Source organism: Parambassis ranga, chromosome 16 (genome assembly GCF_900634625.1).
Source record: "Parambassis ranga chromosome 16, fParRan2.1, whole genome shotgun sequence".
NCBI lineage: Eukaryota > Metazoa > Chordata > Actinopteri > Ambassidae > Parambassis > Parambassis ranga.
Window position 1 is genome coordinate 14846140 of NC_041036.1, and position 64529 is coordinate 14910668.

The following is a 64529-nucleotide window of genomic DNA, read 5'->3' on the forward strand; positions in this document are numbered from 1 at the left end:
TTTCCACTAAACATACATGAAAACACACAGCCCTGACACAGCTGCTCCCTCTCCTATTTTAGTCAAATCCCTCTCCGTTTCCTCCCTTTCTCGCTCTTTTAAAGGTATGCCTGGTTTTCTACTCTGATAAAATGACACAGACTTATGTAAGCAGGTTTGCATATTTGATGGCTGTTTGAGAACAAACTACATCTGCAGCATGTAATGCTGACATTAGAGTGATAGTGATCTTTAAACAGTCTTAAATCTCTGTACTTTTTAGGACACAGATTTATCCCTGAATACCATTAAAGGACAAATCAGCAATGAGCGAAGAGCAAAAACATCCATCTTTTATATACTTTTATTACAATTTTACCAGCCACATCTTCAGGCAAAGCCAAAGTCTAGCAGCTTGAACATGTAAAACAAACATTTATTACATCAACGACTCATTATTTCCAGCCTGTTCTCGTTAAAACTCATCATGGTTGCTCCTAGTGTCTCGTAGCCTTGTGAGGGACGCCAGCACCTCCTCTATGGGCCTCCTCCCGAGCTGTTTACCCCCTCTGCTCCTCACATTCACGGTTCCACTCTCACACTCCTTATCTCCTACCACTGCACAAAACACATTCAACATCAGTAGTAATGAATGAGGAGCTGGAGATGAATCAACAGTGACAGGTTAGTTATTCGTTTTTACCAAATATGTAGTTGTACTGGGCCAGCTGAGCGGAGCGAATCTTCTTATTTAAGGTCGCTCCCTGATCGTCACTCAGATCCACCATAAAGCCAGCTCCATGGAACTGTTGGACCACCTTAACAGGAGATGAGACGTGCTTCTTTTTAAAGATCTGTAATGTGCTTCTCGCATCAGGAACCAAATGAATCATGACAGAAGGAGAGTGCACAAGGGCTTCCAATATACCAGAAGCAAGACTCCATCAGATACTGACCTGTCTGCTGTATAACTCACTGTTGCCCCCCACAGGAATAACCATGATCTGAGCTGGAGACAGCCACAAAGGCCTAGGTGTGGCAAAAAGACAGAGGGCTCACATGTTAGATGTAGGAATGTTAAAAAGACGGCCAGTATGAGATCATTAGTAGATCATGTTATGATCACCTCACCATTTCCCGCCAAAGTTTTCAGCCAGTATAGCGATCATTCTCTCCAGTGATCCCAGCACTGCTCTGTGGACCATCACTGGTCTGTGCAGGCGTCCATCTTGTCTGAAAAAAAATAATTAATATGATATATTACATATTAATTAATATTAAATATTCTGCATCACTACCTTCATTTGTAAAGGAAGTGCCTTGCTCACTTTAACAACACTTAACAGAAATGTTTGTGTTGAAACCGGTTTATACTGACCTAGAGGAGCAGGGCAGACTAATAAGCAGCAACAGAAGGTTGCAGGGAGTGTGCTCACTGGAGTTCAATAATGAATTCAATAAGACTAATCTTTGTTGATAAGATTAGGTCTCTGAAGTAGCACCAGTTTAACCTGAGCAATTACTTTAACGATAAACAAGCACATGGCTTGACACAAAAAGACAAATAAACCAGTACAGATGTCGCAATGCCAAATACACAGATATATAAGCAACTCACCCGACATACTGAAGGTCAAATCTGATTGGCAACTGGAAGTCCAGCTGGATTGTGGCACACTGGTGTTGTCTGCCAATCGCATCTTTGATCTGAATGTCAATCTATGATGAAACATGGAAGACGTGTGTGAGCTTTACTCTTCAACCAAGACCTACAAATCATTAAGTGCATGTGGACTGAAATAAAAACAAAGTGATTATCAGGAGAAGCTCATCTAGCTAATTATGGCTAGATTGTGGTAAATGCACATGTTTTTCTACCTGAGGTTTTAATGAGAAGGTTAAAATTGCTGTTAAAAAAGGTAAAAAAGCATAAAAAAGGAAAAAAGCTGGATCTGACTAACAGACAAAAAGCTACCTAGCAGCACCTCTGCTGTTCACTAACACACAGTTATACTGTACATCATGTTTGACTGATCCACAGCTAAAAAAAAATGTTGAAAAAATGTATCATCTGCATGTCACCCTTCCTGCTGACCTTTGGTCCGTAGAAGGCTCCGTCTCCAGGGTTCAGCTCCCAGCGTTCACCAAACTGCTGCAGACTTTTCTCCAACTGCTGCTCACATAAACACACAGTTGGCATAAAAGATAATATCAGTACATTAGTCTTTCTGTACATGTGTGTGAAGGAGCAGTGGGAGCTCAGAACCATAATGTTCAATTACACTCAATTGAATCAGCTTGAATTGCCGATGTGCCTATTTAAAAGGCGTCCATGGGGATTCAGATATACATCTCCTTTAGCAGCTCTGCAGTGGAAAGTACCACTCACACAACTGATTGGTTAAGCAGATATCATTACACCACGCCACTTTGTTTAAAGAAGATTTTTTTGGGGGTCCTGTGATTAACAGCCTCCTGCTCATATTATATACACATTTAGCAGCTCAGCCGGTCTACCACTGCTTTTGGCAAACACGATGATAAAAAGTGTTTGAATGTGTGTGTTTACCTGCTCAGCATTGTCCCACTGTTCAGGCTCCCCCAGGCAGGGTGTGGGACGTGTAGACAGCAGGCAGTGAAGGGAAAACCCAAACACTTGATAGACGCTCCTAACAAAGTCCAAACACGCCACAATCTCTCTTTCCAGCTGGGCAGAAAGAATGAAAAAGGTCAAGATGAGTGCAACAAGAAGACACAATAATAAAATAACAACCACAGCTGAAAGTAAAGGCGTACAGAGTGTTTAATTACAACCAAGGTGGGGGAGGAAAAAAATACACGCACGTGTGTTTTTTGAGCACTTAAGCGATTGAATTAGAATTTAAGAGTTAACTTAGTGATGCTTATCATGCGTGCACGATCTCTGCATATTAACAGGATGCATACAGGGGGGCCTGAGGAGCAGTATCATGGGAACGTTCCAGGACTATATGAAGGGGATCAGGATTTCTGCACAAAGACACACACATGGAAGGGTAATGTTTGAACAGGACAAAGACCTTCATTCATCCAGACTGAGGCCTCCTGGAATGTTCACAAATGATTTGTACTGCCCATCTAATCACTGTAATATGGCTCCACATGTGTCCCATTTACAGTGTCACTTCCAGTTAAAACACCTTTAAAACCACCAACTCACCAACCAAACACATTTTCTTTGCGTCTGCATTTGTACCTGCTCGGGTGTGCAGAAGATGTGAGCGTCATCCTGGCAGAACCTGCGAACGCGAGTTAATCCTCCAAGAGCTCCAGACAGCTCATTACGATGGAGTGCACCAAAGTCAGCCCATCGCAGAGGAAGCTCCCTCCACGAGCGAACACGCTGCTCAAACATGAGACTAAACACAAGAAAAGACAATCTCTGTCACTGAGATGGCACTCGAGTATAGGAATGTCTGTGTGTGTATATGTGTGTGTGTGTGCGTGTGTTCACCAGTGTGCTGGACAGTTCATGGGTTTAAGTGCGTAGGTCTGTGAGCCCTCTGATGTCACGGTGAACATGTTCTCGCTGTAGTGCTCCCAGTGGCCTGAGCGCTCCCATAAGGCAGTGCTGTACAGTGTTGGGGTCACAACCTCGGTGAAACCTCGCCTTCGGTACTCACTCTTCAGGTCAGGAAGGAAGGAAGTGTGTGACAGTGAGTGCAGGGCAAAGGTCAGACTGTGACAACAGTGTCATAATTCAGGGCAAACAAGAGTAATATCCTGCAGTGAACATGCACCGTATATGCTCAGGGTTTCAATTAACACAGCACATGCTGAGTGCCAATTGTGTTTACGCGGATGTTATTCATTATCCATCCAAAGAAGGTAACACACTCCAGAACATACAAGCAGCAATGTTGGAATTATTAAATTAAAAGCAAGTGGAGCATTATGGTTTCAGTTGCATAAACAGTGCTGAACAATTACAGTTTTAGTTCAAGTGGCTGCAGTTGAAGAGCTGTGGCTGTTTCATGTTTATTTTTCAACTGTGTTGCTTGTGAAGAAACCGTTAACCATAAAGTAGCATTATGTTTGTTCAACCACGTTACAATGATCCACAATGACATGGTTGAGCCAACACGTATTCTTTAGTACAGCATCTGTCTAAACTTAAGTCAGGGTTGCAAATATGCCTTATTTATAAAGTTCAGTGCACCTTAATGAAGTCAGTGAGAGTGTTGTAGATGTGGGCTCCTTTGGGCAGGAAGAAACAACTGCCTGGACTGACATCATTGAAGAAAAACAGCTCCTGATCCTGTGCAAAAAATATGAACATGTAATGTTAAAAACAACGATTGGGAACATTTGATTTGAGCAACTGTCTTCACTTTTTATCTTACTGTCCCAATGCGTCTGTGGTCCCTCCTCTTTGCCTCCTCCTGCTCTCTCTCCCACTCTTGCTTGTCCTTCTCTCCTGGAAAGGCAACTCCTAAGAGACGCGTCAAACCTGAGGACTCTGTCTGATTGGCTATGGTCACGGCGGACATCTGGGATGGCACAGAGATGGAGTTAGGGAAAGGATGGTGAGAAGTGGCAGGATAAATGTTGAGTGAACAAAGAGGTGATGAAAGGGAAAGGGAAAGGGAAAGGGGGGGGTCAGCCAAAAGAGGGTGAACAGATGAGAGACAGCACGTCTGATGGATGGCAGTGTGTTTGTAAGAGCCCAGAACAGGAATCTGGCCTCCGACAAACACAACATCCTGCTGCTGATATTTCCAGCCCCTGGCTGTTGTGGAATCCCAGTCTGCCCAGTAACACAACTCTCCCTGGATCAATAAAACTAAAGAAATTTCCATTTACACAGCACGTGTCTGGACAAAAAGGTGCCATACGGGTGCAAATAAAATTAAGATTTTTACTGATGCAACACGGTTAACAGAAGCTTCTTTATTGTAGTGTGTGTGTTGTAAATTCTAATGATATTGTTTAAGGACAAATGACAGAGCTTTAACAAATAAAACTATGTTTGGCTTTCAAAGGACAGGTCATCAATCCTACGGATAAAAAGGATGAGTGCACAACATCAGTTTGGTTGCAGCTGTGCAATACAGATTTGAAAAAAAACAAAAGGGAGAGAAGTAAAAACACAATGAGGCATCCAAGGACAGAACAGTTACACAAACACACCCACACACCTGGAGCATCTTGAAGACCCTGAGGAGGCCTGTGTGTGGGAGGAGGGGTCCATCACAGACTGCTATACTGTCTCCACACCTGAGGCACATAGAAAGGTTGAAACAAGCTTATTTTTGTTAATTTTTAGGAATACTGGTCTACATCAGGTGTGGGTGTGTGTATTCATACTTGCCTGTGTACAGTGACAGTAGAACCACTCATCTGCTCTTGCACAAGCTGCAGCCTCAGCCTACTGTTCTGTAACAACACCCACAAAACACAGAAACTCATACAGATGACGAATATGAGATAAACCTGGACAGCAGGACAATTGGAGGGGGCTGACTTCAGCATAAGGAGCAGTTTGTGCTCAGTACCACATGGGTAAGCCTTGTCCCCCCCATATGCATTAATGAGCAAGGGGTGCATGGCCCTGCTCTAATTGTCTTGTTGTCTCTTAGCTTTGGTAAATCACTGTATAATAGGAAGAACCCACAATGTATGCACCAGTGCTTGTACTGATCGACAAGTCAAACTTTTAAAACTGTCATTTGCTGCCAGATGTTGTAAGAAACACAGCCTGTGTTGCTAACCTGGAAGAGCTCCTGGAATTCTTCTGCACTTAAGTCCACACTGGACAAAGGAAGCTTAAGGGCTGCCACCTTATTACATCTCTCCTCCACTTCACTCAGAGACAAGGAACTGTAGGTCAATGTAGAACATCAAAAGCTGATTGCTGATAAAACTTTGTAGAAGAAATTAAACATTCTGGACAGGTTAAATAAAAACAGGCAGAAAAGGTCGCTTGAGTATTTTACCTATTGTCCAACAGATGGTCACAGAAAAGCCCAAACTCTGATGCTCCTTCTCTGCACACCTTGGCCCCAAATACCTGCTCCAACACGCCACCCAGGACACACGCTCCTGTCCTCCATGCTGCCTGTAAAATCAAGTGTGGTACAGAGTGAGTGAAACATAAACAACTAAGGTATATTATCAGCATGATGGCACCCTCGATAACAGTGGTTATATATAATTTTGCGAGGATGAAGAAAACCCAGTTCCCGTAAGTTAAGGAAACACGAGGCTCAATAACTGTAATAAATACTTAAGTATTTAATAAACATTATTAGCCTGCCTTTCAATTGCTTATGACTCATGGCTATGTCTATTGATGCTAGTAAAGAGGTATCCTTTAAAATATGAAATCCATCTTGAGTTCATGTGGAGGGAGGGCTGTAATTACCCGTTTTCCCTCAACTGTGTGAAACCCCAGAAACTGCAGTTCACAGTCAGCCTCTAGGGGTCGTCCAAGCTCCCACAGCTGCCCATTCACTTTACTGACCAGCGCGTCTTTAGACCTGAAATAACACATGCAATAACACTACTAAAATCACTGATGCTACAACCACACACATAAAAACAAAACGTTTTTGAGTGTGCTTCATATTTACCGCACACTCTGAGCAACAAAGAGAGGTGTGGTGACACCAGCTGTTCCCTTCACTGTTCGACCATCAGCCAGCAAGATGGTGAGGGGCTTTTCTGAAACTTCTTTAGCTCGTTTTTTCCTGAGAGACTCAAAGACTTGTAGTCGCTCAGATAAGGCATGTGACACCTGCAGCTGGACAGAAAAGTTGGAGATCTCTTTTAAAGTGCTGCAAAACTTAAGAGAAAAGTGAAATACTGAGCACAAGAAAGGATTCTGAAGAAAGAAGCGAACGTACAGTACAGCTAAGAGACAAACAAACATGTATTCTTTAGGATTTGGGGTCTGACAGTGTCAAAATGCTTACTCAATCCCAAAGAGCTCAATATGTTAATATATATCCTCATATTCTGACCTTATTTGACTGTTGCATTAAAATCAACAATAAAATACTGACATTACAGGGGACTTCATATTTAGCTAATTTGCAAACAATACTTATTCACATAAAATAATGAAGCCACCTATCAATTTATTTCATACAGCACCACTGACAACAGAATTCGAGTACAACAATCACAGACTTGATTCAGTGTGGGATTGTTGTGTTAAACTGCATTTGTGTAGGATGGTTGTATGTAACAAACTGTTAGTGCACTACAGTTCTTTAATCAATCAATTAATTAAATAATTCTTCTCACCAAATTTAGCACTATTAAATAAAAAAACTACATAAGTGGCATCTGGGGGTACAGATTAACAGCCCTTCCAGTAATTTAAGCAATCAGTCAAAAATATAATTCTCATTTTTGCCCAACTGAATCCACATGAGTGGATGTGGGGTCAAATCTGTGTGATTCATATCTAATATACTTTAAACTTTAAACTACATACAGTTACAATGGAAGTCTAGCCAAAGAAACAAAACCATGCAAGAGTGAATAACGTTTAGTTGGACTGCACAAACAACAGCTACACTTCCACTCCAGCATCTGACAGGCAGTGAGAGCATCAGTTGCAGGTCAAAACACTGGCTGAACATGCACTGTACAGGAGGCTAGCGTTAGCTTTAGCTCGTGTTCTACTCTTTTCGCACCTGGCTGTACCTCCTGTGCGCGCGGAGTGCCGCACGAGCTGCCAAACGACAGATAACTATCCGAAACAGATGCGTCACCTCCATCCCAATCACTCCTGCCTAACAACAGCCCTTCATCTCCAAATATCCCTCATCCCTGTCCCCTTTCTGCCAGCGGCCATAACACCGGAAGCAGCGGTGACGTCTAGGGTGAGTTTGTGACGCAACAACCGGAGCAGCGTGCGCGCTCCGTTTAAGAACGTGCACCCTCATACGGAAAAAAAATGGCGAAATATATCCACAAATTCTGACCAAAAAAATAAATAAATACAACAATTCGATACAGAAAGTCATACACAGACACACCAGGCATTTCAGATCAGATCACACTGGATTAGAATGTAGAGATATTTTAACTCCACAGCGCATGCGTCCAGACGTATCGACATGTGGACGACAACACAAGGGTGTGTGATACTGCAAAGCCAAAGTAGTTCCACACAAACACTGACCTGCTGCATGACGATGGCAACAAGGCTGACCAGCCGTCACTGTGCTCCATTGTGGAGCTGCACACCAGTCACAGACTACAAGCCTCTCCCAGATTTAAAGTTTATGAAGTGATGAACATTTGAATCATCACTATTTTCTCTGCTCAACTAGCCTTATGGACCCGACTATAAACTATTGAAAAGCTCAGTTTTTCTCGACAGGGACCTTATAACAGTTTAAGCTTCAGTATTTATATAAAATTAGCCAACAGAAGTTACATAATGCACGGCCTTGATAGCCGCAGTACCAGTGAGCGGCCACTTGGAGGAGCTTCAGCACTACAGAAAAAGACTTCCATCCAACTGCTCACTAGAGCAAACTGCCATCAACACTTGCAGCGTGCATTTAGACAGGTTTGCATCTCAGCAGGCAATAGTAAAAACCTTTTTCCACTGGTTCAACCAACTCTTAACACAAAAGTTCAGGTCTTCACCTTCTATAGTAAAGGTTCAGAAACCTGTCTAAAAATGTGAATACAGGTCAAAAAGCTTCAGCCTGTTATTGTATGTAACTATTACTGCCAATAGTTTTACTATGGAATTACTTATTTCTAATTCTTTTTCACTATTATCTGCACAGGACAGAGGCCATCTTGTGTAGCTGGAAAGAGCCAAACATGTATGCATCTTTTTTATATGAACTACTTTTTGTATACAGTATACATAATTTTGTGTATATTATATTATTTCAGGAATATCCTGAATACTGTGTAGCCTATAGCTGATATAGTTGTGTTAATGCTTATAGGTAGTTCACTGAAACCAGGTCATTGACCAGTTACAATGTCATGAGTAAATTCTTCAATTATGGCTCCTAGTAAAGTTAATTCTACTGTGTGTGTGTGTGTACTGTGCAAATATAATTTTAAAAATACTTAAAGGTATTTAAGGAGGTAATGAGAGAAAACTTACAACCAAAAAAATTAGAACAGCAAATCCCTTGGTAAATTAAGACAGCGCAGACTGATTACAGTCAGCAGTACATCACCAGCTTGACCAATATAGTGCATTTGTGGGGGGAAATGAAAGCCAACGAGAGGCCCAATAGAAGTCATTCTATATAATCATTTACAATGCAATCTGTGATTGGTAAGGATAATATGAAGATCTAGTTTCTCTACATGAGTATCTTTTGTGACAAGTAACTGCTGCTGTATGTGTGCATGTTCATCACACCAGAAAGGACTGGACACTCAAAGAGCAGTGATGTAGTGTCATTGATGAGAACAGCAGTAAAAGCAGCGATCAAATATACACAGACCATTTGCTTCATCATATCTTCAGTCATTTTCAATTAGTCAAACCAATGTCAAGAAAAAAAATGGAAGAGGTTATTTACAGGGAGAAATAACTGTAAGTTTGAAAGAGGTTTAACAATGAATCAATCTTTCTCTTCATGCATTGTGAACACTGCAAACTGATAACAATTAGCTGCTCCAAAGTGAGTTTACAGAGGGAGACATGACAAAAAACATCAGATAGTGATAAAACTGCTTTGTTGTTACATTTTTACAATGTATCTATTCACCAACTTTATGCAGGAAGGTTTGCAGCATCTTGATGAACTGAAACTTTAACTAATAAGCACACACACTCCATAAATACAGGAAACATGATGCAACACTTAGTCTGCACCTCACTGTGTGGGTAAACTACTGAAAGGCAGCATTTTGGCAACATTTCCTGCGCAAGGCAGAGAATTACTGCCATCCTGCTAACACGTTTTACCCCGAGGGGTGCAGTGTGTTTCTGCATGAAGCCATGTCAGGTAAGCATAGGGGCTTGAAGGCAGAAGCATGGAATTAGCAAGGAAACAATATAGAACAATATAGAAAAAGGGGCGAAAAAAAAACAAAAAAAACAAAACAAAAACACTGTTAAAAACAGTCCTAATTAGCCAAAAGCATTCTGCCCCTCTGATTCCATCTGCAAGTGGAAAAATGCCAAATCTATCTGGTAGAAAAACAGCTGAAAAAAATATAAGCTGTTAAACGTAAGGTGAAAAGGGCAGCTGCTATGTAAGCATAAGAAAATACAGCTGAACAGCGCAAAATAAAACAAAACAGCGCAACTGAAGTGATCAAATAACAATCCTCCACCCTCACCCCCCATTTGTATTGAAACTCTTGATTTTATTCAAGTCAGCACATAATGAAGCCTACCAAGGGTAACTGAAACGCCTCCCCCCACCTACCATTCACTGATACTGAGCATTTTTATGACTAAGCCTGGCACGCATAAGCAGACATTAATGTCAGAAATAAAAAATATACAATTATCCCCTCCTCTTCAGCATGGAGGTTTAAAAAGAAGGACAAAATAAGGGGGGAAAATTATTCAGGGCTAATTCTTATCCAAGGCCTCAATCACAGTAATGACGGGCTGTGTCAGTGAATGATCAGTGTCTTCATTTACAGAAATAAGAGCTCGAAGAACAGAAAAAAAGCTGTATCTCAGTCAGTCTTTATATTTACAAGCGTAGAAATGTACAGTAAGAGGGAGAGATGGGTGAAAAATGTTGAGCAAGAGTGGAGTTATTTACAGCAATTGCTCTGGACATAAGAAGAAATGTTGACCTCTGTTGCAACACAAAACTCTTCAATTTAAATGAGGACTACCATTTCAGGATGCACAGCACTCACTCATTCACCCATGAAAGGAGAGACCGCAGTGGAACCTACATTCATCAATTCAATTGCTAGTTAATGGTTATTCTTGTCAAGAGTCAGGATCGATTGAGTGTTACTAATTGTTAAACAAACATGAAACTTTGAAATATGAAGCAGGGAACTGTAGATTATAAGGTTAGCTGTATAATACTGGAACTGGAATTGTTGCTGTGATGACCTCTAGAAGTGACTGTGCATAATCCCAGGAAAAAAAACCTTGCTTTAAATGAAACATAGGAAACAGTGAGTGCACTTAACAAGCAGATTTTTTTACTGTAAGACAGCTAACTCACTTCCAAATTTTATGCTTAGCCAGCTTCATTTATAGCAATATAAGAACTCTTAAGAAACTAGTGATTTTAGTTTTCCCCTCCTTATATACAGCTTTTTCTTTCACTCTCTCAGGTAAAGCACCCTTAAGAATCACACAAACAGGAAAACTAATGTAGTATATTTTAATTTCTGCTTGAACTATCCGTTTTCTTCTTACGATTATGTCACTCTTGCACCAGACCTAATAAACTTTCATCTAATTTGTATGGAGCATTGGAAAAAAAGAAGCGAGTGTTGTTACACAACACTGTGCACTATGTAACTGATAGCCTCTTAGCTGTACTGTACAGTGTAAGATGACCGTCTACCTAGCAGAAGCATCAAGATTTAATCAGCTATTTACACACAACCTAAGGTAGTTTTAATTTGAGCTAATTAACAGAGTAAAGACATCAGGGCTCATACCAGCAGGGCTAACACACACTGCACTGTTAGATGTGTGGCTTGAACTTCTCATTCAGCTTGTCATGGATGACCACTTCAGTAGCGTGGGGGTCGGAAAGGCCTCTTCTGTGCATGGAATGGACCACCTGTGAAGGGAGGACCAGCACGCTTCCCTCCACGAAACCCCCCCATGTGGTGCTGCTGAGAGGGGGTTCTGCCTCGCAGTAGAGGTCTCTGTGGGATGGGAACAGAGAGGATAGGGGGCCGAGGAGTGGGCAAGTTGAGGAGTGGGACAGGGTTAGGGGTTTGATTGTGTGACTGAGCTGGAGGACTAGCAGAAGGTTTTTGAAGGGCAGCAGACTTCGCATGTGAGCGAGAAGGAGCCGTGTCAACTGCAGGGGAATTAGTCGTGGAGGGAGATGTTGTGGAGGATGTCGGAGAGGGGGATGGAAGAGGTAGCTTTAGAGGCTCCTTCACTCTGCCTAGCAAAGGTGGAGGGACACCAGGTGTACCTGGACGGTGTAGAGGGGGTGCATGAAGGGGGGCAAAAGGCTCTTTTACTGTGCCAGGACGGGGAAGTTTAGGGGGCTCGCCTAACAATGATGACATGAGGGGTGGTGGGCCCGCTTTGTTCCCTCTGGGCCCCGCTCCACCTCGCTCAGTACCATCAGGCCTGACAGGTGGAGGAAGAGAAAGGGGGCGGTCAACAGGGACCAACACTCCCCCCACCATGACTGCAGAGGGCACAGTGGGGTGATTTGGTGGAGGGGAAAGACGCTGCAGTATAGGAGGGGGAGGGGGTCTAGGGATTGGTGGAGGAGCACTGAAGAAAGGAGGAGGATGCTGGTGAAGGTGTGATGGAGGAGGAGTCTGGATGTTCTCAGTGTGATAGGGCATTTGAAACTGAGGGTGAAGTTGTGAATGAGGATGAGACAGAGGAGCTTGTAGGTGAGGGAGGAGATGTGGGGGAGGTGGAGGCATGGAGGGGGGCATGCCCTCAGTGGCTCCCTGGCCGATGTTGAGAGGCGGGGGGAGGTGGGGTGAAGGAGGCTGAGCTTCCATGTATTCCTCCTCTTCATACCACATTGCTCCACCTGGCCGGCTGCCAGGTCCTCCCCCGCGCCGAGAGCCTCGACCAATCACACGGATGCTCTCGACGGTCTTGATTCGTTCACCGGCGAGTGGCTGGTTTGAGTGGCCTAAAGTGTGGATGGGTGCCCCTTCAGTGCAGGGTGACACAAGTGTCTCAATGCGGTGATACTGGCCCTCTTTCCTGTCTCCACCTGGAGAGCCTTGACACTTTCCTTTGTTCTCTCTTTTTCCGCTCAGACCTCCATCATCTGAGCGAGTGTTCACCTTATGACAGCCAGCAGAAAGTCTCCTGTCTCTGTTGTTTCCCATTATTCTTAACTGGTTGTGATCATCTTTCTTACCCTTTAAATCAGTACTGGGAGAAGAGGAGACCTGCTTCCTTATATTCATTGCTTCATCCTCCTTTAATTTTGTGCTGCTATTTTTTCCAGCACCATACCGGGAAGAAGAGGAGGACAGGAAGTCTCCGTCGCTATTGCTTCCTGATGGAGTGATGACAGCATCCCAGAGTTCACCCCGGTAAGCAGTTGGAGAGAGGTTATGACCTCCAGATGAGCCAAGAGAATCTGGGACACTCCCCGGTGTGTCCATGATCTCATCCTGGGTTGGGGTACCAGCTGCCTCATCTCTTACTGGGGTTCCATCCACCCCATCAGGACTGACATCACCTAGAGCAAGACTAAAACCTGGATTACCCTGCAAAAAACTGTTGATCTTGGATTCTAAGCTGGGTGGAGAGACAGAGGGAGCTGAAGAACGAGGAGGGGGTGGTGGAGGAGGGGACAGCTGTCTATCTTTCTCCCAGTCTCTGGTATCTCGTTTGAGACTGTTCCCCAAAAGAGGTTTTGTTTTTGGTGTAGTCGGGGTGAGTGGGGTTTTAACAGTTGCTGATTCAGGGGAGGTTCGGGTAGGAGGAGCAGAACCAGTGTTTGTCACGCTCTGCAGGAGAGAGGCCAACCCTGCACAAAGACAGAGAGAAAGAGACAGTTAGGTTCATTAAGGATTACTTAAAACAACATAAAAAACATAACATAAAACAAAACAAAACACATCTTACCTGGTGTGTTAGTTTTAGACAGAGCATTAAGTATTCCTTCAGGCGTGATGTCAACACGTGACAGGATGCTGGCCAGGGCAGGACTTTGAGGGGTCGATTTGGAGGCTGTTGATTGGCCAGAAGAGGATGTGGGTGTCCCAGGTGACGGCCGAGGTGTTGGGCTGGCTGCTGAGAGACAGCAAAAGCATATTGTGCTCATTTCTGCCAATGATCCCCAAAAATATAATGAACACTGTTCATCTCATTACCTAGAAGTAGGCTAAGGTTTCTTGTGATTCCATTTTGTCCCACAAAAAACCCTTTGAAATATGTTACAGTATGCTGCCTTACCACTACCCCACCTGTATTACCTGTATTCTTCATGGCAGACGTGAGTGAGCTGAGAATAGAGCTGATCTTTCCGAGATCCACCTTGGCTAGATTAACTCCCAGAGGGGCAGATGTAGTATTTGTAGCAGTGGCAGATGTGGAAGTCACTGAGGCAGTCGTGACAGCAGCAGAAGCACTGGTCTTGAAGACTTTTATGGGTGTGCTAGTAACTTTTGAGGACACATCTGACTTTGCCGTCTTGGAAATGGCAGAAGAGGGTTTGTCTTTTTTGTCACCTGTGAACAATTCAAAGACCTGATGTATTCACAAATATTCAATACAGTGTTGCACAATGCAAATATAGATCCACAACTAACCCCCAGCTGAAACAGCCTCCTCGTCAGACATATCCATGTCCTCCATGTCTCTGTTGTCATTCTGCACTTCTCCTTCATCCATGGCCTTGCCATCCAGCTCTGGATCCACCTGGGCTCTGCTAGCCATTCCAAGAAAAGGTGAGTCAGAGCCAGTCGGGGAGGGGGCATCTTCAGATGGTGATGGGATAGGAGAATCCTCAGGTCCAGGTAGAGTGGACTTGAGAGAATCCAGTTTCCTTTTAAGACTGGCAACACGGCTGGCAAAAGCATTGTATGCCTGAATAGAAGATAAATAAGGAAATATTAGACATAAAACATTTTTAGTGTTCTGTCATAGGAACTTGTTTAAAATCAAATCTAAACTGTTCATCTATATTTTGACAGGGTATCCATCAAGAAAACAACACTTACATTGGCCACGATCTTAACCTCCTTGTATTGTGTCTCATAGAAAATGTCTGCATTTCCAAGAGCTTCCAGCAGAGGTGGCCCCGTCTTTAACTCTTTCTCCAGGAAGCTGACAAACTCCTGTAGCTTCAGACTGCCGTCCTCGAAATCCTTTGCAAACTTGTTGCCTCCTGCTTTGTCTAAAGTGAAAGAAAGAGGACAAACATGTAAAGTTAAATAATTTTTTTTACAAGCTTTTAATACATAAATATCATACTTCATGTCTTCATGCATTGAACCAAAGTAACAGTTAAATAATCTACAGAGGTTATTTGTGGCACCTTCAATAGTGATGTGTAAACTTGATGTGTCCAGTACATTTGAAGCTTACTGTATAAACACAGAGGAACAGATGGTAATAGGGGTGTGATGATGCAGAAATAAGCTCAGTGACATCTGACCTTTCAGTCTCTTGAGGGCCTCTGTGCTGCAGACATCCACCCTGAGAGCTGCCAACTGCTTCTCCCTGAGCTCCTCTTCAGAAACAGCTCGCTTATGTCTCAACAACTGTTCAATAAGTGAGTGTGGCTAGATAATAGATAACAAGCAAACAAAGAAAATAAAGAAAGGTGTTACAATGGAGAAATCATACAATATCATTTTGATATATCAAAAACATTTCCCAGAAGAAATATTCTTAAGACCCTTACTGTGAACTCTGCAACTATCTTAGACTTCAGGGCAGCTTTGGTAGTGGCAGGAGCTATAGAAGAAAAAGCAGAACGGTCACACAAACTGATGCTATTCAGGATTTGATTAAGATAACTGTGAAGTAACAAGCTGACCCTCTGCAGGCAGAGTCTCCTTTTCTTTTTCTTTTTCTTTCTCTTTCTCCTTCTCCTTTTGCTTCTCACGCTCCTTTTCCTTTTTGTTCAAGCTAGCTCGGAACTGAGCTATCACCTCCTCAGGATACACACTTCTCTCCGCCCAAATCAAAAAGATCCTCTCCACAGACTTACGGACCTTCCCATCCCTGTCAAAGCAAGGCAACAGCACAGCATACATCCATTTACTTTGATGAGCAATTTTCACAGTATGAAGCCATGGCGATCTAAAACACAGACTAATATCACAGCTGTATAAAAGCTAGTTTGCACTTACTTGATGAACTGAGCAGCATTAGGAAGAGCCTCTGCAAAGGCTGAACGAAAGACAATGGCATTCTTTCTTTTGCAGTTTTGTATAACGTCATTGGCAAGGTAGAAAAGATTCAAGCGGTGATTGTTGTCAGCTGGGAAAAAAGAAGACAAACAAGAGAAGAACCTTAGATTAAGCTGGTAGTGGACTGCACATTTTCGGCTCTTAACCAGGCAGCTTTTCCCCCTGATTGCGGTGAATCAGTGTAAAGTCAGTTTACTTAATTTAATAACCACAACAACACAAAGCAATAATGTATTCATCTTTATATATGGTAAAAAATTAATTTACCCTCAGGGATAAAGCATCTATCTAAATATACTTGCTTATTATATATAAGAATAAGAATTCCAATAAACACTGGTGTCAAACCAGCATTGGAAAGCCAAACTAACTTGCATTTCAGCAAGAATGTTTGCACCAACATATATACCACTGTTTTGTTACTGTGACAGACAGTACTGCTGTTATATGAGGTGTAAAACAGACTCAGTCTAGCTTCAACAGATCCAAATTCATTCACAAATGTTAACAGCACTATATTGTCACAACATAAAAGTGAGCACTTCAGCACATGGACAGCAACAACAGTATATGTATTCCTCATGATGTGGGCAGGAAATGCAGCAAGCAATCAAGAAAACAAACACGTCCGGATGATTTTAACGGGGTCAAGCATTTAAGAAAATGTTTAGGTTTCATTTTCTCTAGGTAGAAAAAAAAGGAGACTGCAAAATGTAAGCTTTGCAAAGCAAAGTTGAAGTATAGCAGGAACACTACAGTCATGGAAAAACACTATATTTCAGAGAAGGAAAACAATCTGTATTTTCTCATCTTAAAACCAACTCTGAAAACTGTCAGCAGTTTCTCTCTTTTTAAAAGTTCTGTACACCTACAGCAACAGTGATCATGAGGACTTTCATTAAATGATGAACAAAGCTCAGGTATAGCCAACAATCAAGACAAGTTTTTATTAAAAAAGACTGGCAGTACTATTTTTAACGATAGTACTTAGCCCAAAGGGTTTAATGTGGGACTATTTTCTACTTTAAGAGCTATTACAGTGCTGTAACTTCTATCTACACGTACCAGTTTAAAGAGGATCAAATTTACTGATTCAAACCTGTTACTTATTCAGTGGAACATCTTGACGTTACTGTGTATTAGGGTTGGGCGGTATCCAAATTTTGATACCATCAAACGCCCTCCACATTTTACCCCAGTATACGTAAATACCTGTGCTGTGTGCCATGCACTGTGCACCCCCTGAGACGGTCAAATCAATTACTGTGTGCCCCGCCGGTATACCTTAATACCGCCCAACCCTACTGTGTTTACAGCCTTATGCCCACTGATACAAACAAAGGTAATCAGTAATATCAGCACCTAAATGTCAGATGGGCTTTAGCCACAAGCCTCTAACGTATTCCGAACAAAAGTTTGATTAAATAGAAATCTGACAGCTGTTAGATGGCACAGATTAAAATAACGTAATTATTGAAAGCAGTAATTCAAGCAATAATTCCTCCAGTAGCCTTATCATAAAAGACAAGATTTAATTTCAGTAAGTAAACAGAATGACTTGTAACTTCTTCACAGTTTCTATGACCCTGCAGGAATAAAACAACTTATATGACTCTCTGAATCTGCATGATGATTTAGTGTATCTAATATCACTATTAGGGGTCGGACAGTTCAGGAAAAAAATCTGAACCGCTCAGTACGTGTGTTTCGGTTCTGGACATGGAGGCATTTTTACCACAGCATGGAGACGAGTGTTGGCAACTTGACGTCTCTCTCGCTACATTTGGCGGCTGTCCAAACCTTTCAACAAAAGCAACTTGTGACTCTCTGGTGACTTTTGGAGACTGATGTGAAAGCACGTATCATTCTGCAGCCAGACTCTCCTCGACAAACAGTGACCGTGAGCTCCTCCCCTGCCTCAAAACACCCACAGCCGGTCAGTCTCTGTAGCTTCACGCAGCACGTTCAGCTGCAGGCAGAGCAGAGAGACCCACACCACTCTACGCCCAATCGTGCGCAGAGTTGACCTGATAATGATCGGAAAACACTGAACTGATTCTTAAATATGGTTAATGTTGGATATTTAGGATATATATTTTGTGCTCATCTGGTATTTCCAGAGTGTTAAAAGTAGGAAAAAACCTCAACATTGTAAACCGAAACAAAAACAAAAACCGTGACACGAACCGAACCGTGGATTTAGTGAACCGTTTCACCCTTAATCACTATTAATTTTTTTTCTAAAGCACAAATACTAATGCCTCTTTTAGATAATCAATAAACATAATAATTAACTACAATTATTAGCATTAATTATAGCGATCATAGTAGGCTGTAGCCACAGCACATTCATCCATGACTCAATGTCAGTTAAAAAGCCATTAAAACCATTGGAAGCAGTTCACATCAACATCATCCAGAGTGGCAGCACGCTTATGTATGTTTAACTATATTAAAGTTAAACTACTATATTTATTAATCATTACAAAACATATGAATATTGCTTCTTGTGAAATACTAAATATCCAGGGTATAAATGCCAGAAATCTGTATATTTCATTAACCTGATGGTGTTTTATTTAACATCCAGTTTTTCCCCAAATAGTTATTTTTAATGCAATTATTGAATACTTGCAGAGACTAATTTAATTTCCAATAATGTGCATTTTACCTGGCATCTTACAGATTTACAACAAATAGTAAGGCCTGTGAACACTGTAGTGCACATTTGTTCACACATACAAAACTTACTATTAATAAAACAATATAATCGTACCTCCAACAACAACAAACACGAACAGTAATAAAACTAAATATGTGTGTCATGTTAAACGATACATCATATTAGGAAGTGCATCCAGAATGTCCTTGTCCTCTAAAAGTAATCTCACTGCTACAGTGTTCCCACTTTATATATTTTGCAGTTATCAGACCACAGCTAAGACTTAACAGATCTTTAGTGTAAAAAAACATTACCCAAAATAAAAATTAATATATTATAAGTGGTCATCAAAAGCATGCAGCAGTGTTTAATGTTAAAAAAAATAATAAAACCTCTGAACTCAGCAATTAAACACAATCACCATCATCAAAAAGCAGTACAGTACCTGCATACTAAGTGCTCTTTGCAAGATAAAGAAAAAAACTTAACCTACACTACAAACCACTTAACTAAACCCAACATGGCATAGCAAACAGTCAGCAACAAATGGTGACTGGGCCTTTGTATTCTCTATCAGAATACAAAGGCACGAGGGGGCACACTGCATTTCATCATGTATAGCATTTATCGCGCATTGTTCTGAGGGCAGTGACTCAGTGAGGGGATTAAAAAATTGTCCACATGGTTTGATTAAATGCTGAAAGTTCACACTGAATATCCCTCTGAATACATCAAAACTCAGGAAACATTTCCTAATGTTGTATTGAAGTTATAGTAGAAGCCAAAAACAACAGTTCAATGACAAACTTAGAGTAACTGGCAAAGAATATGACTAAAAGCTTGGAAAGACCAAAACTTATGACACCCAAAATCAATGCGTGGCAGACTGCCACACAACACCCGCCACTACAAATTGATTCTGTGTTTTTTTCCTACCCAACAAGATTTTAAAAATATAACTATCATGCTGTTCATGCTACTCTACTCAACTCTATCTCTCCCATTCTTGTTTACACACACAGACAGCCAATTCACACACTCCTCTTTTCCATGTGCAAAGCCTGACGCCTATAGAAGGAAAACCTGAAACAGCGGGATACTTGCAGAGACGTTCGCGATATCTGGAGTTCACCAAAGGTTAGTATGAGGTACTGTGCTCAAAACACACCTACACAAAATTATTGTGACTTGTTATATTAGCAATATGAACTCAAAATATTGATAATGGAACATCCTGCACCCTAATTGAGCATAGACAGAGCTGGTAAAGCAGCAAACAATTAGGCAATTTATGGTGAAATGTGGTTACGGTTCAGATAAGCTATGGTATATGTCCATAGTCAAATAAAGAATAATAACACCAAAAGCTATTTCATTTGAGTAAGTTGCCTTTTTGTACCTTTAGTAGTTTCATATATCTTATTATTGTATTTATGTTGTTATACTATTGATTTTGACCTTTATATTACAAGAAAATGTCACTTTAGAACAGGTTGACATATTGGCTGGGGTTAGTCTTGAGTTTATATTGTGAAATAAAAACCTTCAGTGTCAGCTGTTTAAATCCATCCCTTAGATGACACCGAATCTAAAGATTGAAACTAAAATAAGCACAAACTCAAGTAAAAACTCACCTTTAATTTCAGTTTGGTGAGTGATTCATGAAACATGAAAAGACAGGCGGGGAAAGGTCCAGGCAGAGTTCTAGTACATTTCTCTTCTCAGTCAGAATTAAGATTACAGTGAATAAACAAAAACATAAAAAAACGCTTCTTGTAGCTTAACAATTTGTCATTAAATAAGCATGCAGGTGTATATTTAATCTATAGCAGCTAGCTAGTTTGAATCCTGCTTCCTACACACTGCATAAACCCAGATGACCGAATCCACCGACCATCACAACACCGGCGCTAAGGTGCCACCACAAATTGCTACCTGGTCTGTTTTTTACAATCACAATTTTCTATAAGGTAATTGTGAAGTTTAAAACTGCTGTGATAAGAAATTGCCAAAGCCAAAGATATTACTGCATCTCATTTGTTCTCACCGATTAATGACAATAAAACTTCTATTCCTTTATTCATGCAAGAGAAGAAGATTCTCCAAGGGGACACAACAAATGTATTACCCAAGAGGAAGTATACATATATCCAGGCCCTGTTCACACCTCACTCAAACACATAATGTGGTTAGTACAAAAGCAAGTACATCAATTCACCATTACACCTCTATAGGTATCTCTGAACGCCAATTTTGATTTGGTCCCACATCCTTGTTCTGTATGCACACAAGCACGCATCATTTGGAAAGCACCCCTACACAGAATTCACCACTGTAAATATCCTGCTGTGGGCTTCAAAATACAGTTCACTAAAGCAAATAGACCAGACCTTGTAATAGTGCATTAAAAATATCCTTGCACTGGCACCAAAATGCTCCAAACTGTGATTACAGCAGGTCTAATTGCTGCTGATTCACCTCCTATCAACATTTACTGTCTGCTGTATGCAGCCAAATTACACGCACGGACATCCTCTGACAGCAGCAAACACGTCCGTACAGTAAATACACTGCTCTTAATATAAGTTGGTGTAGCGTTCCTCAATTTCAAAATATGCATGTCTGAACATCAAAGTGGGGAAATTAATTAAAGTTCCTCTGAATAAGACACAAAACCTGTAACATCTCAGTGGTCACTATCTTTCAAATACTGAGAATTTTGTGGCGTTCTACTCGCGCTTACAGACTGTTTTGGCAACCCTCACCACGCGAACCTGATTTTCCAAACCTGTTCAACCTCCATTATATTGGATTTGGTAGGATATGCTTTGCATATCTATAATCCCCAGTTGAATATGGGACTGCATGTGAACTTTGTATGTGAAAATGTTGCACATAAACAGTGCAGTGCACGGACCCGTCTATCCAGACCATTAGCTGCGAGAGGCCTAACTGTAAACAGTGCTAGCAGTAAAACTGAGACTAGCAGCGATAAGTTAGCATAGCTAGCACAGCGGCTAATTTTAAATAATGATAACAACGCCATGCCTTAAAATGCGGCAGTTCATGTGTTGAAATGTAACTTTTTGATGAAATAAATATTGTATGGTGCACTGAACCACGCTGCACATAACGCAAATTTACCACAGTGAGCTAAACCTTGCAAATAAGACAGATATGCAGAAATGCACTTGAATTAGCTAAAGTGGGCTAGCTAGCGGTTTAGCTTGTGTAGCTAGCTACTCACATTTCTTGAGCCACTTCATCCAGTAACGAACGATAAGACTGTGGTGTTTCTTGTTTTCAATGCACCAAGTCGAAAGTCCTTGAATTGACTCCATAGTGTTGGATACTCCTTGAAATCGCCGGTCTAAAGTCGCCTCTAAAGCAGCGTTGGAGCTGCGGGCTCCGTGGCCACTTACAGCCCCTGAACCGGCCGCCATCTTTCTAGCTCTGTCTGCGGATTGCTCGCTGATGGGGGTGAAGGAGGTAACGTATTGAAAACGACAGACAAAACACGCCCTCGTGTTTTACTTATCAGAAGCAACCGGCTTAATATACTGTACAACCGCTAACTAATGGCTCATAAAGATTATGATTCGATACTGACACACACAAAAACAAAACAAAACTGTGTCGGTAAATTTGGTTTATTTAAGGCGGTGACTGTAATGTTACAGAGAAATATCGCTACAGCTGAGTCAAACACTTGATCTTATGGTCAAAACAAAAATATAATTAGGAACTTAAATCCTGTCAAATGTATTTGTAACAACTGCAACATAATAGGGTATCCTCATATATTTTGTCTATACATCTGCACAATAGGTGTGCATTCATTCCCTGAATGAACAGAGTCCTTTTAATGTATCTGCCTCAAACAGGGATGCTGTCATTGGAAATAGGAATATCGTCAAAAAACAAAACAAAACTTGAGTCACAAGTGATCTGACAGAACAGCCTAACATTAAAGAGAAACACTGATGCAGATCTACACACATACTGATCCGTCACATTCTCTCAGAATCATTCACACAGGTTTATTGTTCCCCCTTTTCTATGTCCATGTCTCTTATAAAGTCTGTGTCCCAATCAGGCTGGATCTGGATTTTCATAGAAAGGAGGCACTGACTAAAACTAGGCGCAGCACTGGCAAGTTTTAGTCATCTGCGGTGTCCAAAACACTGTGGCTGAGCGCTAGGTCCCAGTAGTGTTCTGTGCCATGCTTCTTAAAGTGTTCTCTAGCCATGCTCTCCGTGGGGCACTGCTTGAACTTCATATCCCCAAAACTGCGTTCTTTAGCTGTCCCCTAGAGAGTCAGACAGATATATTATGATTTCAGACTTTTTAAGCAAGGCAAACCACAACACAACATAAAAATACAGCAGCAAGCAAATGTGGAACTCACCTCCCAAATCAACCAACACTTGTTGTTCCTCCTTGTATCATCATCACCATCTGGATCTAATTCAAAATAAATGGCAAAGAGTTCAGAGAACAATCTACAGATTTATGACAAGTGCCACATAAAGGCAGCCATGCCACTCTTACCGTCTCTTTTACTGTTGTGTTCCTCCCACTTCACTCTGTGCAGCATCAATCTCTTGAATTTTTTCTGGGATTTAGGGCCTAAAAAAGGTTTTTATTTTAGGTTTGATGTGTGACTTTGATTACCCCATCACCATAGCCAGCTAAAAAGGAGGTGTTATCAAATGTGCCAAAGTGAAATGTGAAATAAACTACATTGTTGAACAGAAAGCACTTAATTTCTCAGTGCTGTACTTACCCCCCTCCACCACAACAAGGTTAACATCTCTGTGCAGAACAACTGTGCCCGTCAGATACAGCTGGTTGGCATTGGCCTCCACTTTAAACTTCTTGGCAGGATTCTGCAAGTTACGGATCCTGAACGGGGAAGGTAAGGAGCTTAAATTAGACATGATGCTCTCTCTCTTCTGACGAGAACACATGCCAACACATACCTGTACACTGCGATGTAAACACCATCAGTAAGGTCTTCTTTTAACTTCTTAACCTTCTTCTCTTTCCTCTGTTCTGCTGTCAGCTTGCGAGCTGCATTAGCCTCCTCATGAGCCCTGCAAGAGACATAATATAATTTATCATTGATTATCAAAGAAGATACAAGTAACAACAAAAGATGAAGAGATCTTTGTGTTACTGACTTTTGTCTTTTGGCCATCTGCGCTCTGACATGGGCTTCTACTTTTGTAGGGTCCTGAACTGCCTCAGTTCCCAAGACTCTCATCAGGTTGGAGATTCGTACTGAGGAAATAAAAAATAAACATCGGCTCTGTTGAGGTTGAGCTAGCGTTGCAAAAGTTCATCAACACTGCGATTTTTGTATGTGTACCTTTGGGTTCTGGTGGCGGCATAAGTCCCAGGCGGACCTTCTCCTGTACTTCTTTTTGCCCCTCCCTCCGTGTTTGTCTTCTTAGCTTCTTCTGTTCTTTCTTTGTCAGATAAATGCCCAGCGTTACAGGCTTATCATTGTCAACTGAAGGGAATAAAACAAAAAAATATCCATGTGAATATATTTTTATCGACTGATCAAGATCTTTATGGAACAATCCTGTTTCTCTTTTGAACACACATTTTAAATGTCCATAGACTTACCTGGAGGGCAAATTTGGGCAGGATGTTCAACCAGGTTGGTCACACCGAACAGTTCTAGCTCTTCAAATTTTGTTTCTGTATTTCTTTATCAGGAAAGGGGGGGAAAATATTTAAGTTAACGACACAGACAGCATTATTATGTCACAAAGACTGTGCTGCATATTTTACAGTATTCCTTCTTACATGTCTATAAAGGAGGGCAAGATGAAAGAGTCCCACCACTCAATATTGGGTACCTCCCCTTCTCCAATCTCCTTTTTAGGGGCAATCAGTGCCAGCTTGGTGGATGCCTGGATTCCAGTCTTCTTTGCTGCCTGGGCGATTTCATTTTGCAGCCTTTCCAATTGGGACTGGATACAAATATTATTATTATATGTAAAGAGATGCATTGTGAATCACTATTTAACAAAAAAAGTGACTTGAGGAGCATTAATCAACCTTTGTTCTGATTCTCTGGGCAATCTTCTCAAAGCGCCCACGTTCATGGAATCTGAAGCTCCTACGAGTGCGCTGGGCTGTTGTGATAAACACACGGTTGTCAAAGTAGGAGGTGGACTCCAAGTCATCCCCAGGCTTCTCTTTCAGCTGCTGACGGAACTGCTCCCTCTTTACCGCTCGGATGTTAGCTACAAAGGGAGGGAACAATGGTTTGAAAAAGACCAAACAAGAGAAAGTATTATGTGTGCACATTGGACCACTGAATACTCACCTTTAAGTGTGGGCATGCGGTGTGTGAGTTCAACCTCCTTTCCACTGGCATCAACAGTTCTTCCCTTGTCATCCAGAATGAGAGGTGTTGGCTTACTCACTTCCTTCACTTCTACTTTCCTGTGGTTTAACACAGACAGAAAGCAGTTTATCTTTTGCAAAGCCCAGTTTTTGTTTTTTTGTTGTAAAGAATTAATATTACTCACGGTGGAGCTATTCCCATAGCATGCAGATTAGCTAGTGCCACTAGGTTATGAGGCCCTGTGTTTCCCAAAGCTCCAAGAATACCAGGCTTCATGGCTAGCTGGGACTGGATCCGGGCCTGTAGCTCAGCAGCCTTGCGAGCCTTCTCAATTGCATCATTCATGAAGCTGGCAGCCTGAGAGGGGGCAATGGATGAGGCACCACCACCACTTGCAGCAGATGTTCCAAGCAGCCGTGACACTGCAGGGGAGTCTAGTTGCGACTGTAGAGATGGAATAGGTAAAGTCAGAAAGAAAAGACTACTGTATACACTACCTGAAAAATCAGATATTTATTTTATAGCGTTTTAGGTAAAATAATATTACTGCTGCAGATGGAACGGAGGAGGAAAAGCTCAGTTGTTTCTTCCTCTCTTCAATCTGTCTTGTGGCTGCCTCCATCATCTGTTTGATCTGTTGGTACAAAATGGTTAGTAATGGATAATAACAATATAAAAACTATTCATTCCTTCACAATGAAATAGTATATTGTACCAACAGTATTATACCTGCATTTTGGTGAGCATGCCTGGGCTCTCAGATGGTGGTCCAGGTATGACCTCAGGCTCTTCAACTTCCTCAAAGCGAGGGACACGTTTACGCTTTGGCACTGTCCCATCTCCTATGTCAGGAGTTTCTTGCACTGCACCTGTGTCCGCTTCCTCCCCAAATACATCCTGAGTAAAACCAGCCAAAGGAAACACACAACAAAATTAGATCAATAATGCTTTGATCAATTATTTGATTGAGAAAAACTGTGTACATCAGATGTAATTATTTATTATTTGTATTTATTAATTTATTAATTATTTATTATATATAGTCACAGTGACACTAGGATATTTAGTTACCTTGAGGTTTCTCTTGCGGTTCTTCTCTCCTCCTCCTTTGTTAATACGGGCATTGCGGCTCTCCTCGAGTGCTTCAAAAAGACGCTCAACAAAACCTCCTGCGGAGTCATCGAGGAATGGACGCAACTGGTCTGAAGACAAATGAGTGTCAAATAATCAAAAATACAGTGCAATGACTGTATACAGTAACTAAAATCACAGCCTCAAAAATTATGCAACCACAATGTGCCTTATACTTTAACAAAAGCCTTTTCTTAATTCACACAAACTGCTGCAATAACTTTAACCAAACTAAGGTAAATAGAAAGCAGGTATAGCTGACGGCTGGATCTTGAGTAAATCCCAGTGTGTTTGAATAACAATCTTACCTATGGTCTTTCTTTTGTCCAGCCCTTTTCCCACACAGTGCAGAGCTGCAGTCACCACAGTGGGCTCAGAGAAACCCAGCACCTTCTTCACAGTGCGTTCCACCCATGGCCTCAGCTCCTCTACCTCCCTCTTAGGAAGAGACATCCTTCAGTCCTGCAGATCAAACAATTTACAACATTTGATTTAAGCAGTCATTACAACTAACCAGCCATCACTTAAATGTATTCATTAGCAAACATTAGCAAAACAACAAAATTAGCCCCATTTTCGACAACGTCACATAGATGTCTCACTTCTAAACACGGTCCGTAATTTACTCTGAGCCCTTAGCAACAGCAGAGAAACACAATCATTCACCAGTTTATAATTCATAATAATTGATATTCGCAAACTTGCTATTTCTTGAAGCCGTGTGCAGTTATGTTGACAACTAAACGAGCTAACCGGACAACATACAAGCTAGAAGCAATTACATCCGCCACTACTCCCCGGTTACTTGCTAACTACCGTTAGCAAACTGCTGTGTGCAAGCTATCAACATCCGCGACTAAATACACATTTAAGCTTACGAACCTACCAGTTGCGTGCTTATTCTTTTTTAGTTCGCGTACGCTGTACACGTCAAACACAAAAGATCAAAATGGTGATGCCTAAAATGCTCAAACTGTTAAGTGTTACCTAAAACTTTGTATTTAGCCGTGCCGTTCCCGCAACGTTTCTGTTTCAAGACCCGGAACTGGAAATGGAAGCTGTTTCTTCTTCGTTGCTTTTTCCACGGGCTCTTTTCCAATAGTTGCTCGTGGTTTCCACCTATCTGCGCATGTATATAAATGTCCTGTTTTCGTCAAGGTAAAACTGGATCCTTCGATAAATATCAAGTTAAATGTTTGTATTACTTTGACATAGAGATTACTACTTTTTAATTTTCTTAAATAAATAAATAATATTATAAATAATATTTTCAAGAGACAAAATGTTCAGTGTGTGTATCTATTAACTCAACATGTCTATTATGTGCATAGTTTTATTATTATAATTTGCATTTTGTTACTGTCTAACTTCATACTTTACAATGTTTAATTCTTGCTTTACATAAAAAACCCACCTCCTTTCCAATAGCCTAATGTTTATTATAGTTAGTCAGGGGTAAACATTGCTTAAGCATTGCTCAACCACAGAGTAGTCATGAACCCATTACCCTGGTAGAAACAGAGAATTATCATTTGATCTGTAGACCCCTCATTTTCTTTCACTGAGTTGCATGATGTGGGTCAACTGAGTGCAAATGTAGTAGTAGTGAGCCTGAGGCGACACCACTCTGCCAAATCACCCCTCCTCTCCTCTGCAGCCACATCCTTTCTTTCACTGGCACTGTTAGTGTTGTGTCTAACATCAGGGTAAACTGTATACACACAATATATACACACATACAGCATATTATAGCTGTCAGACAAGCTCCCTCTGCATCGTCAAAATGTCAGCCATTCATTACAGCTACATTCATTTACTCCTACTAAACAGCACAGACCCATCATCAAACCCTTCACATCCTGATTCATCAAGGCTACAGCACCCACAGTTTACCTATTCATGCACCCACTTGCATACTATTCACATCCATTTACAGGGACACTGCAACACAAGTTATTCTGAATAACCAGATTGAGTTTTTTTCTTCCAGTTTGGTATATACAAGGACATGTGGTAGCCTAAAGTAAGCTTCTTATTATTGCTACAGAATAATACCTGACTATTTAACAGCTTTTTGTATACACACATTCATTTGATATTTTTGTGTGTGTGCAGAATCGAATCATGTAAGGCAGCTCATGTTAAAAACATATTTTACTACGATTGCAGAATACACATATGTGTCAAGTTACAAAATCATGGGAGAACATTTTTAGATGATTGTTTGTACTGTGCATGAACATGGCATTTACGCAACAGTGCTGCCTAAAGTAGAGTGAACCCAGCTACTTTGATGGTGCTGTTTTGTGCAGCAAAAAGGGTGATTTAGGATGAAGGATGGATTATTTCTGTTCAGTTAACTGACTGTATTAACTGACTGTTTGATTTTACATTCTGTAAAATGTTTTCACATTTTGAAGACCACATAACTGTAAGTTGATGTTATAATTGAAACTTTTTTTTTGGCCAACCACTTCAATTCAGTGACAGATACATAAATATTGGGAACCTTATGAATAAACATGTTGCATTAGTGGACATTTATCAAGAAAATTAACATAAATGTTGTTGCCATATTAACATATTTACTAAGAGAAGAAAAATCAAAGAAATATTTAATTTTATATTGCATAAAAATATAAAACCAACAAATCCTCACATATTTCCATGAACAAAAGTTTTTTTTTCTTTGTATAAAATTTCAAAATTGCTGTAGGTCATTTTTCTGCTGCTAGATTTCCACACAAAGCTAGTTTTGCTTTGATAAGTCTTAATCTGATTTGTGGCAAAATAATATATTCACAAGAGTAATGCCCTAATCTGGTTGTATAGTCAAACGATCAGTGAGCCAGTAAACAGCACACACACACACACACACACTAATTCGCATTTACCCACCCAGCTATACCACCACCCGTGATCAACCCGAATTCCTCACCGGCACCTCACATGTGCTGTGCCCCCCCCCCCCCCCCACCCCCGCCCCACCCCAACCCTCTCTCCAGCCAGCTCTATTATGTAATGACACCTCAGCACATTATATGACAATACCACAGATATTTCTATACAAATACGGACTGAAAAACAAAATGGACAGAGGCTCTCATGCACACACACATTCTCTCATGCCCACAGTGATTTTAACTTGCCTGTGCAGCTAAAACAACCATAATACAGCTTCATGAGAGCATGTGATGAGAGCTGCATGAATTAATGTATTATATTACAGGAATGCCAAGCATTTAGTGTGCTGTTAGTAATTCTTGTCCAATATCTGTGAAGCACTAATTGTTGAGTCTTACAAGTGTTTGCTTTTAACAGCTCCTTGCATGATGTCTGCTGAGCATATTAATGTGTATTATTGCTTTGCTATAAATATTACATAAGAGTATTCTTTATGACTTGTAGATCTCCCCTTGTTCCTGCAGAACGCTTTTTGATTCATCAAGTGTATGATTATGGTATATTTCGTCAAGCTGACCCAGTTTTACTTCATTGTTTCTGACAGGGGCTGTAAATCATCTTGGAGGATGTAATCTCAGGGGACTGTGCTGTCTTTACTTTACACGCAGGCTACTTGGACCTCAGTGTGTGTATCAGTGTAAGGGCACATGCATAAGTTGTAACCAGTCTGCTAAGAGTGTAAGCATTTATCTCTCTCTTTTTTTTTCTCATTCACAACTCTCTGTTTGCCAGCCCTGCTCCTGTCGCTCTCTTTCCCATCATACAACCCGGTGATTCCCTTCAAGTTGGCATATTTAAATAATTGAGCAGTAGTTGTAAGATGGCGTCATCATAGACTTACTCCCGAGAACACATTCAGGCCAAAGAAACTGATGAGGGTGTTATTTGCCTGTAGCTCGGCCGTGCCCCAAATATCACACACAATGTCATGAGATACACGTGCGTCCTTGAAAACGTAGTCCTGGTTATCTGTGTCTTTATCGTGTCCCCTGTTGGTCACATCACAGCAATGGGGAGCACAGATGGTGGGCAGAGTAACCCCTTCAACCCAGCACACCAAGGCCCAGCATTGCTGTGATCTCAGCACGGCAGAAATGACTTCCAAATAGCTCTGATTTCCATGGCGTGGCCGGCCACTGTGCAATTTTAATGAGCACCGAGGCTGTTTTGGGACTAGACTGCTCTAAAGCCCCCTGCGGACTTATAGGGTGAGTAAGAGCGTGCATGCATGGGCATGTGTGCTCCTACTGTACTGTGTGTGTGTGTGTGTTTGTGAATGTAGTTGTAAAGTCACAATGTGGCTTCACCTCACGTGATTTTTACTGGAGTGCAGTGACTGAATTATGGGGGAGGGGAGTTTAGAATAAGTGAATAAGCACCTCATTGTGTCTTTCTGTTCACTATGCACGCAGCACATGTAGCAGACACCCTTTAATCATTAACTTGTTAAAACCAATAACAGGATGTAGCCTGAAAATGAAAATCTACACAACAAGGGTTTAGAGGCGCGGTAAGTTCATTATGTGCAATCCTATTGATGCACGGACACACATGCTCAATTAATCCAACACATGCATGGTGGACAAGTGAAAACAAACTCAGGCAATTAAAGGTGCTATTACAAAATACATTATGACTGCCGCTGCCAGACTTATTATGAAAACAGATGGGATGGTAAAATTATTATTTAAACTGAGAAAAACATCAAATGTTCCCAAAACTGTAGCAAGGTCAGGTCTCCTCTCTCAGTGCCCTCCACACATTCTCTTCTCGTCCTTTTCTTTTTGCCCCTCGTTTCCATCCTCCAGAGGAGAAAAAAAGGGGGGGGAGTAGCAGTGTTGATGGAGGGCAAGGGCTGCTAAAAACTGCATGGATACAAGGGGGGGCCAACAGAGAGGAATGGAGGAAGAGGAGGAAGAGGTGGAGGAGGGAAGGAGGGCCGTCTCTGTTGTTGTAATGTAGCACAGTCAGTGTGTCAGAGACAGGCCCATCACAAAATCAGCCAGTCAGTGTGTCAGAGCGTGTGGCGGGGGAGTGGCACACGCGTGTGCATCTGTGTTTATATGACTCGAGGTATGTGTGTGTGTGTATGGCTGGTTTCATCCCATCAGAGCAGGAAGAAGTCAAACCACACCCACCTAAAATTTTGCCAATCTCATGCCCATGTGCCTGTGCTGTATCTGTGGAGAAAATGGTGAATGTTTGCATGGAATGGAGTGAAGAATTCTTTCAGCTGGTTTCCTGATTGATTTTCCAATTAAGGAAATTAGAACTCACAATTTTTAGACTCCAACGTCCAAATTTATTTAAAAATAAGAATCTTGTAATATATTTTTGCTCAAAATGGAATATGTAGCCTAAACATTATATAACATTAAAATGCTCTTTTCCACCCGAGACATGTAAAGTAAAAACCTCACTGTTACATAATATAACACATAATATAGCACACTAATGTGGGTTTGTATTTCGAGCTATTTCAGTTTTTCACTTTGACAAAAGACATAAAATAAGACATAAAATCCCCCATTAGGGTAATTTTTACACTCCCCCCCCTTTGAGGATGTTTTTAATCACTGTGGTCTCTCAAAATAAACAAACAACTCGCACGAACACACAAATAAGATACAGTTATGTTTGCTCTCTGCAGTAGCAGCTGGTTGGAGGATCAGCCACCCCCCCTAACTACTCTGTCAGATTACAGAGGCTATAGTCTCACACCCTGCTGCCCCCTCCCTTCACCCCCCACCCACACATACACTTCAAAATGTAGTTTCTAAATCTGCACCCCATTGAGTCACACATCTGTTTAGTGAGAGCTGCATTTAAAAACAGACACCAAGAGTCTAGCAAAAACAAAAGCTTGAATGTATGCAAAAGTCGACGCTGCACAAAACACAGGCAGGCAGTTCAGCTGTCAAAAATGTTGTTTATTAAAAGAGTTTTTCCTTTCATTATTGAAAAACAAAACAGCCAGAAATGTAATATCTGGTAAAGATGGGGTAAGTGAGAGAAAGATAAGAGAGTTTAGTTTAGAAAGAAAAGATACTTAACAGGATTGAGGGAGATGAGGGAGTGAGGGCAAGGACAGACGAGTGCAGCAGAGTGGGGGGAGGGGAGGTGAAGGAGGTAAAGGGGAGACTACAGTCAGCTTGTACAATGTAAGAAGAAGAAGGCAGCTAACTCAAAAAAGACATTATTTCTGACCAATCAGCAGTGGTTGCTGCAGTAGAAAACATACATGAAAAAGGACATATACAATGGAAAAATAAGTGCAATTGGTGTCTCATACCACAACCGTATAAAAACAGGAGAGGGTGGAGTGGTAGACACCCCCAGCCTCTGATCAAGAGTCAGCGTCTGGCGCATCACACCGTCATGTCGGTGTGAAGGCAGAGTCTGGATCTGTGGCTGAGGGCTTGTACACTCCTGACTCTAAAACATAGGCAGTAACACGGTGGCTGCCAGTGGCTCTACGTTCACACGCGGTGCTTTGTGGAGGTTTTGTGGATACCCGGCCCGCCCCCTCCAAGTTTTGTAAATAGTGTATGAACCACTCTTACCAATTGAAAAAATATTTTATTTACAATATATCTTGGGAGTATCAGTAAATCCAATCACCTTGTTAAAATACCCTCCTGCTTTTGAGAAGAATATTATGAGCAGATTTCCAAATAAAAGAGAGCGCCTCCTATGAAACATCTGAATCAGAGGTGGAATTACAATAGCAGCAGTAGAGGGTGGTGCAACCAAAGATGTCCTCCCTTACATTTAAATTCTCTGTTTTTTCAAGTTTTTCAAGAGCACCAGCTTTAAGTGCAGTTCAGCCTGTTCGTCTGCTGATCAAAAGAAAAAGGCTGGATAGAACACGATAAAATAGTAGCCACTGCTGATGGTGTGTGTGTGTGTGTGTGTGTGTGTGTCAAAGCTGGAGATGTAGGCAGTCTGGTTTAACTGTAGATGTCCGGATAGTGGTGCTGGACATTGGTTTTTTCAGCAGTAAGTAGTTGATAGCTGTGTGAGTTTAGGAGATGAAGACCACTACATGATTGAATGATTTGTGAACTACAAGCAAACAATCAAAATGCCGTATGAATGCACTGAAAGCACCACATGCTTTTCTGAACACATCCTATTTGGTAAAAGGCACAGTAGTCCAATAGTCCAATCTTAAGAGTTCACTTTGTTCTTTTTACCCTATGATAGCAATAGAGAGGGAAAGCCCTGTTTCCCTCCGGTAGACCGCCCACTGGACCCTAGATCACATATTCTTAGTGGTTATTGTCAAAACCATAAGTTTTTGATAATGAATAAATCGAGACATGAGCTTCACATTATGTCTGTCAATAGAAAAAACAAAAGCTGCAAGTAAGAAACCTGCAATTGCAACAAGGCTCTGCCGCTGGCACGTTTCAACACAGATCCCAGAACAAGGTAAAAAAAAAGATATTAAAAGAGAAGTCACACTAAGACTGGCCATTGTTAGAGCTATGATGAGATGAGAAATGATAACTACACTGCAGTTCTTCAAGTGGCCACATGAGGATATAGCCCCAAAGATAAGCCAATCCTGTTCAAGCTCAAACCTTACAGCATAAACTTTTTCATGACCTGGTGCAAAAAGGTTTTTGGTAGTTATAAACAGTTTTCTAGTCCAGGACAATTATTGATTCTATATTTAAATTATAATAAAGCTTTAAATTATGCATGATAAGGGTTTTGATCAAAGTGCCTCAGTCCCACTCGAGCTTTGCTGACATCATAGAGAGTCATTATATACAGTACACAGCACCAACTCTACAAGGTCTGACACAAAGCTACACTGTGCTTCAGTTGCAGCTTTCTTTATCTTTCAAACTGGCAAACCGCAACAGAACAATGTTATAAACAGTGGTCCACCGGTGGGGTCAGGGCTACACCTTTCTATAAAAACCACAAACAAAATGTCAACAGCATCTTCCCAGTTGCCTCAAAACAAGTGTAGGCCAAACTATGCGAGTGCACAGAAGGCGATAATCAGCTGCCCAATAAATAAATACAAACAATAAATAGATGCAGTGTCAGATCAACACATGAATAAATTAACGGTGGGACTCCAGAGTCACGTCTTTGAGTGGTCCTTATTTCTTCCTCAGGCTGGTCTTTTATTTTCAAGTCTTTCTTGGATTGATTGCCGGTCAGATTGCAGTTGGTGTCAGGGCAGTGGCCTCTGGCCACTGAGATGTCACTCTTCTCAATGCTGCTGATGTCAGCCAAGTGTCCAATAATCCTTGGTTTACATTCATAAGTTGTGACATCATTTTTCCACTGTCTCTAATGACTCAAACACGCCACAAGTACAGTATTATAGTGTGTTTTGTACACTGTGTCTCTCAGAGCTAAAGGAGATTTTCACTGACTTCAATATCACTCTGCAAGCCAGATGCTTCAGGTGCTATCTACAAGTAAAAGTCAAACACATCTTCTGTCATAAGACTAGAATCAACTCGTAATTAGAGTCAACCTCATCACAATAAACTGGAAGCTTTCATTCTGAATACTGACATCAGCTTTTCTGTTTTCAGTGTGTCCTTTAAGTTAGAATATCTCTGAATATATTGATTGCTTCGATGCTGAGGATCGCTTGCTACACAAACTTCTTCAGAATCTTTTTTTTCTCCTGTAACCTATTTTTTTCATTTCCCCTTTAACCACAGCCATGATTATTTGATAGATTTGATTTATTTTAATGCTTTCTGTCCTGTTGTTTGAAATAACAGTTTTAAGTGTGGTCTTGATGAGGGGTTATGTTTGATCCATCAACAGTTCTTTCCTCTCTTCCTCTCTTTAATGCTTTTATAATCACAGGTCTTCAGCCACTTTCCTTCTTCCTGCCACAGCAGCTTTTAGCCCAGTGGTGTAACAAAGCTGCACTGCTGAGTCTGTGCTTGTTCAGTACCTCAGGTCTCTAAGGTGGTGGGGCACACATGGGGCAAATGCTTAACTGTGCCACGAGGAGACTGACCCTGACACATGTCGATGGTGTCACTCTGTTGTCCAGCAACAGGCTGGCTTTGGCACCGGATTGGCTTTTTCTGATTTTTGGGGTGCTTGTAGGGTGTGGTAGATGAGATGGAGCTGTCTTGTGTTGCTGGGCTGCCCCTCCTGCTGGATGGAAGGACATTTTCATTGCTACTGGCCCCTGCTGCAACATCATGCGAGAGGCAGGCCTTCCGTGGGGACAAGATGGGGGCCACATGCACCCATGTAAGGCTCGGCTCAGAGCTTTGACCCGCTTTGTACTTTGACAGCTTGCCTGGATCCTGGCTGTCACTGTCTTTTCCCTTTGTGTTGTGTTTTAGCTGGCTGTTACTGGCAATATCTGGTGATTTCTGGTTGACATCAGATGCCACAGATGGAGACAATGAAGTGCCGCCTTCTTCATCTTGATCATGCTTCGCCCTCTTCTCTTCTGCACTAAATCGAGGGCACTTGACAAGTACGGGGGAAGGTGTGGGAGAATCTGTACCTGTCCAGCTGAGTCTGCGCTTCTGGAAAATGAGCAGAAGCTGGTCAATATGAATTTCAATTTGTCGTGTGCTGTTGGAGGTGTAGGTGCATATGTACACTCAGGAGTGTGTGTGTATGTTCTCACCTTGACGGGAATATGTAACTGATCCCTGTGTTTGTGTGGCGGGGTGGAGCTGGAAGTGTCCTGGAGCGAGCGAGCGGGGAAGGTGGTTATGCTGGAGGATGCAGACACAGACTGAGTGGAGATCTGGGGAAACCAAAGCTTTAACATCACCTCCACCTGCAGCAGAGTGTTCAGGTACTTTTCCCTACAACAAAGAGAAGAAAGGGAGATACACATTTTAAGTGAGAGTGGGATTGTGTTACTCCACTGGAACATACAGTATATGGGCATTTATGATCCAGCAGAGGTAAAATCTCCAGAAGTTTCTCTGCATTGCCAGTGAACGCTGTAACTCTACCTACCCTGAGGACTGTTCAATAAAACATGCAGCAGGAGAAGAGGCCTGAAATGTAAGACTGCCTCACTGGTACAATTTAATAATCATTTACGTTCTCAGATCGAACTGAGATGTCCAGCGATGCTGGGACAGGATAAGATTCAAAGAATGAAAGATGATGGTGGGGACAATTTGGATGACATCTTACCCACTGTTGGGTCTCTGTAAAACTCCCACAATCCTTTGGATGCGATCCATGGCAACACTCTGCTGGAAACTGCTCAAACCTGTCAATCAAAAACATAATCCTCCAGTCAGCATTTATGCCGTAGGGATGCACACAGACACTAGTTTCACACGTTACATTGTAAACTGTAATGAGTCCGCTACAAGACTGTCGCTTCACACATGCTGCACTTTGCACTGCATCAATAGACTGCATCAATACTGACTGATGCACAAAGGAGCACTCACTGCTGCAACATACTGAGGATACTTAGATCATACAGTGCAAACCTACATTCAGCATCTACAACTTCACACATGCTTGCCTAGAGGTGATGATGTAAGGATGCTTACCACGGTCGAATCGGCCCTTCTTCAGTCCATTCAGCAGCTCTAGTAAGGGCCTGACAAAACCCCGCAGCTCAGCACACTGACAGAAAGAAGGAGAGAAGATAGATTACTACTCAGGTTCAGTGAGGCCTTGCAGTCTGCTGGGCTTTCCTCTGCACACACATACACACTGCTATGTCATCCCTCTTACCTTCTGAGCAAACAGCAGATCTCCCTCTGATTTGGGAATCTGGCTCGTGGCGTCCTTCTCGCCCAACCTGATGCGAGCTGCGTTGCTGCCACCCTCTGACCTGCACGACGACTCCTCTTCCTCTTTGTCAGCGAAGCCGTCACAGGTCCACTGGAACCCAGGGCTCTCCGATCCACCATCTCCATTGGTTGTACCTCCACCTGCCCCGCTGATGATGACAGAGGATGAGCTGTCTGTCAGGAAGACGTCTGTGTCCTCCTCTGCCTGCTCCGAGTCACTGAACAAGAAGCTGTCGCTGGAGCTCAAGGAGTCGAAGGAGGGCTGAGAGGAAGTGCTGCCCTGGGACTGCATCACTGCTGGGGAGACAGCAGAGGAGTGCGATTTAGCTTAGGGGGACAAACACTAAACCAAAAACTGAACCAAAAACCAGCATGTTTGAAGTTGTTATTTGACTGAGAAGAATACAAGAAGTGAAACAAAATCATAGCTAAGAACTGTTTTCCATTTGGCAATACTCCATTTTCCCATCTCTCTACCTAAAAAAAAACACCCCAAAATGGTGGGTATACCAGTGCCCTAGTTTAACATGGTGCAGAGTGGGACTAGGCAGTAGGCACACAATGGTAGTGCATGTCTGGCTCCCATTGAGGAGATTGGAGACTGGAGGAGAGTAAAATGTGAGGGGGATGGGAGCTTGTAGAGTAGTGAAATCAGAATAGTCTCTCTCTCTCTCTCTAGCCCCTCCTCTCTGTCTCCGGCTTGCTCTCCATCCCCCCTTGGATTCAAACACACATACATACACACACACACACTACTCTCTTTCCTCTCCGGCTGCATTTCTGTATGCCTCTCATCTCTGCTCTGCTCTGCTCTGCTCTGCCTTCAGCTCATCCTGTTCGTTATGCACACAAGCTCGGTACCCTACCCTTCCTCCTCTCCAAACCTCCTCCTCTTCCTCTCTCTTACTCATATTTTATATTCTGTATCTCTGAGCATGTGCCCTTCTCTCATCTGCCTTTTCCTTTCATTCCCAAGTCCATGTAATCTGCAGGTCTCTGATCCCACCACTGGTAAACACACCGACACAGCTCTTGTCAATATGACGAATATAGTTTAAACTCTCTGACAGTGAAACGCATTTTGCCCACACAAATGTAAAAAGAACAGGAGCCACTCAATGTGCCTATTTCAGGAAGGCAGATTTGCTCAAGTAACAACATGCTGTGCCATTCATATTTTTTTTTTACTGGAAAATGTCACGTTATTTATGGGAATGACAGCAGCACAGTTCAGTGGGTCTCCTATTTCTGTCGTGGCCCGTTGCTTTAAAGTGGATGGAGCTGGGGTGGGACGGCATGCACAGGTAGACATGGACCATGAGTCTGCGGCTCAGGTGTTGGCTGTGCGCGAAACCATAAAGCCAACAACACAAACTCACACACTTGTTTATTTTAAAACAAGCAGTATTATTATTATTAATTTAACACAAGAACCAGGGTGACACGACAGCAAAGCAATATCTCAAACATAAAAAACTACGATAAATCATCGTTTATGCCTGGAAATATATAAGTATTGTATTAATAAAAACGTTTAAATACATAGCCATCGAGATAATTTGAAGTTATAATGGGAGCACACACACAGGATACAGCGGGACAGGAAATTCCTTAAGGCTAGCCTACCAACTTCGGAAACATTAGCCACGAAACAAAAACAAAACGATGAAACACTCACCTTCAATAATATGAAATAAAACAGCAGCTGCCCAGAATTATCGATAGCGGCTCTACCTCCGACTTTCACGCGAGAGATCCGTCAATACGCACTCCGTGGTCGGAGCAGCATCAGGACGCCCAGCCTCAGCTCTCTCTCACACACACACGCACACACACCACCCAGCCGTTCATCGGCCTGTGCTACACGAGCTCTTTCTCTCGGCAGTTTACGAGCGTCAACATGTGCGCGAATCCACGTGCCCACGTTTTGCGCGCATTCTATTGGCTGGCGTCCCGACATCGACACGTGTTATTGGCTAAAACCTGCAGCCAGTGATTACTTTCCTCGCTTCTGATTGGTCGGCGGCACGGGCACTCACGGTCCTGCCCACTCATGTGTTGCCCGTGTGTAAGGTGTCCGGGCAGAGCTGCTCTACTACAGCGAGCGGGTGTAAACACACACAGACACGCACGCACGGCTCGACAGGCGCAGTGTATATGTTCTGATGATGTACACACAGAAATGATGGCTCCGCCCAATCACACCGAAAACATACAGATACGTGCCATCCGTGAAAACGGGAAACCTTATGCAACCCACTAATCACTGGAATAATTGAATTAAATGTGTGCAGTTCTGTAGCAGGGCGTGATGAATTTTCTTTTTTAAAAATGATTTTGACAAAAAACTCGCCTCTCCTCTGTTGTTCACACCAAATATAGCAGACTTGTCCCTTTTCAGTAGAACAACTTATATCATTTTCTGGCTTCAGTCAGACTTCTGGCCAGGTCATTATGACCATCAACAGAGCACCTCTTCATAATAAACAACCTGGAAACTTCAATAATTTTCCTATTTGATTAGATGACAGGATTCAATGCGTTCCCTGCTGGTATCTCTACCCCTGCCCCTCTTTCCGCTTCTAATGAGGCTTCTCAAGGGTAAAGTAAAGACCTACAATGTGTAATATTTTTGGTAACATTGCCAAAAACAGGCCAGAGCAACATATGATTTAAAGCTCAGCATTGCCAGGAACAGGACAACCTTTTATTCCAACAAAATTCTCTCAGTGGGAAATCCTACCTTATGTAAGTGTTGTATTGCTGTGTTGCTTTAGTTTAGTATTTTACCCTTAATGTGCAGTATGTAGATATTTTCCTTAGTGTGGTTAAGCCCTAAAAACATGCATTCACTGGTAAAGTTGAGAGTTCAAAGTTGTTCAAAAACAGACTGCTACTGTTTACTTAAAACTATATATTTTTAATACACAACACAACATTCTACATTTTTAAAAAACAGTCATGTGCCTATAACAGGTCATTTTCAAGGACCATGATTTACAGCCACACCCCACCTTCCCCCCTGCCTTTAGGTTACTACAGAATGAACCCAGTGACTCCATATTTGAAACATACATACTGCAGTATCAGTAAACATAGACCACACACACACACTTCATGCATCCTTTTACAGCCCATGTATTGGCAGGTCCATCACCCTCAAGGGGCGTTGATTGTAGGTCGGTCCTTAAGCTGGCTTTTACTCATATTTTTAGATATGAAACGTCAGGTTGCAGCATGAGAAGTGGTGGATGCCTTTAGGAGCCTTGCAGTCAGGAATGAAGCTCCTGCCCATCCCCCACTTTACATACAACATACACATGAACCCACTGACCCCCTCTCCTCAACATACACACAACAGGCAGTGTCCTTGTTTGATTTACAATACCTGCCTTTCAGAAGTGTAACTAATCCAACGCTAACCAGGTGAGTAAAGCACGCCACCCCCCACCCTCTGACTCTTTTTGTCAAAACACAATAAAGGTTAACCTTTGGTAGTAAGCCAAGGGAAAGGTCTCTTAGTATACGCAACAGGGACAAGCTTTCCACCCCCACAGCATTCCTCTGCACTGCATGAACCCAATGAACCTGTTCTGAGTTCATGGATGCTGAAGACCTCCACCAACACCACCCCCATTAAGTTGCATGTTTACATCTCCCTTCCCCCTGTGTCCCATCCCCCCAGCCTGGTTTCAGTGTTTTTCTCTCCATCCTCTTCTCATTATGGTCCCTGGTATTGACAAGCGTAGGAATCCAATAAGAGTTTTCCACGGTAAGCCTGTGGATCCTGCTGTTTTTTAAGTAGGTTAAAGGTAAAATGTGACAAATTGGTCCTTAATGTGAAAATTAGGGCCTTCTTAAATTGGTTCATGCATGATGTGTTCACATCCACTTTTGTATCCTGGTTACTCTGAACATCTGCTGGTAAAGAACATTGAGGTACAGCTGTGCACAAATGATCGTAAACATGCAGGCTCATATTATACATACAGGGTCATGAATAACCAGGTTTAATCAGCATCATGTTCTGAATATGATCCAATAAGCAAAACACAGAGTCAGCTGTGCATATATCACATTAGTGTCCTACTGATGTGGTATATACACAGCTCTTAAATATCACATTGGTAACATCTCTGCAGTAATAGGGGGCATTTGTCATGTGAAGTATGCAGGTATAGTGAAAGCATGCAGAAGTTCCTGTGAGACCAAATTGCACGAGCAGGTGTGGTGAGAGCGAGACGCCACAACAGAAACTTTATCTGCCTGAGGGAAGATAGAAGCCTTAAGAGAGACTAAACTGTAAACTGTCCCCCTTTCTCATTGCACGGGCCAACTAACGTATCACATTTCACCAGGAAACCAGGACAGCTGGGAAACAATTACACACACAGGCTGTTTTGCCTCCCTGTCTGCCAGCCTTCTTATTCCTCACCCTCCACATCACAGAGGGAATGTAGTTATTACTGGAACTTAAATCATATTCAAGGAGGAACCACATCAAAATGTAACATCGTGTTTGTCTGATCTTTGATTATTGGCCATGTTCTGATGAGAAGACAAGCAGAAGACAGTACTAGAGATTTCAAATTTAAAGCATTATTTACATGTATTTAGGCTACTTTGTAATTTTCAGTCACTATCTTCTCTTATTCTTCTTATAGACCTCTGCAGTGGCTTTGGTAGAACACTTAAATAACAGTCCCTGAATCAGATATATGAAAAAACTCTGTGTTGATGCCTTTTATCAAACAATACATCACTAAAACAGGTTGTTGCAGCGGATGTTTTATTTAAACTCAGACTCCATCCCCTCTGCAGACAGAGATTCTCGTCGCTCACATTTGCGGCGCAGAGACATGTGTGCAGCAGTATAAACAGAGCGGAGCTTCACATGTCGGAGGGACGCTCCGCTGCTAGATTTGTGAATGAAATCAGCTGAAACGCCCTCGCACAGAAGCAGCCAATAGCGTGTGCAGCGTCATAAGCCACGCGCCTTCGGTAGAAGGCCGGACAGCCAATGGGAGGCCGGCGGAGGTTACCGCTGTTGCATAATTGGGCTGAAGCGCTTCACGTTTGAGCGGACCGGTACACAGTGCAAAGATGGAGAGACAGACAGAGGAGGTGGAGAACAATTAAACAAACACTGGTACCAAAAATATGAATATATGTTAGAAATATTCATCAGCAGCCAAACAAATGACTGTAAACAACTGGTAAACAAACAGAACTGACTAAGAACTATTGACCTATTCTTCTATCTTTGAGTGTTTATCCTTCACTCACTATAATGTGACGTAATTTAATGCAAGACTCGCAACGATATATCAAGAGGAAAAGCACCCTTAAAGACCATTTCTATGAGTTCATGTACCTGTTCAAAGCATGGTGACAGTTTGAGGTAGACAGTACAAAGCAGCAGACTCACGTGGGCTGACTATTTGTTTTGTTTTTGGTAACACCCATTTTTCACCCAGGTTTTTTTTTTTTTTTTTTTTTTAGATGTGACTGAATCACCAGTCTCCATCAGGATGACGTTGTTCCATTATTCAGTGTGTATGGAGCGTTTCCAGGTCTGCAGTCGTAATTTTCCAGCCTTGAAAGAGGGAGTCACACAATGAGCATTTTGATTTTAGGATTTATATACGTTTGCTTGTTGGCCCAAAATACGTGGCGAGGGCGCCCCCTAGTGTTTATACAGAGCGACAAAAGTTCCTGAGCAGTGTGTTCAGCTTATGTAATATTTTAACATACTGTGCATCCACTGTCATCACCTATGATACTGTCTTACACTGAATGAAGAAGGTTCATTCTGATTGTTTGCAATGAAGAGACAAAAAGTCATATTATGGACCTGAGGAGAACTTTGGTGTTGCTCATGGCAGCAAAGCACATGTTTAAATGGCTGACCAGTCAGCATGAACAACTGCAGGCTTTGAAACTGAAGCTGTTAAATGACTTTCATTTATACATGTGATTTATCTGCTCTAACATGTCAATGTTTTCTGTAGAAATATTACAAAAAGACACAAAAATGCTTAATGTCATACTGTTTCATTACTTTGAGCTATTACATAATATAAAATACATTTCATTGTTGGTCACTGGAGAATTATTCTACATTGTAAAATGTAATTTTATAATAATAAATTCATAAATGTACTGCCTGTAGTAATACAAATATATTTGTGTCTACATGGTGCTCTGGAGTTTTTGTCATTATAACGACAAAACAATGAAAAACACAGCGTGGCCATGTTGCATAATGTTTTATAGATAGGTCCTTAAAACAAGGGTGTATAGGAGACCAGTAAACAAACATACTATTATTGTAACTTTGGAAAAAGGTGCTTTAAATAGTGATTTAATATTATACACCTTATATTTGATTGATATTAGAGTTCCTTTGTGGGGCCCCAATCTTCTGGTTAGAACCCAGGTGAACAAAGACCTATTTTAAATGGATGAGTCTATTGGAGTAACTGTTAAGATGGTGGCCCTAAGGAAAAAGATGACTCTTGTTACAGGCACATCCAGTTCAACTCTTTGAGTGATTAAGGAAAAAGTTTAATCACGGTCTGAATAAAGACAGAACACTGAGATACTGTTAAAGCCACCGCGTCACCATCAAGTCATCGTGGGATTTATGTTGGCTTATGGCAGCAGATGAAAGCACAAAGGCTACACATAAATGCACAGAAAGTGGTGTATTTAGAAGCTGTAGAGTAGTGTAGAACATAAATAAGTCAACATAAAGTGTTGGCTGAAATACAATAAATCAAACAAAATCTGAGAAAAGCAGGATTGCTCTTACATCACACAAAGTGTGCAGTTGTAATGAGACGTCTCTATTCTTGTCACGTCCAACATTTATCAAAAATAATCAAAGTTTACTCTCACAGAATCCAGAAAGACTCCTTTCCTCGTTGTTTGCTAGCATTTTTATTCCCTCACCCTCTTTCACAGCCCTCTCCTCCTCTCTGTGAGTTTCTCACCCTCTGTTGTATCACTCGGCTCTTTCCACAGCAAGCACTGAATTAATTCTCACTCACTTGGTCCCTCACTGTACTCTTGTCTCTCCCTGAGGTCCCCTCAGTCTCTACCCATTCATTCTCTCCCTCTTTTCTTTTCTTAGTTTCTGTCCATCTGTCCCTTGTTGAAACTTATTCGCTGCAGTGGATTCAGCATGTAACCCTGACTCAGGCTGTTACAGAGGACTGTGGCAGGTGGGATTGCTGGACTCAGCCACCTCCACCCCCTCTCCCTCTCTCTTTCTGTCTCTCACTCACTTGTTCCTCATCTCTCCGTCCTGCTTTAATTCATTTCTGTATATGGGCAAAGAGGGCGAACATGGAGTCTTTGGGTCTCTTTATCCTTGTGATACTCATATTTTTCCAGAGGACAGCTGCTCCTGCTCCCGGTAAGGTCTGAATTAACATAATAATATGGATCATGTGAGACTTGTTTTCAGACTTTGTTTTTGGATTGTTTGGGTGTTTCATTGGGAGATTAGTGGAGTAGTAGTGATTTCCAGAAATAACAATCGGATTTGAGACGCTTTGGAGAACTGTTGTTAAGCATAAACAAGAAGTGCAGCCAAAGTTGGTTAAAAATCAAAGGAGTGTTTTTTATTCTCTTTAGATGAAATCACCTGGACCTACACTGGTAAGTCCACTTCTAATCTTTCTTTCTTTTTGTAATAAAACCTGTAGAATGATGGCAGATATGGATCAGATATAGATTATATATATATACTTTATAACACAAGTTGGTTTTGTCATAAATTGTAAAATTTACACAACCCATGTGTCTAGATGATATGTAATGAACTTTCTTTCTGAACATTTGTTGCTGTCTTGTGCACTTTGAAGTCTCTAAAACATTCAAACTAATCCAGAATCTTCTGAAACTCTGACGGGTTTGTATCGTTTCCCCCCTCATTACTCCCACGGCTTCTCTCTCTCTGCGTTTTCCTCTCCTGTTCTCTCTGTCTATATTAGTTACAGCTCAATAGGCTGGCATGAGCACAGCAGTCACACAGAGATGATGAAGGGGAGGGGGGCACAATAAAGAGGAAGAAAGAGAGGCTGGCAGAGGGAGGCAGGTGCATGAGGATGGGTGTGTTGGGCAGAGAGAGAGGGAGATGGGACGGGATGAAGGAAAAGCATACCAAATCGCACGCTGTATTGTTGCAGCACACAATAACCTATGTGTTGATTGTGTTGTTGGTGCACACTGGCTGCCTATGCAGTGGACAATGACATTGTGGGAATGAATGGGGCACACAGACCCTACCCTCTCTCCATGTATTCAGGAGAGCTACAGTGGGCTACATACAGGAAACTTTGGAGGCTGTGCCTGGAGCCAGCTGGGATCTGTATGTATCTGTTTAGCCACATGCATTTCTTGGATTTTCTTTGTCATGATTTTCACTAGGAACCATTTGGAGAGTGTGTGAGATGCAGTGTGTGTGATTCTGCATTGCACGATGTGGGCACTGATGAGCTGCTAGGTGAAGTGGAAAGTTGCTTTTGTCACACGAAAGAAGAAATTCAGTCATTTCCTCATCATCATGCCTCCCAGCAAGGGAATCTGCGTGTGTGTCTTTGTTTGTAGCTGCATTCAGGGCGGGGATAGCATGCAACGAGAGGTAGCACGGGTGCAGAGGGTCAGAATTTTCGGCCTCCGGTCACCATGGAGACCTCCATGGCGACCAATGGCAGGGCCACGAGACTCACTTTTGAAGTCGTGGTGCGGAGCTTTGCTGCAAAGGGGTGTAGTGAAGGGCAGTGGATTAAAGAGGGCAAGGTGGGGGTTACAGGAGCTGAGCGAGGTATGTGTTTACATCACTAACAAGAATTCTACTCTGTGTGTGTCTGAGAAACAATTCAAGGATTGAGGAGTAAACCTGGGGCTCATGTGATGTTGTTGTTTTCCAACCAAACCACAATTCATGGAGCTACGGGTCTGTGTGATTGCAATTTTGTGTGTGACCTGTATTAGCAGTGCGCCGGGCTTCGAAAGCATTCTTGTCTCCGCTATTGAAATTCAGGTTCTTTGACTACATGTCACTCTCGTTTTCTTTCAGACTTTTTTTCTATGTTTCTTTTATTGGGCAGACCAGTCGACCTTTTTTTATTCAGTGAACCCTGCAGGCCTCAGCCGCTCTCCTCTCCCTCTTATGCTTTCTCCACGTTTCACTCTTCATTTACATTTTTCACATCTTGTTTTTTACCAGAATTCAGTAAAATGTGTGACGTATAAAACAGCTCTTAGCAAGTGTACAGTGTACATTTGCAGATATTGGATATTATGTACATATGTGGTGCCTACAGTCTCCTAATCTGTATACTGATTAATATTAAATGTACACAAAACAAAATCATAAATCAGACTTGTCATATGAGTTTTTTCTGAAGTTTAAAAACCACCTGAACTGATAAAAGCCTTTATAATTATCTGCAATATAATGGCACTTACATTTCTTTTTTAAATAAAAAGGACATTAAAAAATATTTCTCGACATTACGGTCAGTCTAAAAATGAGTCTACAGGACATGCCATGGTGAGTGATTATGAACATGCATGTTTGTATTTAAATATCATATTTAAAGAACTCTTATGTTCATCGTTCACAGAAAAAAAATTGTAATAATTATACATTATATTATTATTATTAATATTATGTATAATATTGCTTTATCCAGTTAAAACAGAATTTATACTGAATGGGTCTTATGTATTGATTTATTATTATTACAGTGATATCATAACAATATAGATAAATAGAGTTTCCTTGATCACCTGCATTTGACTATACTGTCAGATTATTCTTTAAATAAAGGAGGGTTTTACAATGGGCATGTAATGGTGTAATGTTGACAGGACAGTCTGAGCAGAATTAATTCAGAGCAACAAAAGAATTCAGCTGTGAGAAACTAATAAAGATGGTGGTATTGTTTCAGAATACCAACCCCTCCATGTTATGGGCAGTTGGGAAGGTCATTTGTAAAAAGGTATTTAACTACAGATCACTGAATACATGCCCCCAAAGGTAATTTGTGATGCACTTAAAATATTTGTGTTTTACAGGATAAAACATTGGTTACTCAACATATTCTAACTCAATGAACTGTGGTTTCAATAGTTGGGCTTGTTTTCAGAGCATTTCAATGACAGATGTCACACATAAGTGTTTTTAAGTGTTTTTAAATGTTGATATTTATGACAAATATTGTTAACCCCACTGCCATGAGGCTGTGGACCTGACGGGAACATATAGGATTAATCATTTGTGTGATGGGGCTTTTCACTGAATGACTGGGAGTCCGGAGGCTGACGTTGGCTGACATCACTGTTTCTGTCTCTTTTCTGGCCAAGGCCTGGTCGGTCAGTCTGAGTGGTCAGAACATTTCCCTGACTGCGGCGGTACTTCTCAGTCTCCAGTGGATGTGATAACCACCCAGACTAAATACGACCCCAGTCTGATTCCTGTGACCCCGCTGGGCTATAGTCAGCACGGCAACAAGCCCTTCACCCTGTATAATAACGGACACACAGGTAACTGTGGAAACTCTCGCCTGTCTGTTTTTTTTAGCAGTTTCATGGATGATGTGTTTATACTGCATTCAGCCATAACCTGGCAACACATGTTTATTGCCCATTAAGTTTACACCCACTATTAAAAAGAAATTGCTCACATGCCACGCTTCAGTTTAGTATCATTTTTCTCTGTCAGCGTTCATAGAGCTGCCAGAGTGGATGGGACTGGGGGGGCTTCCATGGCTCTTCACAGCTGTACAAATGCATCTTCACTGGGGCAGCGGCGGCCCCAGTCATGGGGGCAGTGAACACACCATCAACGGACTGAGTGCAGATGCAGAGGTAAAAATCTTTTTCTTAGCCTAACTGTATGGTGTTGGTGGTTAAACCAATTAAAAAGTGACACAATCAGCGGCCTACTGTGGTGTTGTGAAGAGAGACGACATGTTCAGCACTTTTTAGTCACATTCAGTCAGTGGGGTGAAAGATGGAAGAACAACATGTAAGATCTTGGTTTGGTCGGTTATTGTTGATTTTTTAAAGGAGACAAATTAACTAGTAATTAGCTGAATAAAATCCGGAAGGAACAGACAAGGTGAGATAAAGGAGTGGAGTGAAGAGGGAAGGTGACATGCATGAGTGGTGTTTTTACATAAGGACACAATTATACGAATTCTCCTTTGCTTAATTTTTCTCCGAAAAGAATCATTTGCATGCAATTTCTCTTTTTAACCATCATTTCTTTCTTTCTCATTAGTGTAATTAAAGTGTGCTCCTCCCTTCTGCAGCTACATGTAGTTCACTACAACTCTGAACTGTACCCCAACATGTCCGCAGCGATGACACAGAGAGACGGCTTGGCTGTTTTAGGAATCCTCATTGTGGTAAATAAACACAACGCAAACTATCAGACAAGAAGCGTAACAGTCTCACACTATAAACTATATATGGGCCTGAGTATTGCTTCCCCAGACAGGTGAGGAGACGAACCCGGCATATAACAACATCCTCAACTACTTGAGCCGCATCAGACATGCAGGTCAGACTTCTAAAAATTCTTACTGTATTTAATGACTTAATTTATTTCTCTGTACTTTACAGTTTTGACATCTCACACTTCCTTCCCTCCTCTTTTCACACACTATCAGACCAGAAAATCCTCATCCCAGCCTTTGATGTGCAGTCCCTGCTCCCCAAAGACCTGAGCCGCTACTATCGCTACAACGGCTCCCTAACAACACCGCCATGCCACCAGAGTGTCACCTGGACACTGTTCCATGAAAGGGTTCAGATCTCAAAAGAACAGGTCCGTTTGAAACACAGAAACACAACTCATCTTTTTTCTCTTTACGAAAAACAGACATCACAAAATAAAATGTCTACTTCCTGACCTTGACACTGACCTTGATACACACATTTTGTACTGGCCTGTATTGTCTGTAAATCTTCACATATAAACAACCAAACAAGTTCATGTAAGTTTAAGAGAAAATGTCATTCATTCTACCAACACTGCATATCCTGATTTAGCCCCACTTCAATCTGTTGTAGCTGCTGCAGCTGTGTTCTTTTTATGCAGAGGGCCGGCTCCCCTGCTTGTATGGATAACCTAAAAATAATTAATATAATAAAAAAAAAAACATTATCCAAAAATGTGGATAGGGGCTAAAAATGCAAAGCTGCTTGTCCACATAAATTCAGAATATTTGATTTAGCAGGTTACAGCTCATGCAGCTCAAGCAGTGATGAACACTTAATATTTGTTTTAATTTAGTGAGAAAAAAATCCTGTGAAACATACACTGAGGGTGTGTATATACAAAGTATACATGGGTATACACTGTAAAATGTATACAGTGTTGTAAATGTGTAAAAATACTGCATCCGTGCAATAAGTGGCTCTAGATTTTTTCTTTGCATCATTTCTTTCCATAGTTTAGTCCATGGCAGTACTAAGGCAACCAGTGGGATAGAAACATGCTTCAGTTCTCAGGTGGAGGGCTATAACTTACTGTAAGGGCTCCTTCACCCTTTTCCTCTTCACCTCTGCACTCCAGCTGCTGAAAATGGAGACGATACTCTACTCCAGTAAAGCTGATGAACTAGACAGGATGCTGCTACAGGACAACTACCGAGCAACACAGCCACTCAACCACAGAGTCATCTTCACCTCCTTCTCTGCAGGTGAGATATTTCACCATTTAAATATGTATGAACAAAAAAGTGGGGCATATGTAAGGCTACAAGAAATGTGGAGGTCAGAGCCTATCTGCTTCGAGCTCCAGTGTTGCACTCCAGCGGCACCTCTGCACTGGTTGATTGTAATGACAACCTGCTACTCATAATGCAAACCACAAAACAAGCCAGTGGGTGGTCGTGTAGGCCAAAGCTAAGCAATTAGTGAGGTGCATGGAGTGAGTGACAGGTGGAATGTGGAGAGAAGTGAAGGAATATTAACAAGTTGCTGTGACTGTGCGTGTGTGTGTGAGAGAGAGAGGGAGAGGGAGGATAGAACAGCACGGAGAGCTGTGTTTGTTTGCGAGCTGATTAGAGAAACGGATTTGCAAAAACTGAAACACTGACTGCATTGTTATTACACTAGTCCAACTGAGGAAAGGGGGAAAGGGAAAAAAAGACAGTGAAAGAGGGAGACAGAGGGGGGAGGCAAAGACAAAGGAGAAAAAAATGTGTGTGAAGTGCTCATTGTAGAGAGTGACTGAACTGGAAGGCCTGTGATATCAGCACTGCTGTCAAAGGCTGAGTTGACATAACAGCTGAACAGCAGATTCTACAGAGATAAACTCACCGGTCATCCTCATAAGCTGTGAAACAGAAAGATAACATGTCATGTTTTCTAACGATTGACTGTGTGTTCTGTAGAATCAGGAAAGGAGCTGTCGTCTGGTAAGACTGTAACTTATTTTCATGAGCATTTTTTTAAACTAAGAAACTACTATCTTCCTGTATATGTTGTTGTATCGTTCTCATTTGTTCCCGATTTCTCCTGCAGGGGAAGTAACAGCCATAGTGATAGGAGTAATGTGTGGCTGTGTGGGTCTGGCAGTGATCGTTCGCTTCATCGTGAAGACAATACGGTAAGAAGCGCCTTGGTCATTTCAGCAGCAGGTTTTCACAGCGAGCCGTTAGCGCTGCCACTGTGGAAACATCAAGCCTCCTCTCACTCTGTGTCCTTTCTCTTGGCAGATTTTTTAAACTCCTCCACCTTGAAACAGTTGTGGTAAACAGGTGGCTTACCTGATCTCACTACTGACCAGGGTGTTCAGCAAGCACTGACTTCTTCATGTTGCTTAACAGATGTTCTAAAGCACAGATCTGGGATCAGTTCCATGAGGAATAAAAGTGGGAATATAGATAATTTGGAACATTTACAGGCATCTGCAGTCCGGTCTTTGCTCTACTGGTCACTGCCACAGTGGAAAAACCACAGTACAATATATATCTGAATCATTTTGATGTTCATACAGTAATCTGCACAGACATTACTGATCTGTTGACATAAATTAGAGCCCAGCCCACGGACACATGTTTTTTAATTTGACATTTCATATTGTAAACATGCCTCTCTGAAGTCTGTGGTAACAAGAAGGAACAATTAAACTTTCATTTTGTTCTCAGACTCAGACTGCAGTGTTGGTTGGGCTCTAACAGAAATGTCACCATGTGTAGAAAGCTAGGAGTTGGGATTGGCACAAGGGATCCTCTAATCTGATCGTCTGACCTCTGCTTCAATAACATGTCTGTTTCTTACCGTAATTCTCTGTTGCTGATTTTTCTCATAATTAAATGCAAATACGTGGTAACGTTGACCCAGCAGCAGGTGATTTAGCAGTGGTTCCCACAGCCATGGCTCTTATCTCACACTCTTAAGTCTTGGGATCAAAAATAGAAATATTTTAAGATGTATGCTTTTAGGGTCTCTTGTTCTTAAAGCTATGATCATTTTTTGGCACCCTTGTTATGTAGCATTGCTTTGGGAATCACTGCCTTACATATGAATCAGCTTCTACCCAGGGTGGTGTTGAAATGTTTTAAATCAAAGGTTTTCTTTCTGCTTTTGGTCATGTGATTCTCTTCTTTTGATTTTATGACAGCTCTACCTCTAGCTGGGATGTCCTGCCCAGTAACCGACCAGCTCCCATGCCAAGGTTCAGAACTATGACCTCTGACCTCACATCTTTACCTCTGAGAGTTACAGATCACAACTCTTTCTGCTAACCTCCACAGTGACTTAACACCTCTGTTACAGTATCACTGTGCTTTAACTTCTTCCATACTAACATTAATCCTCCATTTCTTAAGTGTTAGAGTTTGGTCATCTGTCTTGTAATGAGTGTAATGCTCACTGGATGTGTCTTTCAGCTCTGTTGCCATGGTCTCTAACTGTTTTTTCCTCAACGACTGTTGAGAGAGAACGAGAAGAGACAGTACAAATGCTAATGATACGATGACAAAGCTAACACAATGGTGGCTGGTTTATTATCTTAGCATCTTTGCTAATTAGCACTTTCACACAGCTGAGGGTGATGGGAGGTTTTCCACGTCTACATGAACTGTCAGCATACTGTTTATATCTGGTGGCTGCTTGTAAAATGTTGGAAACTTCAGTAAAATATGGCTGCCAAACAAAAGATGCTCTACTTCTAAAACTTTACAGTGGGACCAGGATGAGGAAATCCAGTGGATGTCCTTGATTATCATCTATTCTACTAACTTATCCCTTAAAGTCAGCATTAATCATAGTATATGTATCACATCACCTCCTAAAACACATCTTATGCAATTTCCCCATTGTGCATCTTGTGGACTGTTGGTGTGTGTTTCATCACACTGGAGCCTTTAAAAAAACGAAAAAGAAGGACTCCTTCTGGAAAATATAGCAAACTACACTGATGATAACTTTTTTTTTTCCAGGATAAAGGAACCAGAGAAAGCGAAGGAGAAAAAACAAGACATGGCTCTGAGCTCAACCTCAGAAGCCGAAAAGAAAGAAGAGCCCTCGCCGTCCCCTCAGACCGAACCTTAGCTGACAGCACCGTATGCCTCAGGCCAGACACTCAAACACTGTCATCTTCACTCCCGTCTACAGTTCTAGAAGTGATCCAGTTCTCTTCAGAGGACAGAGAGAAATTCTAGATTGATCGAGCTGGCAGTCCTGGTGTACAACATTTCTTCAGTTTGCACGTGAAGCACTTGGTGTAAATATGTCATTTTGCTGGTTTATATTCAGGCTGACATATGCCTGGGATACAGACTGATTCATGTAAATACGTTGTTAAATATATATTTTCACTTTCTTTTCACCTTGTTCACATTATTTCATGAAACACACACTGCACTATATGAAGTGTTTATCTGTGAATTAATGATCAGTTTAATGTTATTTTTCTGTGAGACTTGAGAACTGAGACAAAATACACTGGCATTAAAGCCCATGAGTGGGGGGCCTGTTTGATGTGTGTTTATATACACTGATGTTGTCCATGAATTCTGGCTCTGAGTTTAAAGAAGCTGTTGTAAATGGATGACTTGTCTTTCTGCGTCTGTGTGTCTGGGTGTTCAGTTGAAAAGAGGATTTTGGATGCATTAAAACAGCTGATTATCAAACTCTCCACGTTTTGATTTCCTGAAATGAATTTAAAAAAAAAATATCAGACAGCATATGTCTGCACAGAGAGGAGGAATGGAAGAGAAGAGAAACGAGCCAATGAGCAAGCTTTCTGTGGTTGATGTTGCTAATTAACACAGTTTAAAAAGACCTCCAACGCACACACACACAAACACGAGTTTATGATCTAAATTTATAGCTTGTTGTGTAATTCTGTGTCTGCTAAGGGCGAGGTGTCAGGAGAGGTGTCTTAACGTGGGAGTCACTGAGAGCATGTTGAAGTTAAATTATGTAACCCAGCCAGCTGTGAAGATCAAATTCATTTTTCTAATAATTTAAATAAATCCACTCTCACATACACACCAGCATCAGTATCCAAAAATGGTTGACTGGACCTCTAAAAAGTATTATTAGCTGTAACCAGATCACCTCTCCCCATGACTGCTGCTCTAAAGCACAGCCATGTGGACACAGTTATGTAAGGCACACTCAGTTTAGGCCAATCCCACTCACACAACAGGAAGCAGAACGTGGAAGTGAAACGGAAGAACAGAGGACAGTAGAAAAGCATAACACCTGGATGTTTTAGCTCACTTCTCAGTGTTACTCTGCTGCCACAACAAGGTAGGGAAGTTCTCTATTCAAGCAGCTGCTTTCTACATCCTCTTTTGCTTTCAGGTTTAAAAACTGCACATGCAGCTGCGGCTCTGTCACACTATGTTCTTGTTGTGTTTTACTATTTGGTAAATTTGGAGAATTGTGAAGTGAAAGGCTGTAAAGTGTGTTGTTTATTTACATTGTGACATTCTGTCCCTCTAGGACGGCTGGCTAATGGCTGCTCCCAGAGTGCTTCTCTCTCTGACCGTCGGTCTGCTGCTGGGTCATCAGACGTTTGCTAAGAACGACGCCCCGTGCCAGCTCTCCAAATGGAGATCCGGCTACAAAACCTTCCTCCAACGCCACTTGCCCCCTGGCACACCATCTTCTCTTGACCGCTCTGACTGGGGGACATACCTAAAGACGAGTGGGACCTGTGACAGACCTACACAGTCCTTCCTTCACCCACAGGATCAGGATAGGGTGGTCTCTGTGTGCTCCAATAGAGGAGGCAGGGTGTACAAGGACAACCTGTGTATCAGCAAGGAGCCATTCAAGTTCGTCACAGTACGGACCGAACCAGACACATGCGGAATCAGGAGCATCCGAGAGGAAAGTAAACACTTGATCTTGGCCTGTGAAGTGCTGGATAGTGAGTGTTTGCCGGTCCACTTTGAGGGGAACCCCAAAGATCTAAAGCCAGAATACAACGCCAAAGGCTGCCAGGACCCAGAGAGCAGAGGCCACGCTCCCAGCTTCACAGGGACGTGGCTCTGGTTGCTGTTTGGTTTACTCATCATGATATGTTTCAATTAACATTTAGTTTCAGTAACTAAAAGTGTTTATCAAAGGATATTTTTCTCCTTTAAATCAGTGTTAAATAACAACACCAGCCATCCAGTATTTTTGAACAGATTTCAATTTGTAAAGGTGTATTTTATCTTTAAATATTGATAAAGGGATGAATTGATTTGATTTTTTCTGTGCATTTTTTTAAAAAGCAAAAATAAAGTTTATACATTTACATATATTTTTAATGTGATCCAATTCTCTGTGGAAAACATCTTTGACTCCTAAGTACCCGTGCTGAGAGAAATGTGCAAAAACTCAAAGAATCAGCAAAGTTCATCTTCTTCTCTGACAAAAAAGTGGCGTTGTTTCAGTATATAAATTTAATTTAAGTTCCGCAATTAAACTTATGGGAGTCTTCACAGATAAGTTGGGTTGGGTTAGTACTCCTCCTTCCACTTTCATTTTCCACTCCTCAAACATTTTCTTTGTTCTCTGTTGTCTCAGCCTTAGAGCACACAGCTCATGTGAAGATCTTAGCCTTTTACACAGTAGCAGGGAAAATCAGAACACATCAGTAATTAGCCTCAGAATGATCTCCACATTGTCACATGCTGAGAACCATAACATGCAGGCGAAAGCACCAATACAACCAAAACACAACACAGTTGTGTCTAAATGTGTCACATCAATGGTTTGCATCCTGAAAGTTAGAAATATATAAATATGAATCCTGCCAGAATCTCTCTGAAACTCTTTTTCCCCCACCACACTCTCTTTTCTAGCAGTTACAATGTCATTCATATCCAGGCAATATAGCTTAGCTCCTGAATGGCACGCGTGAATATGAACTAAAACAGAAACCGTTTTCTGGACAAAATGTGAATATTCTGATTAAAGCTGACCCTGCAGAGAAAGGGAGTGACCCTGCACCACACATAAACAAACACTAATAGTTGCAGCAGGTCTATGTACATGCCCAGACGGCCTGAGAGTTCAAGGTCTGAACGAGGTGTGGCAGCACATAGTTTTGGCCACTAGATGGCAGAAGAGTTGCTTTTTGCTCATAAAAGTTTTTTTTGTCCTTGTCCTGCACACATACAGTTTAACACACTGACATTAACTAACTCTGCAAAAAGATGAGAAATTATTTTAGGTTTAAACGTAAGCTATGTCTGGCTGCTGAATCTTATTTAACAGACAGCAAAAACATTGTGCAACATTCAGTTATATGATGAGTTGATGATAGGCAGGGCTGGAGTGTCTGGACAGAAGGAAGTGACATTCTGCTGTGAATAGAGACGCCTTTTCCCATGTATCAGCCCCACTTTATACTTTAATTTATGGTATCTGTATTTGACTTATGATTGTGTTAGAACAGAATGTTTGGTTGTAATTCAGCTGAACGTATGTTATGCTTTTGGTTTTTTACAGGCCTTTGAGAAAGTCATATGATTGCTAAGAAATCACAGGACCACTTAATGTTAATGCTATCTTTCTGTTTCTGAGCATGATGTAGCCAGGTCTGTTCAAGTAGCATCAAAAACACAATAAAACACATATTTCTGGCCACTTACAGTAACAGAGAGCTGGAGTCAAGTCTACAGTGAATTCCTGCACCATGACCTCACACACACACACACACACACATACAGTACACATGTAAAGCCACACAGATAAGAACACTGTCATCTGAACACACACAGTCTGAGGAAAAAGCTCGAGCAAACAACAATCGTTGACTGGGGTCGAAGAGGAAAGGCTGCAGGAGAATAAAAGAATGAGTGCAGAGTGAGAGGCAGGGTGGGGGTGAACAGTAGGATGCAAGAAGAAGGAGTGCTGATACTATAAAAAACATGGCTGCACTTTTATTGAACCTTTTTTCAGGGTTTTTAGGAAAAACAAAGAACACACAGACATAAAATGAAACAGTGAACGTATGAGAACCACCTCTTGTTTTCCTTCTCAGTACAGCTTCACCAACGTTCTCCAGTGTGATTACCTATATCTCCTCCACTTCCTTTCCTTGCACATTTGACCTCTTCGTCCTCTCTATTCTATCCTCCTGTCCAATGTAAAGCTACCCAGCATTGTGCTGCTACAGCACCTCAGTACATTTTTAATGAGCACCATGTAACTCACTAAGAGATGCTCTTATATCAAAGACACAGAATCAACTGTAAAGGTTTATTTGCTTTGTACAGTTACATTCAGTTCTTTGCTTCATAATCAGCCCCCACTCACCCTCTGTCCAGTCCAAGTCATAACAAATGAGCGAGATAATTAGAACCACAAAGACTAAAACAGGGGGAGGGAAGGGGGTCTGATGGACAAAAGGAATAGTGTGTGAGTAATATGGCTGTCTGGGTATAACTGCAGCTGGAGGTTTAGTCTCATGTACGCAAGGAGTCTCAGCTTTAGTCACACACACTGCCCACTGTGATATACTGATGTTTTAAATACATAAAATGGAGGCGTTGTTGTTGGGTGCATGAGTAATGATCTCTGCATCTGTTTGACTCCTACATGATATATTTTTTATCCAAGAATAATAATAGAGTAATAAAAGTCACGTCAGGAACATGCATATTTATGTAGACAAAGCAAAGGCGTTCTGAATTTATTGCATTCACACACAGCTCAAACGAGGAACTTTCGCCTCCATTTTGCTGTAATGTGGCGAGCTGTGATTTTACAAATACACACAAATCTCTGCTCCCTCTCATTTCTTATCGTTTCCTCTCTGCTCTCCCACATTCTCTTCCTCCTGTTAAATGCTGCCATCTCCTCTGCTTTAATCAAACCCATATGCTTTGCTGGGTCAGCATGACAGCAGCCCACACCACTGCTGCACACACATTTGGCTGTGACTGTGTGTCATTGCGTGCAACTGTTGTGAAATCCACACAGAGCACTGCTTTTGACCCATTGGACTAAAAAATGACTTCAACTGTCCACTATTTCACATTAAAAGTGCAGAAATGATAGAAAAGGACACCACTTTGTGCCACATAAACACAATAAATGTCTTCTGTCGTGTCCAGTTAATCAAGTCACAACCCTTCACTTTCATCTTATGACTGCATGGGGAGGTCCCGGGCCCACGTTGCTGCAGAGGTAAATCATAGGAGAAGGATACAGTAGTTCATGGAACCTTTGTCTGCGTGCATGTGCACTCTATGCCAACAGTGGCTTCCTATGAGGGTAAAGGGCAGCAATAATGACTTCCAGGAGCTGGCGGTCTGGAAGGCCAGGGTCAAGTTCACATCTGGGATTACTAGGGTTACTGGGGTAAGGGTTTTTACTAGAGGTCATCTAGATGATAAAGTGGAGAATGCCACTGAAGTGTGACTTTACTAGGGGCTGATCACACTCACATTCACAGGAACAGGCTCCAACTTGTGCAGAAGAATTGCAGCATGAATGTGATAAGGGCCACAGCTGAACTAGGATCCCACTAATACTAAGCATGCTGCACATATAATATGCGTAACATGCTGTAAGATGTTGCTCATTCCACATCCAGATCAAGGTTCTATGGAACAATAAACAGACTGTCTGGATGTTCCACAGATATGGTTCAAATCTGTGTCATTTGAATGAAGAGAGGAAATAGGAAACAATAAGCAGCATAGGAGGAAGTGAGCGTGGAGATATGGCATAGGTCACCCTGGTGAGAGTGTTGATACAAGGCTTGGCCTGATTTGAATGGAAGAGAGGCTCCACAAACCCACAGAGGAGGGAAAACATCCCATATACTGCCACGGGCACAAAGCTTAGAACTGATTTGCAGTTACATGTTTAAGTTGCATTGACATGTAATGGTCATTTGTATTGTCTACAAAGCTGATAATTGTTCTCAAATAATAGTCCTATTGTAAACAATTATCAGAAAATGCTGGCAAATATGCAGAATGATTTTTAAATTTCTGATTTTGATGACAACATCAGCATAAGCAGCCATCCACTTCTGCCTAAAAGGCTTCGCCAAAGAGGTTCTGCATGTGGTGGCAACACCTGGAGTATGGTGTAAGCTGCAGATCAGTTGAGTCACTGCGATGCAGAAAGGATGTCCAGTTTTGATGACTGTGAGTCATTGCACATTGGGGATGGTTCATTTTCTTCTTCTTCATTCCAGCAAACTCCACAAAAAGAACTTTAACAAACTTTTTTGAAGTAGGCACTGAGCAGCTGTCTAGGTTACTAGGCAATGGGAGCAGCATACTGTTATAGCAAGAAATCCTCTGTCGACTGCTTTGAGACACAGCAAATGACCTTAAAGTTTCTGCTTTATCACTCGAACAATGGTACTGAATAAACCCTTAGGTCTTCAGCTCTATGAATTTTGTAGCATTTTCCCCAAAAAGAAACGCATAAGTTGTCTTCTGTTGTATTATTGTTGCTTGTTTATCTTAGTCTAGTTATCCGGAAGGTGCCTCTGCCTTGAACTCAGGTTGATAAAAAGTCAAAGGTCACAATAGATTTTGTGCAGTTTGCCCGTGGTACAGCCAGCCTGCCTGTCAGTCTCTGTGAGGGCGGTTGGGGGTATCAGTTACCTTTACTAATCTTGGCATGAAAAAGAACGCAGAGAGATAAAGATGACAGAACAAAAGAAGTGAACAGTATATGGGAGGTTAACGTTAGGAACATGGGGAGATGAGGATGAGTGAAATAAAGCTGGCAGGAGCGGAGCAAACCAATACTTTTCACACCTCCAAAGACAGAGAAGTCTCTATTCACAGATGCATCACCTTCATTCTTCCTGTTTCTCAGCCCCTCCATCTCTGTCACACGTCTCTGTTAACTTTTGATCTCCTGGCCCTCTCTGTCTCTCTTTGCTGACTCACTTGCCCTATCCTTTTCTCCACAACAATGAGGTAAAAAATGGCCGGCACTCCAGTCTTTAACTTTCTCACTAACTAACCCCCCCCCCCCTTATTCTTTCTTCTCCTTTCCATCCTCTCCCCTTCTGTTTTCCCCTTCTCCTTCTCTTCAGTGTGCTTGAGGAATGTGTCAGAGCAGCACAAAAGAACAAAAGCTTGACGGGAGAAGGAGGACGTGAAAGAAGAAAGGGGGAGAAAGTTGCGTGAGGTAAAGGAGAGGCAGAAAGTAAAATTGGGAATGGAGGGAAGGAATGAGAGGAAAGAGAAAGGTTGAGAGGAGCACAGCACGGTTGAGTGGGTCTGAATGCTGAGCGGTGCTTTGTCATCACGTGCTGACATGCAGCATCACACACATTTCAGAGCTCTTTATCAAGCCCCCCTCTGAACTGCACACACACAAGATGGGTGAGGCTGTTGCTGTGCTGCATGGCTGCCTGTTTGATTCAGTGGCCCTTGATGCATTTCTTGTTATGTCATGGTAATATACTAATGGCCTGCAGTGAGGTTGAAGATGAATTTTTCCCCTTGCTAGACAGCTCTTTTGTAATCTTTGTGTTTGAATCAGTTACTTTCAAACTGGGTCATGATCGATTCTCTTTTTTCTGAACAAACCAGTTGACAGACCACCATAGCAGCTGGGCAGATTAAAGCTGCAGTTTAAAGGACAGATCCTGCAACTTACACAATTTTATTTTACTATCAGTTCTAGTACTACGAAACAAATGATGAAAGGGTTAAAAAAAAGCTGCAAGAAGTGAATGACAGAAGAGAAAAAGTGGGGATTTAAGAGTGGAGCGGAAATTACAGCTTTGATATGGCTGTCTTGTGAGGGCATGCTGTGATGGCAGCATGGTGTGTGGCCAATGACTGGTGAGTGTGTGTGTGTGTGTGTGAGAGAGAGATAAAGGAAACAACAAGCTTTGTTCACATCAAACAGACCCGACGCAATCACCTGGATTTGGACTCAGGTCTGTGCGTAAAAGCGCATATCATGTTATCAAATATCATTGTGATCCTGGTATTCACCTTTGTCGTCAGTGCGTCTTTGTTTTAAGTCTGACACTGAGCCGCCTGTGTATTAGCGGGGGTGTGTGTATCCTATAGGGTTCGCTGGGGCACCGTTTCTTGATCGGTGCCCCTCCTTCCTGCAAGTCTCCAGGGTTACTTCGCGACTAATTCGCCGTGCAGTGTAGAGGATGGGATCATCCATCAGGAGTCAATAGTTAACGTCGGCTTTGTCCATTTGCAATCCATCATCAGCGTGTGCGTGAGTGTGTGTGTGTTCTTTATAGGAGTCCCTCTGACCCCGCAGGCCCCTAACCCTGCCCCGTCTGACACATCTCCTCCTCTCTCCTCTTTCTTCCGTCCTAGCAGCGGGGGGCGAAAGGCTCTAAGGGGAGACACCGCCATCCTGCGCCAATCCCATCTTTTGTTTTAATCTCTTCCACTCCCTCTCTATTCTTCCCCTGTGGGTTTGGAGAGATTTTTTTCCTCTGACGCAGGCCCCATTAAATGGATGGTCCACCGGTCGCAGCCAGAACCTGTATCTCATTAGCACCGCTTTTATTTTAATGAAACAGTGGCTCAGGAGGCTTGAACTTGCTCTCTCTCTCGCTTTACAAACGCACCCATACACAGCCGCTCTGTCATCCATGCAGTCTGCCAGTCTCGCAGTTGACTGGTTCTTCCTTCGCACCGCCCTGCCAAGACGACATGTTCTGTCAACAGACTGGCCTGGCTACATCCTCCTTTTGCACTAATAGCGTTGACTGAAATTATTTAACCACTGGATTGCTGGCTGTATCACTGCGTCCTATGAACACTTCTGATATTATATCAGGAGATGCTTCTCCAGAGCGCACTGGGCCAAAGGGCGCGGTCACTTTGGCTGACTCCAGGTGCGCGCATGGATAAGAGGCGTCTCCACAAATTGGCTCCACGGACAACTCTGAAGTGCACATGGTGGATACAGGGGCGGGGTCAGGTTTAAGCACTTTAGACGTCTGTCTGTAATCTGCTGGCGTAGGAGGCGTGTCCGTATTGAAGGAGGCGTATGCATCCCTACACAAGTATCGTTGCTTTCAGTGCCATTCGTTTGAAGCGCAGACGCTTATAACGTGCACTGATACATAGCTGAGATAGAAACTCTGACAGTCGGTCAGTCATCCCGGGAAGAGGGCAGATCCATTTGGACCGACAGAGTTGAACACTCCGGCGACTCGGACAAAGATTCAGCAGTGTTAGTTGAAGCTTTTCTGAAGCACACAGGCGCACCGGTCACACTTGGACCTGACAGTTCACTCTAATCCGCGAACTACCTGCAACTAAACATGGAGCGCAAAATCCCAGATTTCGCTGGCACTTGGGAGATGAAGAGCTCTGAAAACTTTGAGGAACTCTTGAAAACGCTGGGTAAGTGATATATAATATATTAAAGACCCACCAAAGCCCCATGCCACAATTTTTTTTGTTTGCATGAGTGACCTCTCATGCTTTTATTTCTCTGCGCAATGACGCAGATCAGATGCGTCAGTTCAAACCGTAGCATTCTCAGCACATTGTAGGTCAAATCTTCCTTTGCGTCCGTGCACCATGGCCCGCTCTGCATCGTATGGGTAGGGGGTCTTTGTCAATCCGCAGAACCCAAAACTCAGTGCTTGGCCCCCAGCCAGCCTCACCCTTTTTCTTTCTCATCTCCCCTTTTGGCCTCTCCTGCTAACACAATAGAGACAAACGGTGGCACATCTGTCTGTGTCACAACCTCAAACTGTGTGGGTGTTTGAGTGTGAGAAGACCGTTATGACACAATACAGTGCGGGACAGTCGCATCATTATGTGAAGTGAGAGCCGGACAAACACCTGCTGCTGAGATTCGCACGGTTTTGTCTGCGTTTGTGCCACACCACTGACACATTTGGAGTGTGGACAAGCGTGGAATCACGGTCTGTGTGCGCGTGCATGTGCGTCTGTCGTTAGTAGCCAATTCCCCTAAGAGGACTTGCTGGTGCACACCTGGAATTCATATCAGCACGTTGCGCAGAAGGACAGATATGATTGCGGCAAACAATGCTGGCCTTTCTCTCTCCCTCTCCCTCTCTCTCTGTGTGTGTGTCAATTCAACTGCTTAGGGAGGTTATTGAAATAGTCAAATGGCACTATTATTCTGGACATAAGCACATTAGCACGGGGAGCGCAGATTCCAACCTCCCCAAATGACGCACCATGTAGCGCAGAACTCTTAGCTATGTATCTAGCAATCTGTGTAACTGTGGGGCATGGGGAAGAGAAGGAGAGGTCCAATAACAAAGGCAGAGCAGCGATATGATAAGTTGTCACTGTGCACAATAAGAGGACAGGCTTTTTGTACATGTAACACCTGAATGCTTTTGATGTGCCTGTATAGAGGGAGGTGTAAGACAAGTATTCATTGAGGGTGAGCTGAAACATGAATGTGGTATGTCAGACAAAGAGGACTAGCTGCTGCTCCCCACCTTCACAGGGTGGGTGAAATGCAGCTGGACACAGACTGTCAGCACCCACTACCCTATTACCTCCATCCATCCATCTTCTCGTCTTTTACGCACTCTCTTCTCCCCCCCCCCCCCCCCCTCTTCCCTTCCTCTCCCCTGTGTCCCAAATGCTTCCTCTACCCTCTGCTCTTTGACCTCTGACTCCGACCGTCTGTCTGTTTTGTTGTCCACGTCCCCAGCAGTCAGGTCTGTGTGAATTTAAGAATTTTGGTTTACAGGTTTGGAAAAAAAATCTGTTGAGGTAATTTCTAACCTTTAACAACTAGGAGATACTTGAGAAGCTTCGGCCCCCGTCTGTGGCTCCCAAATGGTCCAAAGGCCAGCACTTGACCCTTTGAGTCTGAGCCAACAGACTGGTGGAAGACCCATTTTCAGTGCCAGTCTTTGTATTCTTTACCATGTATGAGCCAGTCAAACAGACAACTGAGACATTTAAAGGCCAGAAGTGTATCCAATTTACAGTTAAAAAAAATGACCTTAATCAGTTTATCATGTTGCACTACACCATACTTTAACAATAATGCTGACCTGTCAAAGTTGCATCCTCTGTGGAATGGATTGTTGTGTCTGCACACACAATGACAATGCACATTGAGTACAGTACATACAGAGCATACAGTGCATAGGCTGGACACCTTGATGCATGCTGAATGACTGTGCATTTCCCTGTGTATATATTTACACTTGGTGACAGGTGGGAATGTGTGTGAGGTGAGAAGTGTGAAACCCAACTCGACGGCACACACACACACACACACTCTGTTCCCCTCAGACTTGGACAGAGACCTTCACACACCACACACAGACTACTGCCCCTCGTCTGTCTGGCTCCCCCCTTCTTCCTTATCCTTCCACACTAGTCTGCTCCTCGGTCCATCTCTTGTCCAAAGCCTATCATCAGTTTTCTCTCTTCTGATTTTTCAGATCTGATAAGCTCTATCGGCTCTCCTTAATTCAAAACCCTTCTTAATGCTGACAAAATCCATCCTCAACACAGGGGTTAAATCTGACGAAAAACCCTGCTTTTACACAGACACACAGGTAATCAATACATCACATATGGCACGAGTAGCCTTTGTGCCCGAAACAAGGAGAAACATCCGTTACACAAAGTATAAATCACTGCAACAGTGTTTGAATGTGTGTTTGCATGTGTGTAGAGAAAACGAAGTCTGGGGGGGGGAATGCAGATGTACGGACATGCTTTGTGATATGACCTTATTGTTTCCTCTGCCTTCATCAATGGACAGAGCTGTCTGCTCCCTTTAACCCCACAACACACCAAGTAGCAACAGCACAACACGCAAACACATCACATGTTAGATTATGTGGGTCTTCCATAAATATGTGACATGAAAACAAACCTCTGAACTGATCTTTACCCCTTTCCACTGAAATACGAATCATTCCAGTGAAAACAGTACATATTATGGACTACAATATATTGTGGGTTGCTAACTTGTGTGTGAATCACATGTTCTTGTTTTTTTAGGTGTAAATGTGATGCTGCGCAAGATTGCTGTGAAGGCTGCCTCCAAGCCACTAGTGGAGATCACGCAGGACGGAGAGACGCTGTCTATTAAAACCTCCACCACAGTCCGCACCACCCACATCACCTTCACAGTGGGGCAGGAATTCAACGAGAGC

At 42.2% G+C, this 64529-nt stretch overlaps 5 protein-coding genes across 13 annotated transcripts in view; 2 read left to right on the forward strand and 3 right to left on the reverse strand.

Annotated features, from left to right (window-relative positions):
* Positions 1 to 327: 327 nt before the first annotated feature.
* Positions 328 to 22125, reverse strand: tars2 (threonyl-tRNA synthetase 2, mitochondrial). 4 transcript variants are annotated; one of them, XM_028424588.1, is made up of 18 exons: positions 7662 to 7862; positions 6591 to 6754; positions 6383 to 6497; positions 5955 to 6076; positions 5730 to 5838; positions 5330 to 5394; positions 5157 to 5235; positions 4362 to 4508; positions 4178 to 4276; positions 3473 to 3642; positions 3215 to 3377; positions 2549 to 2686; positions 2075 to 2152; positions 1598 to 1698; positions 1111 to 1212; positions 936 to 1008; positions 683 to 797; positions 328 to 597 (listed from the first exon to the last, which is right to left on the reverse strand). In XM_028424588.1, exons 1-18 carry the CDS (start codon positions 7743 to 7745, stop codon positions 455 to 457), a joined length of 2067 nt encoding a protein of 688 aa, XP_028280389.1. In that variant the 5' UTR covers positions 7746 to 7862; the 3' UTR covers positions 328 to 454. The 4 variants fall into 4 exon arrangements, 2 of the variants coding, with proteins under 2 accessions (XP_028280389.1, XP_028280387.1); XM_028424586.1 differs by having other exon boundaries at positions 6591 to 6760; XR_003671880.1 differs by lacking the exons at positions 328 to 597; positions 683 to 797; positions 936 to 1008; ... (12 more) ...; positions 6383 to 6497; positions 7662 to 7862 and adding exons at positions 11599 to 13628; positions 13727 to 13891; positions 14077 to 14331; ... (5 more) ...; positions 15961 to 16090; positions 21930 to 22125 and having other exon boundaries at positions 6635 to 6760.
* Positions 22126 to 22317: 192 nt separating this feature from the next.
* Positions 22318 to 27252, reverse strand: prpf3 (PRP3 pre-mRNA processing factor 3 homolog (yeast)). 4 transcript variants are annotated; one of them, XM_028424589.1, is made up of 17 exons: positions 27165 to 27252; positions 26486 to 26639; positions 26118 to 26248; positions 25776 to 25943; positions 25594 to 25680; positions 25231 to 25490; positions 25026 to 25144; positions 24755 to 24942; positions 24500 to 24666; positions 24317 to 24399; positions 24054 to 24197; positions 23866 to 23965; positions 23665 to 23778; positions 23469 to 23587; positions 23234 to 23311; positions 23091 to 23146; positions 22318 to 22991 (listed from the first exon to the last, which is right to left on the reverse strand). In XM_028424589.1, the coding sequence occupies exons 2-17, from the start codon at positions 26628 to 26630 to the stop codon at positions 22842 to 22844; spliced, it is 2109 nt and encodes a 702-aa protein (XP_028280390.1). In that variant the 5' UTR covers positions 26631 to 26639; positions 27165 to 27252; the 3' UTR covers positions 22318 to 22841. The 4 variants fall into 4 exon arrangements, with proteins under 4 accessions (XP_028280390.1, XP_028280391.1, XP_028280392.1 ...); XM_028424590.1 differs by having other exon boundaries at positions 27064 to 27212; XM_028424591.1 differs by having other exon boundaries at positions 27060 to 27212.
* Positions 27253 to 33988: 6736 nt separating this feature from the next.
* Positions 33989 to 38758, reverse strand: LOC114448780 (circadian-associated transcriptional repressor-like). Of its 2 annotated transcripts, none has more exons than XM_028425955.1 (6): positions 38595 to 38758; positions 36858 to 37210; positions 36671 to 36746; positions 36300 to 36378; positions 35776 to 35959; positions 33989 to 35671 (listed from the first exon to the last, which is right to left on the reverse strand). In XM_028425955.1, exons 2-6 carry the CDS (start codon positions 37206 to 37208, stop codon positions 35081 to 35083), a joined length of 1281 nt encoding a protein of 426 aa, XP_028281756.1. In that variant the 5' UTR covers positions 37209 to 37210; positions 38595 to 38758; the 3' UTR covers positions 33989 to 35080. The 2 variants fall into 2 exon arrangements, with proteins under 2 accessions (XP_028281756.1, XP_028281755.1); XM_028425954.1 differs by having other exon boundaries at positions 36858 to 37213.
* Positions 38759 to 44095: 5337 nt separating this feature from the next.
* Positions 44096 to 53082, forward strand: ca14 (carbonic anhydrase XIV). Of its 2 annotated transcripts, XM_028425915.1 has the most exons (13): positions 44096 to 44336; positions 44558 to 44581; positions 47297 to 47476; positions 47655 to 47800; positions 48247 to 48342; positions 48431 to 48497; positions 48607 to 48764; positions 49515 to 49641; positions 50338 to 50361; positions 50468 to 50552; positions 50662 to 50703; positions 51570 to 51623; positions 52390 to 53082. In XM_028425915.1, exons 1-13 carry the CDS (start codon positions 44267 to 44269, stop codon positions 52499 to 52501), a joined length of 1185 nt encoding a protein of 394 aa, XP_028281716.1. In that variant the 5' UTR covers positions 44096 to 44266; the 3' UTR covers positions 52502 to 53082. The 2 variants fall into 2 exon arrangements, with proteins under 2 accessions (XP_028281716.1, XP_028281715.1); XM_028425914.1 differs by lacking the exons at positions 50662 to 50703; positions 51570 to 51623 and having other exon boundaries at positions 44138 to 44336.
* Positions 53083 to 61389: 8307 nt separating this feature from the next.
* crabp2a (cellular retinoic acid binding protein 2, a) overlaps positions 61390 to 64529 on the forward strand; it is a 5770-nt gene continuing 2630 nt past the window's right edge. Inside the window, exons 1-2 of the mRNA XM_028425668.1 lie at positions 61390 to 61764; positions 64375 to 64529. The exon at positions 64375 to 64529 is cut by the window's right edge and continues 24 nt beyond it. Of these exons, the coding sequence (XP_028281469.1) occupies positions 61683 to 61764; positions 64375 to 64529 (237 nt within the window). The 5' untranslated portion in view covers positions 61390 to 61682. The remainder of the gene's footprint in view (positions 61765 to 64374) is intronic.

Excerpts from the sequence above, each read along its gene's own strand:
- tars2 (XM_028424586.1), bottom strand. The coding sequence starts at position 7,745 with ATGGAGGTGACGCATCTGTTTCGGATAGTTATCTGTCGTTTGGCAGCT. Across the intron at positions 5,236-5,329 it reads TCTACTGTCACTGTACACAG|GTGTGGAGACAGTATAGCAG; the intron begins GCAAGTATGAAT and ends TATGTGCCTCAG. Across the intron at positions 4,277-4,361 it reads ACCACAGACGCATTGGGACA|GATCAGGAGCTGTTTTTCTT; the intron begins GTAAGATAAAAA and ends TTTTTTGCACAG.
- prpf3 (XM_028424589.1), bottom strand. The coding sequence starts at position 26,630 with ATGTCTCTTCCTAAGAGGGAGGTAGAGGAGCTGAGGCCATGGGTGGAA. Across the intron at positions 25,491-25,593 it reads CCTCCGTTCCATCTGCAGCA|TCGCAACTAGACTCCCCTGC; the intron begins GTAATATTATTT and ends CCATCTCTACAG. Across the intron at positions 23,588-23,664 it reads GTTTACATCGCAGTGTACAG|GATCCGTAACTTGCAGAATC; the intron begins GTATGTGTTGGC and ends TTCCCCGTTCAG.
- LOC114448780 (XM_028425955.1), bottom strand. The coding sequence starts at position 37,208 with ATGCAGTCCCAGGGCAGCACTTCCTCTCAGCCCTCCTTCGACTCCTTG. Across the intron at positions 36,747-36,857 it reads ATCTGCTGTTTGCTCAGAAG|TGTGCTGAGCTGCGGGGTTT; the intron begins GTAAGAGGGATG and ends TCTTTCTGTCAG. Across the intron at positions 35,960-36,299 it reads TTACAGAGACCCAACAGTGG|GGAAAAGTACCTGAACACTC; the intron begins GTAAGATGTCAT and ends TCTTTGTTGTAG.
- ca14 (XM_028425915.1), top strand. The coding sequence starts at position 44,267 with ATGGAGTCTTTGGGTCTCTTTATCCTTGTGATACTCATATTTTTCCAG. Across the intron at positions 47,477-47,654 it reads GTATAATAACGGACACACAG|CGTTCATAGAGCTGCCAGAG; the intron begins GTAACTGTGGAA and ends TTTCTCTGTCAG. Across the intron at positions 51,624-52,389 it reads CGACCAGCTCCCATGCCAAG|GATAAAGGAACCAGAGAAAG; the intron begins GTTCAGAACTAT and ends TTTTTTTTCCAG.